This window comes from Nelusetta ayraudi, unplaced genomic scaffold, assembly GCF_046127955.1.
Source record: "Nelusetta ayraudi isolate G7.1 ecotype Tasmania unplaced genomic scaffold, CSIRO-AGI_Nayr_v1 ptg000002l, whole genome shotgun sequence".
NCBI classification, from domain to species: Eukaryota; Metazoa; Chordata; class Actinopteri; order Tetraodontiformes; family Monacanthidae; genus Nelusetta; species Nelusetta ayraudi.
Window position 1 is genome coordinate 3893148 of NW_027466052.1, and position 72089 is coordinate 3965236.

Consider the following 72089-nt stretch of genomic DNA (forward strand, 5'->3'; position numbering starts at 1 on the left):
ATGAATAACTTTTGACGCAACGCAACGCAAAGACTCCCTCACGTCGCCCACCAGTTATCCATTACAGCAGAAGGACGCCCTGCTCGTCTGAAGATTGCATTAATGCGCACTCATATCGGCAGAGCTGTGAGTGAACAAGCAGCAGTGTCTGCTAAGCTGCTTGGAGAGGACGATTTCACTCGGCATCGACGGTTGAATCGGCCGGAAAACACTTTGAAAAAAAGTATTTATACCTACCTTTAATGTGTGGTACACATAAACGCATTGTAGTGTCACGCGGCCGTAGACAGGATGGGACCCAGTAGCGAAACAGCAGCAGAACGCTACACTTGGTTGCAGAGGCTACTCACGGCAATCAGAACCAGGCAAACAGGCTGAGACGAAGTCCGGGTCAGGCGAGGGATCAGAATTCCGGGGATCAGGCGGAGAGACTGGATAGTTGAGTAGCAACCAATCAGTCCAAGGGCCAGGCAGGCGGACAGGTGCGAGGGCAAACTGGGTCGCAGTAGGCTTGCATAAGTGCGAAGACGATCTGGCAAAGAGTGACTGCTGAGTTGGAGCTGAAGTGAGCTGGAGCTGATTGCAGGAGATGAGCTACAGGTGTGTAGATTGCAGACTGGGAGCAGGTGTGTCAATCAGTCCGTGACAGTTGTGGGTCCTGGCACTATGCCTCCAATTGAACATGTGCCCTAGCTACTTGCTCAAGGGGATACCCCTTTGGCCAAATGGTTAGCGCGCATTACTATTACCCGGGAGTCTGGGGTTTGAAGCCCGATCCGGGCCCTCAGTATCTTGGAGGTTGTTGTAACAGTAGACGCTTAGCAATCCACAGACAGTCATTCTATTAACATGAAAGGCACGATGACCCAGTGTTCAGTTGCCACTACTAGCAAGAGCATGAAACCCCTGAACAGATCCACATTCCGGGCAGCAGAAGATATTAGGCCGGGCGATATTGCAGACCTTTCATTTAGCCGCAAGCTATTTTCCAAGATCTTTCCAGTTCCGGCGACGGTCTGCGTTTTCTGATTTTTCTCTCACATCCTGTGGTTTTAAACCACCTGCCATGTCGCCACATACTGGCTGAAATAGTGACCAGAGTGTGAATAGAGTGGCCCTTCAATTGTTGTTGTTGGATAGATATAGATAGTGTAGACCCCCTCCACAGTCAGAGCACACATCTATGTCACGCTTGAAAGATAGATGGGAGAAATTATCTGACTTTTTTTTTTTTTTTTTTTTGCTGGTGGTGGTGGAAGGCGTTTGCGTGTGTGCGGGTGTGTGTGTGTGTGTGTGTGGTGTGGTGTGGTGTGTGTGTGTGTGTGTGTGTGTGTGTGTGTGGTGTGGGTGGGTGGTTGGGGAAGGGGGTGGATGACTGGACGGGTACAGAAACGCCTGTAGGTGGCAACCATACCTCATCGACAATGGAGCCGCACGTGCTCGCGCGCGCCCGTGCGCTCTCTCCCTCTCCCCCTCTCTCTCTCGTGCGCGCGGGCGCGGGAATAGACATCGGATCCGGGGGGCTTTGCGCCGTTAATGCTATTGATCCCTGATAATTAACGACCGCTGGGCGATTTTAAATGGCGCGGACGGGCGGGAGCGCGAGCGGGCGGGGCGCATGCGGTCAAAGTTAAAAGTGCTCCCCGGGGCCAATAGCGGGGGGGCACGCTCACGCCCACGCACGCGCTCCACCTTACACACACACACACACAAAGCGCCAACACGCGGGCGGCGGGAGCGCGCGCACTCACACGCACGCGCTCGGCGAGCGCCTTCGTGCACGCGCACGCCGGATCTTACGCCTGTGGAGACCGTGATTTCAAACGTGCTCGCTATTCAAGTCATGGACTGCAGCGAGCGGCGGAACCATTAGGAGCCGGTGGCGAGAAAAGCCTCGTGCTTTTATTTTTTTTTTGCAACACGCAGCGGCGGACGACGACGACGAGGACGAGGAGGAGGAAGACGAGGAGGAGAAGGAGGAGGATGGAGACGATGCTGCTGCCGCCGCTTCCACGCCGCGCGCACCGGACGGTCTCTCCTTGACGCCGCGTATTTTTTTTATTTTTTATTTTTTCTTAAACCGAAAAGGTGCGCTTATATAATCGATACGCCGGATTGCCGCTTGACGGGAAGCGGCGCGCGGTTCTTCACAGCAGCCCGTGGCAACCCGCTCGTCCCGACGCGACGCGTGTGACGGTTGCAGTGGGACGGATACCCTTAATGCGATCCAATAGGCGCCCTCGTGCTCTTCCCTTTTCCTTTCTTTTTCCCCCCCTTCTGCTCGCTGACCTGATCAACAAGGCATTGATTGGCTAATTGTTAATTGTCGTGGATGTCCAGTGAGCTCGTGTATTTGTTTGAAAGAAGGAATAGAGGGGAGGGGGTGCGAGAGGGGGATGATCCACGCGAGAAAAGCACCGTGAATTCCAAAGAAGACGGAAGGTTCTTTCTTTTATTTATTTATTTATTCTTTTAAGTTTGCCTTTGGCTTTATGTGATTTACGCACCGCTGGGATCCGTTCGGACTGGCTGGCTTTGGTGGGAGACAGGAGGCCTTTTTACAGACTCGAACCAACCCCCCTCCTCCTCTTCCACCTCCACCACCGTCAAAAACTCTGCAGGATTTCCTCCTCCTCAGTCCACAGGAATATCTCCAGGGTTGTTTTTTTCTTCTTCACCGTTTTTCTTAAACCGCTGCTTCTCTTCGAGGTTCCCTCCATCATCACCACATCCAGGAGAATGGTGGCGGCGCGCCGCACGTCCGCGCGCAAACTCTTCTTTCTACATGTTTGGCATTTTTCGCATCTTGACTTGTGATCGTGAGAGAGAGAGGGAGCGAGAGAGAGAGAGAGGGAACGCGGACTGCAGCAGCTCCCCGGATCCGAAGCAAGAACCCCCCCCCACCACCACCACCACCACCAGGACCCCCCTCCCTCACCACTACCACCTTTATTCTCATGGAGATTTGAGCCTCGGTCGCGCCGCAAATGTTGCGAACGGCCCTCCCGCCGCTTCCACTGCCCACTCTGCTCGCCAGCCCGCTCCCATTTATTCGAGAAAATGCGTAAGTATTCAGCCGATTCCGGTCCCGATTGAAGCCTCATGTGTGTGTGTGTGTGTGTGTGTGTGTGTGTGTGTGTGTGTGTGTGTGTGTGTGTGTGTGTGTGTGTATGTGTGCGCGCGCGAGAGGTGCTGCTGTTCCCACGTACACCGATTAGTCATCGCCGTTTAGTCCGAGATTTACGCTCGGGCTCGGCCACTCAAACGGAAGGAATCACACTTTTTTTAAAAAACCCCCACCGCAGGTCCTGCTTCTTCTTTTTTTTTAGGCTGTGATCACTGTCGCAGTCTGTTGCTTGTGTGTGTGTGTGTGTGTGTGTGTCAGGGCGCCTTGACTGGACGTGTGTAGGATATATTTAGAGAGAGAGAGAGAGAGATGGAGATGAGGATGGATGGGGACAGAAGGGTAGTTGAGGAGGTGTGCTGCTGGTGCTGCTGGTGGAGGTGGAGGAGGTGGAGGTGGGAGGCAGCTGGTGCAACACATTCCACACTTCTTGTCGAGGCTCGCCGCCGGCGCAGACTGTGTGGTGCACGGCAGCCCGTAGCCGACAGGACACTGCTGCTGGAGAGAAGCGGGGGCCCCTACGTCATATGGTAATTCAAATTCAGTTCAGGTATTCTCAGGCTTATACACGTTTGCAGCAAAAGGAGCTGCCCGATTGGCCGGCTTGGGGCTCGGCGTGGCCCGCATGGAAAGCGCTGGGAGTTTGAACGTGGCCAAAAAAAAAAACAACAAAACACGAAACACACACATAGACGTCGCCTCAGGTCGAGCTCCCAGCATGCACTCCTTCCACACCTCATACACGTTTTACTAGCAGCCACCCCCCACCACCACCACCACACCCACCCTTCCTCCAGTCTCCAATGTCTAATGCTTGTACGTTGTCGAACCTGAATGGCTGCAAAATATAAAGAAAAGAAACATTGATTGCACCAAGAAAAAACAGTCTTCAGCCTCGTTTCCGCGACGTGACTATAGGAGCTGTCCATCAGTGGGAGGTGCTCAAATGCCCTGATGCTGAAAATACCCGCGTGTTGGCTGAAAGTGGGTAGAGCGAGCTGCGTTTTGGAACAGGCATCGCATCTGAAATGTGCTGCTGCTGCTGCTGCTGCTGCCGCCGGCCGCTGCAGCAGCCAAAGTCATTTCAATTAAACCTGAACACTTTTGCCCCTCCGACGCGTGGCTTTGGCAGTTGCTGTCTCCAAGAAATCTTCCGCAATTTGCCCCTGAGACGGACGGGCGGAAGGACGTGGCGTCCAGGACTGAATCCGTCGGTGCTCAGCGGCAGAGCGAAATTCAGAATTCAGCCGTTTTCTGCAGGAGAGCTGGTAATTGGAAACAGCGCGTGCAGATGTGAAAAACAATTGCAGAGATTTCTGCCAATGTGTTCTGTTAATTAGAAAGGTTCAGAGGGTGGTTGCCTCCTGTTGCTCCTTTAAAAATTAAACAAAACCGGCAAGATATATATATATATATCGTTTTTTTCGGGCCGGGACTTTATTGCTTTCATCCGATAATTAACGCACAAAAAAAAAAATCATGGCATTAAAAAAAAGATTGCATTTTGTTTTATACTCTAGACAGCACGGAACACTTGCACGTGTTTCTGGCAATAAGGATTATAGCGACGCACTCGAGTGACGTCAAACAAGCGGAAGCCGTAGTAGTAGTAGTAGTAGTCGGGCTAGCAGGTTACCTGTGTTAACAACAAACGTGATGGTGACAATGATAACGCCACCTTGCTAGGCTCGGTGGATGGGAAATTTACATTTTTAAAAAAAACAGTGGGATGGAAGCCTGGATAAGAGCGCTGTTCTGCGGATGGCGCTACAACGAGTTTGCATTGCACCGCAGTATTTGAAGCCTCCGGTACCATATAAATGCGAAACAAGTCGCAGCTACTATGAGCACCAGAGATACTAAAATACTAACCACAAAGGTAACAGGGATGTTCAGAAAAAGAAGTATGCAAGTAAAACACAGATACCTGAAAAATCGACATAGGTCCAGCAACACATTTGTGCTTTGTTACTTCCCACCTCTGTCGCCAACTCAAATATTGTTATGCGATTAAAATATGATTAATTATGATTAATTCATTGCAAAAGCCGCAATTAATGTGAGTATATACAGCTGTTTGTTTTTTTTTCAGGAAGATTCAGTTAAATCTCAAGTGCATTCTCTTCCAGGCCTGGAATATTTCAGTTCACTATGATTGACGTGGGACTGCATATAAATTAAGGCCACATGCTAGAAAGTATCTCAGCAGGGCATTGGGTCACCAGGTGCCACCTGGACTGTGCCAGTTAAGCCCGGAACTCCACGCTAACCAAATTTCAATGTATAAAAAGACACATAGACCCCCCCCTGCCCTCCCCCCCTTTGAAAATCAGGTTATCTTCTCTTCTGAAAATGAAATTGCACAAGATGAGGGACAGAAACACCCTGACAGCCGTGATCTACCTGCCAAATGACCAAGTGCTAAATTATGCCAGAGGCACTCAGTGGAACAGTCCTGACACGAGCCTTCACTGTTGGGTGGGGGGGCTCGGGAAGAGTTGATTTTTTTTCATGCCAGACACACGTGAAGTCCATCAACTGCAGCACAACACAGTGACTCATCTAACCATCCATTGAAGCATGGCGACAACCTGTTTTTGTGTTCCAAAAGCTCACAATGTCTTCTTCCTCCCCAACCTAATATTTCTGAATTTATTGTGACAAGGTGCCCAGGTTTATCTGCATGGAGTGACCTGCTTTTTTATTTTTTCCCTCTGGAGCCTTGTGTAAATAATGGGGCGGTCTATACACAGTTTGTTTCCTTTCATTATGTGAGTCATGCTTAAGGGACAGTCAACATGTCGGTTGCCAGACAGATACAGTGTCATCTCACGGACACACCACGTCACAATCTTTAATTATGTGCCACAGTCTCAACGTCTATTAATATCTGACCCACAAATGAATCTCTCCCCCAAATAACCGCTGTCACACAAAACCTTTGGTGCCACGTCTGCGTCTTCTGTGCGCTGTGACAACCAGAAGATACATGGATGCAAGTTAAATCGGTATCAGATTCATTGTTCGCTTCAAGGTCCACATCTCTTACAGCAGCATTGCAGTTTTATGGTCATAACTGAGCTGTGTTTTACAATGACTATTTAGATGTTATACATTTTCACGTCCTCGTGTCATATCGGTCGCAAGGTGGCAAAGATGGCCACCTCAAGGCAAACCAGCGCGATTGAGACGAGTAGCGATCGGATTCCAGTGGAGACCTGCAACCAATATATTAGCATGGTTTTCTTTCCGCTTAACGGCGATGTATTCATTGATTTATCGGTGACTTGCTACTGAAGCTCAAGGTAGCTGCAAAGTCATGGAAGTGATTGTGGCCGAGTTGGTCTCAGAAAGTTGGAAACAGTCCACAGAGCTGGGCAGTTTGTTTGTTGTTTTAAAATAATAGAATCACTTCCGCAGTGCTGGCTCTAAACATCAGGGCAACGGCACCCTCTCCTGGAGGGGTTGGTTAACTACGTATTGTTTGTCCATCGCGTTCAGTGTACGAGACACGGAAAACCTGGATAGTTGCTCATTTGTCCACAGATGACAATAAAGAGTCGATGCGGGCGCTGGGATCAGGAGTCGTATTTTGTTTCGTCGGCAGTTGTGTAACATGAAAAGTGACGCCTGTTGCTGTATTGTTCACCATATTTCCTCACACTGTTATCATCCTTGCTTGGCTTTCTGTCATCACTTACGCTCATCACCCGTCAGCCACCTGTGCATAATCAAAAACTTCAAGTGTCAAAAAATGATACTGCGAATCGAGTAAAAAAACTTGGATTGTTCTACAGTACAGACTTTGATGCAATACACGGTGTCTACATTTAATATTGAAATATCCTACATGAATATCAAATTGCCAGAGACATTCTTGCAAACGTAAGACAGATCAGGCCAATGGGCCAATGCGCACAGTATACCGCGTGGCTGCTCGTAGACCAACTGAAAGTTGACCTCGGCGTGTTGAGGGTGGCGGGCAGATTCTTTTCATACGCAAGTGAGCCAGCGAGTGACCCGTCGACGAGCCCAAATCCCTTGTATAACGGAGGTGTTTGAGAGGGTGGAAAGGTGGGGGGAGGGGGCAGGGCGTTAACTAAACGACGTCCCGTGGTGGATGACTGCTCGCTTGTGAAAGCTCCTGCGTGTCAAGCTGTCATCGGCCAGAAAACGCTGATTCATTTTCATACAGCCGTCCTCTCCGTTGCACTTAGGCCTCTGGCAATTGATGGGGGCAGTCAGGGTCTTTTTATTTATTTATTTATTTATCAATTTGATTTATTTATTTATTTTTATTTTTTCCAGAGGCATATGCCTCACAATACGCCCCAACACTATTTTGTCGTTCCATTAATTTATATCGCAGCCTTGGCCTTCGGCATCCTTCTCCATCCTACCAACAGTGTGATATGAGGATTGGTGAGTGGAGTGGCGATAAATTCTGGCTGAGCTTCTGTCTGGAGAAAGTAGGGAGGTTATATATATATATTTAAAAAAAAAAACAACAACAACAACAAGTAGCAAGCTCCCCCTGGCCTGCATGTAAAAATAAATAGTGTTGGCGAGTAATCTACTACTAAGTAAATCACTACTGTAATTGAACTACTTTTTTAGTACTGGAGTAATGTCACGGTATTACTGCTGCAAAACTGGTAATTATATCATAGCTACTTTATCAAGTAACAATTCCGTTACTTTTCTGAAATATTTAGCAAGCTAAGAATGTCTTATTGTCCACAAAATGTCTGAACAACCAAAAACAATAATGTCGCCAATTGATGATGCAAACGTGCGAGAAAAAAAACAGCGATTGCGTTTGTAGCTAACATTATTTATACATTTACATTTATGTTGTAACATTATTAAGAATGTTGTTGTTCGTTGTACGTTATGTGCAGGAAACAAGACATTCTCAACTGTCACTTTTTCTTTTTTAATAAAATTCTTTAGTAATTAGTAATTGATTACTTATGAAACAAAGTAGCTGAAGAAGTAATTGGATTACCTTTTAAACAAGCAATCAGTAATCTGTAGTTGGATTACTTTTAAGGAGTAATCCCAACATACTCAATAAATAAACAAACAAATAAATGAATAAAATCTTGTTATGGTAAGTTTTTTTTTTTTTTTGCTCCTCCCCACCTTCCTGTAGACAAACCGTTTGCCACTCTGTAGGATGTCGGATGCCGGAGATTAGAGCGAGCGCCGGGCGGCTCTATTTTGACAGATAGCGCTCCGTATCCTTCCACTAGTACCTCCGCGAAACACGTGTTTGTGTCGAGTCGAGAGACGGGGGCCGTCTGAACGAGCCGAAGCCGCTCGCCTGTGAACGAGTCCGATGAACGGCAGGCGGTGACTTAGCATTCACTGTGGCGGCGGCGGCGGCGGCTTAAATTTCGCCTTTGTGCGACAGAAAGGAGATTATTGGGCCAATCCCACTCTGTGTCATTCACAAGTCCGCGCCGCTAACATCAACAAACTTTAACAAACGTGGTGACGTTTGGCGAGGGGCCGGGTTCTTGTTGGCGCCCTCTGACTCACCGCGGCTCGGCGCCACTCGGTGGCCAATTGAAATAAAAATAAAAAGCAAAGAAAGGCACAAAGAAATCAGAATTCACGGCAGAAACGTTTCTAATGGCGAGTCCGCTGACTTGCAGCCACTGGTGCTGCATTTCACCATCTGTTCTGTGTGTGTGTGTGTGTGTGTGTGTGTGTGGTGGCCTCAGGCAGGAACCAGCCGTCAGCTCCGGCCACAGCCTCCCACAGCAGCGCAGCCTTTCTGCCGCTTCAGCACCCCGCCGCTCTCCGCAAATGCCGTCTTGCCCTTTATGGATTTTTTTTTCTCTTCTTTTCTTTTTGCTTTTTTTTTGGTCTTTCACAAAAGCCAACACACACACACACACACACACACAGACACACACACACAGACACACACGTTCGACTGGGCTCGACGATAACACCCGCAATCAACATCATTTCTCCGCAATTACAAGGCGCAACGGTCCAACGGGGTGAGTTGCCGCCCACTGTTTCTAAGAATGCATAATCACAGTCAACAATGTCCTTAAGGCAATTATGGTTTTTATACAACGGCTTCACTTGCCTCAGCACCTGCAAAGTCTTTCCTTCAGAGTGCACGGGCGGAAAAAAAACGCTACTGAGACGGAGCCTCGTGGGAATCATTCCAGTCAACGCATGTCGCCGTCTTTGTTTGTTTGTTTGTTTTTTTATAGCTGATTTTTTTTTTTTATTGTTACTGCAGTCAAACAATTTACTCTTGAAATTTCTGCTTTGCACAAGCGCTCCCTCTGGGGCAACTTGCCCCCTTTAACAAGAAGCCAGCTGAGTCGAAATATGTTTGACCGCCCAGCGTGTTGATACGCTGATATGATTTTAATGCACATTTTCTCCATGTTGGCAGACGTCTGAAGTTGTTTTTCAAATAATGGAAGGTGATTAAAAGCAGTCCATCAAGAGGATATATAATGCAATTTATGATAATATACTTTGATTGTTTTCGAAGGCCAGTTTTAACGTACAAAGGCGTCCCAGCTGGCAAGAGTGATGAACTCTCCTAATGAACAGCGGTTTCATCCTCGGGCTAATTAACTCGAAATTTAATTAAATGCAACTAAAAGTGCCCCAGTGGAAGCAATATATGCTCAGAATTGTTCCAATTTTCCACTAAAGTGGAGGCAACATGGGGGTACCTATAGCGTCAGCTTCCCTTTTAGTCTGGTTTTAAAGGGAGTCCAGCGCTAACTACTGAGCTCCTGACAGTCCGTCTGGCACAGGCGTCGGGTTTCCAGGACATGAATAGCCTGTTGTTGCTGCAGAGGCTTAATGTTTGCCACCGTGTGACTAACACCTCCCGAGATTCACTTTTTAATTTCAGAGCCTGCCGCTCTAAAATCAGAGTGGGCTGACCACACGTCTCACCTGTGGCTCCACCGGACCTGGACGGCCCCAGTTTAATTAACCTCTGGCTGTTATGGTAAATAAACAGTTTAGCCTTTAGGAGCCTGCGCAGCTGCTTACGATTCTCTCAGCCCGCCACAAAGACGTCATTTGGTTTTGCCAAAAGAACTGAGGAACTGACGTCAGACTTCCATCCAGCAGATCACTGAGCGACACAAATCAAACCGTTAGCATTCAGAACAATATACAGATTGCGAAAGAAATAATCTATGTTTCTAGTGGTGCTAATAACTGGAAACATGCTTTTAACTGTCTCTCGTAAATTGCAGATCTGTCATCTCCAAACCCTTTAATCCTGAAATTACAGCCTCTTGGTAGCTCTGAAGAAAGGCAGATTGATTGCAGAAGCCAATATTTCATCCTCCGATTCATCATCAGGGGACCTTTAAAGGCAGTAATGAGTCTCATTCCTGGGTTGCCGCAAAACTGATGCTGTGACTGAGGCTTCCTCCTCCTAAGAAAAAAAAAAAAAAAAAAAACAACAACAAAAAGAAAACTGCATTTGCCGAGTTGCGTTGACAATTGATTGACTGTCAAATAGCTTTTACCGTTTGCTGCGGCTCCATTTGTCTCGCGGACACAAGTGGCCCTGAATGCCATCGGTTTGCTGGCCAGATTCGGCCAGATTCGGTTTGCGTACGTGGACAGCGCAAACCGCATGACATCTGATCTTTTCAAAATAGACCCGGTCCACTCCGCTGCATTCACCTTTTTCACTCCCAGTGAGCAGCCGCACAAAACAAGTCAACGGTCAAGGAAATGAAATCCAACCGGGCACGAACGCTTTGCGGCGTACATGCTGCGATAAAAAAGAATTTATATAAAAATGAGAATCCATTTAAAAGTACAGTGTCTGCAATTGTGCCATCTAGAGGTTAGATGTTAGATAGCCACGATCGTTCCCTGACACTCCCTCTCCCAGGCTTGCCAGTGAACTACAATGGCCAGCGCACACAAACCTTGATATCTCATTCGCCTTCTTCTTCGTTGGTTTATTTGAGGACGCAAGTGTTCACCGTAAATACAAAGCACACTGTCAGGCGGCTGGATTGTCACCATAGAATACATAGCGTAAGACCCTGGCTCTATGTATATTCTTGCATATAAATAAGAACCGTTCTATGGGTAGGAAAACCAAATGACTTTCATTGCACTGTGAATATACACTTTTATTAGTAAATTTACAGGCAATAGATTTAGCTTTTACCGATATAACAATCACAAATTAGGCCAAATTTTTACACACTAGACCTTTAATGCATATGCAACATTTGTAGTATGTGAGAAATCAGTATCTGAGCTCCAGTCAGGTTGGAGTCGTTGCAATTGAGCAAGCACATTCACGCACTTGGGTTTCCATTTCCCCGTGTTGCACAGTTGGGAACGACCACCGGTGAGAATGGCAAATTTTGTATTAATTTTTATTATTTTTTATTTTAAGATTGGGGGTTTTGACTGTTTTTCATCAACCTTGTCCACGCACGGCAACAAGGTGGCTCAGACCCGGCCAGTGAGTGTGAAGAACACAAAGTTCCACCTCAACTGGAGCTGCGTGAAGCGCTGAGCCGGCCAACCGACAGACGTGCGCCTCCCTCGAGCTGTGCCGCTAGTCTTGGCGCGACATCGCTTGCACGTAATTACCCCCATTTTTTTTTTACCCCTCGTGAAACAAAACTCTCCGCTGCTCTTCCCACAATCACAGCTCTGCGATTTGACACCACCGCGGAACTTCCTGGGGGATTGTCCACAGCCTTGCTTTCCTTTTTTTTTCTTCCCCCCCCCGCTATCTTTTTTTCGGGACGGTTTATCCCATATTGCTATTTAGAGAAAGACGGCCGAGGCGAGAGAATCAAATCTTAACCCTGAGAGAGGCCACAGGCGGCCCGTGTTTGCACATCGCCGGCCCTCAAAATGAATCTGGCTAAAGTGAGGGCAGTGCGAGTTGCCGTCCCATCCCCCTCCCACCATTTGAAGCTCCGACTTCAGACCCACTGTAGGTGAAAAGCGAGCCCTTGAAAAGGCTTTGCCGCAAAACCCGGCCAAATCTCATTGTCTGCTTATCAACCTCGAATTTACTCCGCCTCACTCGGATATTCCCTTAGAGAATTACGGATAATAGCTAAAGTGATGACTGTCGTGATGAGTCTCTATCTCGCCCGTGCCCCCCTCCCCCTTCAATTTCCCCCGCCACCACCCTCCCCCTCAACTTTTCCTCCCCTATTTATTCAATCCCCCCACATATGGATGTACAGCTCGTCTCCCGGCAGCTCACTCGGCTGGCGCGTCCTCAACGAGCGTTTCGCACATTTGCGACCTTGCCGCTCGCCGGGAAGCGTCTCAGACGTGACGCGAGGAAGGGAACGCCTTCGGATTGGGTGCGAGAGTGAGAACCATCTCTGCTGTATTCGTGCTTGGGCAACGCCGCTTGCTGGGACGCATCTTCAGACTGGTTTAATTGGCCGCTGGAACCAGCCACTGGTGCCAATAGCCAAACGCGACGAAACTGAGAGGGGAAACGTGTAAAGGCGAGGGCAGCCGAGAGTCGCCTCTGCAACGTGTAACCCCCTTCACACGCACCCTCCGTCTTCAGCCACATTGTTTATCAGAGCTTTAACAAGTCTGTGGGAACATCTTCTTCTTCTCTGCTCGCCCGGCGCTGACGTTTGACTGCTGAGCATCTTTGTTTTCCGCCGCGGAGTGTCATTGTTTGAGTTGGTGGAAACTCTAAGACCAGACTATAGCGGAGTCGCCAGAAAACAGAAACATGTTTAGCCCTGTGTTTACAGCCTGACTTTTAACTTCCTCCTAAAACTGAAAAGCTGTGTTGGACCTTCCACACCAAGACAAGGCGGTCTCAGAAAGCGGCGGCGGTGCGCCAACACGAGTGGAGTTGCGACTGCCCTTTGTGACATCACAACGGGTTGATTACAGTAAATATATACATACATATATAGTTTAGTTTAGTTTATTGTTTATTCGGATGGGACAAATGTACATTCATGGACATGTTAACAATACAGAGTACTCTAAACATGTAAATATTCTGGAGTTAGCTTGCCGCTAAATTCCATCCGGAGTTCCACCTATATACTGTACGTGTATGTATGTGTATATGTTGTTGTGTTGCTATTTCCTGTTTGCGACAATTAAGGCTTCATGTTATTCATTTATTTTCAGTCATTTGTTATTTTTAATATTTAGGCCTGTGCATTCACGACTATTGTATTTTTTTTTTCCCCCACTGGCATGTAAATGACGGTAAATAAATAAATGTATTTCCCGGGTAATGTATCAACAAAGCTAAATTTCGCAAGCTAATCTGACTGGCACCCGCCATGTTTGACTTCATTATCCAGGCAGGAGACACAGACGCAAAGTGAGGGGGAGTAGCAGGTCTTTGTCTTGTTCACACCTCGGTAATGACTGTGACAAAGGGGCCAGTTAATAGAGTCGGAGGAGGCACTGCTGCCTCTTGAATAACCTTCCCCAACACCTGAGCAGCGGTGATTCTAACAAGCAAAGTATCAGCATCAGTTGGGATAATGACCCATCCCTGCGCCACCACATTCCCGCCAGTTGGTACCTGGTGGCGTTCCATTTATTTTCAGGAGAGGAAAAAAAACACTATATTTACAATTGTAAAATAAATTGAACTCGAGCGGGGGAATAAATGAAGCCTGTCACTGTTGGTGCGAACTGATGTACAGTGGAAAACAGTATGTTATGAATTGCGTTCATGTAGTTGTACACATACTCTGAACATTTCCAACAGGTTACGTAAACTATGTAAATGTGTACATGGAATTCCTACTAGTATTACTCTACTGATTTTCTTTTGTGCATCGTCACTACGGGCACCGACACCCTTCTAGGCATAGTGACTAAACCTCTCGTCAGGTGGAGGCCCCGCCCTCCGCGTACCCGTCCAAACGTGCGGCGGGATCCAACAAAGGTGCCATTTTCTGGGTAGATTAATCGTTTTTCCACTGGAGTCTAGAAACAAGCAACCAGATATAAAATGGGGCCCTTTGTCCAAACACGCACTCTAAAAGTCTTTTAAACAACAGAACAGAGGGGGGAACAAAAAAAAAAAAAATCAATAAACCATTTCAGCCACAATTCAGCTGTTTAAAGGGGAGGATCTCAGCGTTTCCTCCTCAGCAGCAGCAGCGCTGCACAGTGGAACATTTGACTCGGCTGCACAGTTGATTTGAGCCAGACAAGCGTCATCTTTATTCTCCGCTTCATCCACCGGGACCCTCCGGTCATGTTTTTCTTTTTCATTTTTTTTGGGCGGCGATGATATGTAGACTCTGCATCATCATTATCATCATCGTCGTCGTCGTCGTCATCATCATCATGCGTCATTTAACATGTAGCAAGGCAGCCTTGGCTAAAGGGCATATGGCAGCGCTGGATGCGAGCCAGGAGGCTTCGGGCCGGAGACGCTTTTGGTGCGGCAGCCGCTCGGCTCTGCGTCACGTCGCGCGGCTGCTCCCCCGGCGCCCGTTTGTCCGACGAAACCAACGCAGTCGCGAGGGGGGCAAAAGTCGGCGTTTGGGTGGAGAATCGACGTCAACGGGACGACCAGCGCGTTATTCACGGGCAGTTTGCAGCGACGCTAGCGCTCTGCCGGGGCTGCGATCGCCGGCGATTGGTTAAATGTAGTGGAGGGAAGCGCTGCGGCAGAGCGGAGGGAGCCGGGCCGCGGACTGTGTGTGTCGACTGTTGATTATAGGGAGAGCCTGTGGTTCCATCTATTTCATATTCATGAGCCAAATGGTTCACGTTGTATTATTCATGAACAAATTAGGCGTTGAAAACACCAGTGTGAGCTCGGCTGCATGCGCGAAATGCACGGGGACTGATAAACCCAAGTTTCACTGGAAACACCGGCAATTTTTGCATTATTTCTCTTCGGAAGGGGAGGGGGTGCGTGTTTACCATTCGACACTGAACGTGCTACTGTGATTCCTGTTTAAAGATTCAGTGTGTCAGATTTGGCAGCATCTAATGGTCACAAAGCAAAAATTGGTAATGCTAATCCCCTTTTTTTTTTGATAGCACTGACTGCTGGAATCTCAGGGTGAAGATAAGCGAGATCGTCGTGGATGATGGCAGGTGCACATTTCCGGCACCCTTAAAATCAACAAATACAAACACGACAATTGTATGTTGTGGATTTATCTTTTTAGAATTCATTTTTTTTCACACCGATAGACCCCTTTAAATGCTTACATCTTTCCTCTCGGAGTATTTTTTTTGGCCGCGTGTCCTTTCAGCCGTCTCGCCCTCAGACGGCGGCGGCGGCAGTAAAAATAAAACACGGTCGCTGCAAGATCCCGCCGACTGTACGAGGGGCCGCAGAGGCGAGCGGCTCGGTCGAGAGCGCTTCCTTGTGATCAGCTGGCTTGCTAGCAGTCGGGAGGTGGCAACACAAGTGTGTCCAATCAAGCCGAGTCCTGTTTTAAAAGGCCCCGCAGTCCTCGGGCAGGAGGCTGCGTTTATGACCCAAAATCGAGGTGACGAGCCTGGCTCCCCTCCAGAAGCCTCCGGCTCCGTGTATTCTGTTTGAGCATATCCAGAATAAAGTGCAGCGCTGCGAGGAGGCCCAGAGAGACACCTCGACATGTCGAACCAACTGTGTGTGTGTGTGTGTGTGTGTGTGAGAGAGAGAGAGAGGAAAGAGAAAGGGAGAACAAGACAGAGTGTGTGTGTGTGTGTGTGTGTGTGTAGGTGTGTGTGTGTAAACACTCTACAGGATGAAAGAAAGCCTTGTTAACCTCGAGACCTTTGACGAAGTGTAGACACGGCCAGAGAAACAGCTATAAAAATCAAATTACGCCAGAAGTACTGATAAGAGAGGACACACGGGGTAAATACTATATAAGCCCATTATTACAGGGTGATATTTGATGGGGGTCACACTAAAAAAAAAGAAAAAAAACCTATACGGCGCCGTCACTCCCAGGACGAGATTAATATGTCTGCCAGTTGAAAATCAAATTTAGTCGCACCTCATTTGCATTAGCCAAACGGGAGCCTTCCGCGATCACAATGGGATTCGTCAATTACGGTAATGTCGGCAACTCGCGGCAGATTTTGCCCATTAGGTGATCAGAGGGCGTTCTGGTGCGGCGGCTCTTATCTGCACGGCGGCTGAGCCCCAGGCCGAAGGTCTTCATCACAATTATGTCGGCTTTGGGGTCGCGCGATCTATTTAAAGTACAGTCAGATTAGCAAACGGCAGGTAGGGACACTGACACGTGCACAGAGAGGAAATGTAACACGTAGTTAATGAAGCTCTGAGTGATATTCCGCTTTGGAGACTTGAGGAAGCGCTAGCGGCGTATTGGCTAGGCTGGGTGATAAGGGGACCACACGGCGCCCTCTACGTGTGCCGTGTTGCAAATGCGAATCTTCTCTTCCTCCCACTGCGACGACAAAGCTCGGCCTGTGAAGCAGAACGTGGTCGTTGGTCGTTGTTTGTCATTGTTTCGTAGTTGTTGCGTGCTGGTCGGCATGGCAACGCAACACAAAGACACAAAATAGACCTGTCAAAGAACTGGAAAAGTCTGTTTTGCCATAACAGGACTGTTTTTGGTGGACCATTAGCGGGGATGAAGATGTATTTTTTTAAATGGAATCAGTTCATTTGATATAATATCAATCTTTTTATTTGACTTTTTGTCTTCCTCAAAAAAAAACAAAAAAAACAAAACATGGAAGCAGCAGCAGCTGGGTGATATGTCTCTGTTCTGTTTTGTTGGGGTTTTTTTTTTGCCCTTTTGAAGTAGCAAAGTGGTTTGTTTTCCTCCAGTGGATCCGTGCCAGCGGGGCCCAACTTTGCCTCTCTTGTGGGGATCAATAGGCATTAGCCGGCGACAAATGTTTTGTAAAGCATGTGGTTCAGCGAATGATCGGCATCTATCAGCTTGTCTGGGAAAAATAATGGATACTTTTTACACTTGATGGAGAAGAGAGAGCGCCGCATCTCCAATCCAGATGGAACACTTTGCCGCCGCCTAAAATGCTGCTGCTCTTTGCTTATTGTTTTTTTTTTCCAGATCAGCAGCTGCACAAAAAGAAAAGAAAAAAGAATCTGCGAAATTTTGATACTGGGGTAAGCTAGATAAGCAGTGCTAAAAAAAAAACAAAAAAACAACAAAAAAAAACGGCACGGGGTTGTTAAACCCTTAAACTTACAGATTTGTGGTCCATTAGCATTTGATGTGGATGTTTGTTCCAATTCAATTATAACTGTGAAGGGATTTGATTGCTTGGATCCCAAAAATCAAACTCCTCGAGGCAAATTTGTTTTCAAAACTGACTTGAAATTCATTAATTGGGACGCAGAATTTTCACAAAACCCCTCCTGGAGACATAGAAACAAGCTGGGACATCCCCAGCGATGGACACCAGCAGGGTCGCCACTTTAGATCAAGTCCTTATTTTCATTTTTTTTCATGACTTGCGACACATCAAAACTACGGGGTTGTAAGTAATACACTACGCGGGTTGTAAGTGTATCACCTTGAGTTAATTCCACTGAGGACTTAGAATGCCCATGTGAGTTGATCAGAGAGTCCCTTCTGAGATTTAACTCTAACCGTCTTAATAATTATCTAGAATAGGCAAAGTAATTCATAAAAATAGAGTGGTAATTACACTGGTGGTTCACTTTAGGGGTGGCGGCCCCCCCAGCGGACGTAGACAAAATCACGTCAAGATGGCTCCAAGCAAACGCACATATGAAAACTTACCCCGAACCGTTGATCCAACGGTGTGTGACGAGGCTGCTCACTGGTCAACGGTGCGCCATGAAAAATGGCAATAGAGGGAAGGAAGGGAGGAATTAGCGTGAGGCTAGCGGTGAAAACAGTCTCGAGCAGGTCGGCGGAAGAACTGCTGAAGGCGTGTTTCCTTCCAATCTGCGCTGCGAGCGCGGGAGCAGGCTCGGCAGCCGTCAGGCTGAGCGGAGGGTCAGGGATCCCCGGCTCCTCGGGGTTCCAACCCTGACCCCTGCAGTTAGTGGGGCTGAATTGTCCCCCGCGTGGGGGCATAGCGCAGCCTCCAGCTAAAGTGTTTCAACTCAGCACCTCAAGAAGCTCAAGTCAGGCAAGCAGGCAGCAGCTCCACACTCGATGGGCCTCGTAATAATGTGGCGCATGTATGCCGTGTCGCAGAGGAGTCAATAAGGGGAGCAAACCTAACCAAGGTGACTTAGCAGCAAAGGGAGTAAAGCAAGGGGTGCATTTAGCCCTCTGTTTGCAGCCCCCTGCCAATAAAAGGGTCAGTTTTACCTCCTGCATTTGCTGGCCATTCCACAAGTTGAGAAGGGGACTAAAAAAGGTGGAGCTAACACAAGGAAGTGGGAGAACTGGCATTGCCCTTTATTACATCACGAAGGGTTCATTCACAGAAGGTGTTTTTCGCACACCCGCATTCTAAACACCTGGCAGCAGAAGTAAAAGGCGGTCAATTCTCATTTTTGGGGCTTCGCGGACAAGCGTGAAAACACAAGTTAGTGCGGTAGAAAGTGCCTTGTTTTATTTCAACATTTCTCCTTCATGTTCCACCTGTGGCCCTTAGAGATATTTGATACTCAAGTTGTCGCTAAAACAACAACAACAACAACAACAACAAAAGCAATAGTTAAGCATCCAAAGCATGCTGCTTTTGCCCCCGGCAAACTTCCTTCTCCTCTTCGACGAGCAATATAAAGCAGTACCGATGCGTAATTGTCCGGCTCATTCTAGCATCTGAGGGCGAGAGGTGCTCAGCCCGCCCAAAGGGCGGCCAGCGGCGAGGGCGGCGGCGGCGCCCGACACTCTTGCCTGGAATTACACGAGAAAACTCCGCGCGGCAAAGGCCATTCGTCGTTTAGGGGGGAGGCAGGTTCGTCAGCGACCGCTTTAATCACCGACGCTCCACCCGGCTCCTCCCCCCTCCTCCTCCTCCCCCAGCAGTGCGTCCAAGGGGTTAATTGTCGCACGCTTCAGTCGCACCAACATTCAATCCCAGCGGGATGGTTGGGCCACTCCGACGGCAACATTTTCCAACTCAGCGCGCTGCTGTCAGGAAGCTGCAAGGGGTTGCTTTGGTTATTTATTTATTATTTTTTTTTTTCCCCCTGTCGCCAAGTCGCTGCTGCTGCAAGTGACATTTCAGACAGCGGAGAGGGAGAGAGAGAGAGAGAGAGAGAGAGAGAGAGATTGAAAAAAACAGCAACCATATAACACTTTTGCGGGAGAAGTAAATGTGAGGAAAAAGGTTATATGAAAGGTCCTGTGAACCGTAAACTGCAGCTTTTTGGCTTTGACATTAACAGAAGTGTTGCGGCGCCGGAGTTTTTGACGCCGGCCGTTTAGAGCAGCGGTCCCCAACCCCCGGGCCGTGGACCAGTACCGCTCCGTGGGTAATTTGGTACCGGGCCGCACGGACAGAATAATTAACTTGCGCTAAATTATTATTTTTTTATTCACGTTAAAAACTGAGCCGTGGTGCAAAAACGGTTGGGGACGGCCGGTTTAGGGAACCTACTTTTTTCGCCGGCAGGGAGGGGCGGGGCCTTTGGGTTGTGGGGGTGGTGGAGGAGTGGATGAGCGAAACAGTGACTTCAGACCTCAACAAGAGTCCCGTCCGCCGTTCTGCTTTCATCCTCTTGCAGCTTTCCGGTGGGCCTGATGTCTTCATTGAAGATCATTCATTGGATGAGACGCGGCAAAATGAACAATGGTCGGTCGTGTCTGACATCCTTTGCTTGTCGTTGCCCATCCTGGTTAATAATTTAGGCAGAGACGCCACAGAGACATGCGAAACTCTGCGCTTAAAAAAAGAAATAATATCGACTTAGTCCAAACTGTTTTATCGGTTCATACATTTCAGATTGAATTATTGGAATTCTGTCTCTGCTAACTTTACCATTAGCGTTTGTGCGCAGCACAGTGCAACTCTACTTTTTTTTTTTTTTTTAACATGCACTTAAGACAGACAGTTTTTGGTGTTATTTTTTTGTTTGTTTTAGTATGATATTGCCGGCGTTTCAAGTCGAGCTGCGCCAACCGAAATCCAAACAGAACGATTTGTCTGTACAGTTTAAGCTAGCAGTCCTCAGCAGGGCGCTGACCTGTCTGCCGACACCCTGTCGGGAGTGGGAGGGGCCTTGCGGTTTCAAAGGCAGGTAGTCAAGAGGAGATCAGCACAAACCGCACAGAGGGCGCTGGAACGTGCAGCGCTCGCAGTGCTACGTGAACGCATCTTCCGTAGCATCTGTTGGAGCTGTTTCAGTGGCAGCGTCAAACATTTTTTTGTCTCCGTTGGGAGGAGAGAGCGGCATTTGCAATATTTTAATGACAATCCGCCCTCAGTCGCACTCGTTCCGCGCAAGAGACACAGAGAAGTTCTTCATCCTCCTGTAAGGTGACTGATTTGCGCGACAATCTGGGCTTTAGCCGTGGGCGTGCTGTTATTTAAAGCTTGTTAGTCGTTTCCTGCCAGTGCGGCGCCGCTTCATAGGAGAGTTTTTTTTTTTTTTTTTTCAACTCAACGACGGTCCTTCACGCCGGCTTCGCCCGCTGCTGCGAGGCTGCTGCATGCGTTGAATTAGAAGATGGGAAGGACTGTCAGTGAAATAACCTTTCAGCGGAGGCTAATCGGGGAGCTCTGATCGTAAGACGTGTTAGAGGCTTTTTTCTTTCTTTCGTTTCTTTTTCACCCGCCCTTACCTTTCTTATCACAGCCGCAGGTCCGCCTTCATCTCTGTAGGCGGAGGAAACTGCTACGGCGATGCAGCGGAGCGGGAGCAGGAAGTAGGGGGCACCCCACAGCGAGGTGCTGCCGCACTGTGCTGGAAAGTCAAAAAGCAGTTGCTGTCGGCTCCCGGGGCGGATGCGGCTCTTGCGTGGTTGTTGTTTTTTTGGCGGGTTGCTGACGATAAATTGGCAAAAGGAGGCGGAGACACAGCAGCGTCCTCGTTCTCAAGTGTTGAAGTGTCACACAGCGACTTCCTCCGCAAGATTGGGAAAGGTTCGCACGACCTTGAGCCTCAATCGTCGTTGCTCTTTCATGCAAAAAAAAAAGCTGTGATCTACCAAATGCAATTGGCGGCTTGAATTGTACAATCTCTTTTCTTTTTTTTTTCTTTCTTTCCCTCCAAAGTGCCGGACGGCGGAAGCCGGAAAATCGAAGTCGGACTCAAACGCTCGACGCCAGATGTTCGTTAGGGATCTTAAACATTTCAATCAGCAACGTTATTGTCAATTACCTCCACCTTGGAAGCCGTAAATACTCGTGAGAACTCCAGTGGGGGGTGGGGGGTGGGGGGGTGCGCGAGTCTAAAAAAAAAAAGTGAAACCGAGTCTCAGGCGTTTCAGCCGCGCAAACTCACTGATGAAATGATCATCAACCAAGATGGCATCAAATGGAATTAGAGAATTAGCGAAGAGAGCCGCCACATATCAGCAGGTGCTTTTCTGCTTTCTTTTTTTTTTTTTTTTTTCTCCGCCTCCCTCAGCTCGCAGCGAACAGAGCGTCGCTGTCAGGCGCGTGTGGCGCAGACAGCGCGGCGGAGCGCGCTCACACACACACACGCGCGCACGCCGACGCACGCGGCAACGTCTTCATCACCACACATATGGGCCGTGTTCCTCCTGGATATCAAGGCGCCGGCGGCCCCGACGCAGTAATTAGGTTCCATATTTTTCATCACGGCACCTGATGGTACCGGAGGCAGGCGGCGAACCCGCGTCTTTTCGGTGCGAACTCCGGCATTTCGGGTTTTTGAGCGCGGAGCGCGTGGACGCTCGGGAGACGCTTCGCCGCCGGCCATTAATGTCGGCGGCCATGAATGTCGGCGGTTTGATTGATGGATTTACAATCTGAATGTTGGAATGTGGATCGGCGTGTTTTGTCTCGCACACGTCAGGAAACGTCCACAATGGAAACCTGCTGTCACAGTGTGTACAGCTGCTTATGAGTTAATCTTTATATTATAAAATAATTATAAAATCTTTTTTTTTTTTTTTTTTTTTTTCTAAAACATCACCGACCTTGAACAACTAGAAACACGCACGTGTTTTCGACTCCATTTCTTGCCACCAGGTGGCGATGAATGTTACGGATTGGGCCTTTAAAAGCCAGTTGAATGTGCGCCCAGGAATGTTCATCGTCTCAAGCAGCAATTCCATTTTCCAGGTAAGATTCCAGACTGCACGTTCTCAGACGGAGGACGGCGTCACTGGGAAATTGTTTATTGGGCTACTACGCTTATTAGTGACTGTACTGCGGGCTGGCTTCGTGCTAAATGGCGATTACGCTATAGATTAGCGCATGCAGCCGCTAATGGCTCCAGTGATTGCAACGAAGAGAAGAAGAAAAAAAATCTCAGTGGAATATTTTCTGGTTTGGAATCTCGACTGATCCCCAAACGTGATTAGTCTTCTAAATAAATGAGGAGCCTGAATAATCGCAGCTTCTCTCTCACAGTCCCTCTGAAACACACACACGCGCGCACACACACACACACACACACACACACACAAGGAAAGATTTGAACCAATAGTTAACAGGTACTAATAAAAGAAGAGGCTGGAGGTTATAGCTATTGATCTAAACCACCTGCCTCGGAGATAATTAGGCTGCTGCTTGGAAGGCTCATCTCACACACACACACACACACACACACACACACACACACACACACACACACGCGCGCACACAGCCACCTACAGGGCCTGAGCAAGCAACAGTGTTGTTCAAATTCAGCTCAAACAGGCTGCATTTTGTCCCCCACTGGCTCAACAGGGGGACGATCAGCGGCCTGTTCCACTCGGCTAACTGGCTAATTACCGCTGTGTAAAGATTTAATAAAAGTGTTTTTTTGTTTCTTTAATGGCGCCCTGCCGCCGTAACGCCTGAATAGAATTGAATGAAACTGTTAAAACAATTACAACCTTTTTATTTATACACAAACATGTATATATATATATATATATACATATATATATATATACATGTTTTTTTATTTAAGTACGAATTTTAAACCTTCCTTGGAGTAGCTGCCGCCGACTTGCGCCGCTAACGTGGGCCCATTCCCGCGCGTTTACAAGCCACAATAAAAAGGGCCAACAGTTTTGTTTGTTATTTATAGGTCAAGCTGCACATTTGCATATTTATATTCTGGATACCACCCCCACCACCACCCACCCCCCCTCCTCCCGGCGTCATGCCGGGGAGATCACAGCGCCTCGACAGCATCCTGGCAGCAAAAGTTGCCACACTTAAAAACACAAAAGACACGATTTGGAATAGCCCGGTGCGGGGGAGAGAGCGAGCGAGCGAGCCGAGCGAGAGAGAGAGAGAGAGAGAGAGAGAGAGAGACAGCCCAGTTAAATGTGGCGCAGGCAGAGCGGCAGTCTATCAGCGCTCGCTCCGTCTTGGAAGCCGGCTCTGATTTTAATTACTATACATGGTGAATTAGCTAATGAATAATGAATGGATTCCTCACACTAAGTGCTCTGACTGCTAATGCACTTGCAACCCCCCCCTCCATCCCTCCATCCCACTGCCAGCGTTGCTGTCTGATGATTGTGCCCCTCCCCCGCCCCACCACCCCACCACCGCACCACACACACACACACACACACACACACACACACACACACACACACACAGAGATAACCTGAAAAAAAAAAAAAACTCGGCACACACCATTTCATCCCACCTCTCTGTACACTCGCCAGGATTTGATTAGATTTTCCTCTGTAAGGAATTATTTAGTGGCGAGAGTCGAGGATGAGGCACGGACAGAGAGAGCGCGAGAGAGAGAGGGAGGCTCCGGGACAGCGGGGAGACAGATAGCGGCTCTCTCTCGGGGGAGGGGGAGGGTGCTTCGAGGAAAGAGGGTGGGAGCAAGGCGCAGCCATGCAGCCGAGCCAGACGGAGGAGGCGCCGCGTCTTGGGGCGCGACTCGAGGTTCCAAAGAGGCAGCGAGGGCCTCAACATGCAACTTGTGCAAATACGGGAGGAACTCTGTAATGTTGAATTATTCAGGCAGAGGGCTCATGTACATTGCACAAGTGTATTTGTGTTTGTGTGTGTGTGTGTGTGCTGTTTGATCATCCATCAAACATGATGGCTACATTTTGCTGATACAGTTCAAACTGCTTCGAATATCCCGAACCACATGCATCACGGCAGAACCCCGCCCGTACAACCGGGCCGGGCCCGGGACCGGGAAGCGATGTTGGGATTGTCGGCGCCGGCTAAGTCCGCCATCGACACAACTCGGCAAGACAAGTTTGCGCATCGTCTTCGTCTCCCGGCTCTCCCCGAATTCCGTGCCGTTCGCAGCCACAGCCGGGCGCCAAACTCCCAGCCAAGTCTCTCCAAACACCCACTGTTAGCCACCTGCCCAGCAGCAGGCAGCAAACGATGAGCAGCCAGCTGATGAACATTGTGCAACGTTTACCAGCTAAAGAGTCGCGCAAAGGCACAAAATAGATGCAGAGGGAGATTTTAAAGGCATCAGGTGCCCAGATAGGAAAAACGCTATTTGGAGTTTTTCTATTTTTTTTCTCTCTCGCTCCATCTTTCACTCTTAATTGTGTGTTTCTCTTCTGCTTGGTGCTCATCAGCTGGCCACCAGGCGTTTGATGTTCGGTTGCAGTGGTCCACGCGCCAGTTCCGATCCGTTGTCCCCGAGTGTCGGAGAAAAAAAAAGAAAAACAAAGCAAACAACAAACCAAAAAAACAAAACAAAAAAAAAAAAAAAAAACATTGGAAAATAATCCAGACTGTAAATACGTGCAGTCGGGCGGCTGCCAACGAGAAAGAAAAAAAAAAAGACCAAAGTGCTTCGCTTTGCTGTCAGCGAGACACTCGCGCTCGCTGTCGTGGGACGTAATGAGCTCGGGTTGCGACGGGGAACCGGCGAGCAGGCTGGAAAGCAGCGTCGCATTCCAAGTTGCAGATTTGTTATTTAGAGTGGCGATGAGAACGTCTGAGTCAGCGGCACCGGGAGCGCTTGCTCCTGAGTCAACGTTAGCATGCTAAACGTCGCACGCTCTGTCTCACTCTGGCACATTCCTGTTGCTTAATGTGGGTTTGCTTAATGTGCATTTTCCAGAGATGTCTGAGAAAAATAAAGTCAGGTTGTAGGTCCTCCACAACTAGTGAAACAAAAGTATCGATCTCATCGCGAAAGTATCGATCCAATGCTAATGCTCACCACTGTATTGATGCTTCCGATATTTAGCATCAATATTTATCGATATCAATATTTCTATTTAGACACGCCCAGCCCTTCCAACTCTGAAGCCGGGTCCCGTTTTCCAAGTCCTTTGACAACAAGCCTGCCGAATGAGCAGGGAAAGGTACGTCGAGCAACACAAAGGCTAAACCTTCAATTCATCGGCCGTCAATAATTCATTAGAACCTTTATTCCAGAGCCCAATATTATATCATAATGGGTTTATTGGGCTTTGCGAGGAAAGCTGACGTGAAGTCAACTGATAGTGAGCAGGGAAGCTTATTAAATTCTGCTTGTAATAAGCACAGCTCATTGTGTGCAATATTAGGTTGGTGTTGGACTGCAAGATTAGCCAGATTCTGGCTCAGGATTAATGTTCGACCCGCCATCCGCTGGTTAAGTAATTAGGTACTCTGGCCAAACACTTAAGGTCTCTTAATTACACTAAATCATCGAGGAAAGTAAGGCAGCGTCTCCTTCATGATAATGAAGTAATGATGCAGGATAATAAAGAACTCCGTATGTGAAACACGCTGAATGTGTTTCTTCGTCCCTCCAGTTTGTCATTGTTTTGGGGGTAGGAGCCAAAATCAGTAATTTTGTTCTTGAAAGCATCATTTCAAATCATGTGTCCTCCCTTGACCAAAGAGAACAGCATGACCTCAATAGAATACACACAAACAGCGTCGGACGAGTGGCGATCGGCACTGCAGCAGCGGGACAGCGCCGCCTCAGGCCAAACCGGGAACTAATATAAACTGCGTCAAACGCGTAAAGATAACCTGAGGTCATGTTACCTCAGGATCGGAGTCGAGTTTAACAGGTTTAAATACACATGTAATGAGTCACGATACACACGGCAACATAAACGGCACGACACCCAAAGGCAAAATCAATGCCGGGTGTAATTAGTGTCCTAATTGCGATGTAATGCGGAAAACGCACATTAGCATGCGACAAGCTGAGCGGCGGGGGCCAGGAGTTGTGAATTATCACCATATAATTCATTACAGAGATAAATAAAAGCGCACGGGTTTGCACACATCAATGAGGAAACTGCTAACACGTCAAAAAACGGCTAATTTGTTCGAAGCGCAGGTCCGGACTCATCGCAAGCAAGCGCGCAGACCTGGTGTGAAATCCGGTCGCAACGCTGCATTCGCATCCAAATTTACACACAACAATCTGTGTGCGGAAGTGACAGAACGGCCACCATTCTGCTCTGCTCTGCGCTTGTTGGATAAATGAGGAGGTGCAGTGCGGCAAACTCATTCCGACGCAGGTGGTGTTGTCCCAAGCTGCACACTGCAATTTGCACTTACCTGGAGTGATCTTTTTTTTTCTTTATCTTCTAATTCTTCTTCTTTTATTTATTAAATTTCGACAGCAAATTTGGACCGCTGAAGGCAAACAGTGAGTTTTCATTAAGCCTTTCTATAAGCATTTTGAAGAAAATGGAGTCAGAAAATTTATGGATATACGTAATAAAAAAGTAAAAAAAAATAAAACACCTGCTGCATAGCGAAGTTAGCTAGCACGCTACGATCGTGTGCTTTTGCTGCGTCACGGACGGCTTTTATTGTGTAACGTGTCCCATCATTTCACGCACAATGTGCGTCAATAGTAGCGCCTGTGGTTTGGTTGTGCTCACTCGTCCACGTTACATGTTTTGCCCACTCAAGACGTTGTAAGTAACCTCAACCTCGGTTCAGTTTTTACGGCCCGTTTCACATCTCTACTTCTAATCCCTGCTTCCACTCGACCACCGTCGCATGATAAACTCTCTGCTTTAAATTTTCTCTGCCTTCCTGGGATTTTAATGAGTAAAGGAAGACGCATCCTCCGTCAGTCGCATTTTGGCTCGTGACGTCCACCGGGCGCGGTATGCCAAAGAAAGTCAAGGGGGTGAATTTCCTGGCGCGGCACCAGTCATTAATAGCTTATTAGCATGCCGGCTGAGCTTTTTCACCCGGAACAGACAGTGGAAGGAAAAACAAGATGGACTACCTACTGTGTGCTGTCAACGCCGGCTCCACATAATCAATCAGCCTTCAGCGGGTTGAAAACTCTGCGCAGTGCCCCCACCTGGCACAGTCACAGCTGGTGTTGTCGGGCGTCTGGCGCCGCGCGCGGGGAAACGTCGCAACGCTCGTCTCGCGAGACAGAAGATTAACAGCGATCGGGTGGAGACGACGGACGGAAACGGTGCCGCGTTTTTGTTTCGTTTTTTTGTCCCCCCCCCAATGACCCGATTGTTTGTGATGGTCTGTGCCAGCACAGGCCACTGAACATACTTCCTTTGATGAAGCCGACGGACCTTTCGCCCCTTGAATAATTGCAATTCTTTGCAAGACTTTGATTCTTGAGGAACTTTCAGAACCTCCCCCCCCCCCATACCCCCCGGGCAACCCTCCCCCCCCCTTCCGCCAAGCGCCTGAGCATCAAAACAGATTAGCAGCGGGAACAGGAAACGAGGGAGCGCTGGGAATAAAGAACTTGCCACAGAGAGAGAGAGAGAGAGAGAGAGAGAGAAAAAAAAAAGTCCGCTCTACAACTTTCATTTATCCAGTCCAAATATATTTGACGTCGGTTTATTTTTAAACAGGCCTTAATCCTTTGCTCAGCCGTCACCGTGAGGTAGATAATTATAGTATTCCGGTCGAGCGGAATTGAATTTTCCTTGCCGCGAGTCGTCGCGCCGGGACGCACGCCGGCGCGGCGCTCCGTGGAAGGAATTTATGGCGCCCGACAACTTGCGGCGGCGAGGTGGTGGCGCTTCACCGACCGACGTGTGAAAGAAGCGATTCTTCTGCGGTAGCAAGGTATTCATTAGCCCGAGTGGTGCGGCAAACTTTTCCATTACAAGTGCACATTGGGAGAGAGGGAGGTGGGTGTGTGTGTGTGTGGGGGGGGGGTGTTCTAAAGAACAGAACAGAAGACGTCATTGTCATTGTTCTCCTCGTAAAGAGGACGAGGTGAGCCGCCCGCCTTCGAAGCACGGCGGTCTAATGGCGCTCCCCTAATATTCCCCTCAAATAAAAGTCTCTCCTCCGCGTCCTCCAGCGTCACATCGCCGCTTTCTTCTCCGCCAAGACGTTCCAAGTAGGGGAGATTTAAGATCCTCTCCATTGTTACCGGGCACCGGGGACCTTGTAATGGGCTCGGCGTGCCCGTCCTGCCCTTCAGCAGTTGGCCAATTCCCCCATCGAGCAGGCCGCGAGGCTCCAGGGGGTTGGGGTGGTTGGGGTTGGGTGGTGGCCGGGGTGCTCGGTGTGAAGATGACCCCACACTCTGACCTCCCCGGAGGGAGCCGAGTGAAAAAGAGTTTCACTGCGGGGATCAATAGTCGTATCACGTCGTTATCACTTTATTAGAGTCGGTTAAGCGGTTTGAGAGGGGAGGATTTAGCCTGCGTTCAATCCCTCGCCCGAGACGTGCCGCCTTTCCATGGTAGTTTTTTATTCTTTTTTTTTTTTTTTAACGACGCGCTTGTGTGTTTACAGCGGGATTAAACGTGACCTTGAGGACTTGGTTGCGTTGGTTGGTTTACTGAGCAGCCGAGACAGTCGCCTCGCCTGCAGAGGTCATTAGCCGGGGTCATCTTCCTTCGTCAGACGGTTCTTTTGGTGTTTCCTTGAGTAGCAACTGAGTGTAGACAACGTGCACAGTGTGTACAAAACTCATATTGTGTGCGTTTTTTTGGACGTGTAAAAAAAAAACAACAACGCTCTTCTTAAAACCTGACTTTGTTTTTCCGTCTCAAAAGTGTTTTTGTTTTTTTTTCACCTCGCCAAAACAAAAGGGTTAAACTTCAAAGAAGTCATTTTCTTCTTCGAGTCACATCATATATGTGCTGTTGGCCAAATATATACACACACACACACACACACACACACACATATAGATACACACACATACACACACACATATAATGTAGATATATATATATACACATACATATGTATGTATATATGTGTGTGTGTGTGTGTGTGTGTGTGCGTGTATATGTGTGTGAGATAGATATATGATAGATAGATATATACACACACAGAAGACAGACATACAGTATATGTGTGTGTGTGTGTGTGCGTGTGTGTGTGTGTGCGCGTGTGTGTGTCTTCAGCTTCCAGGGAGAGGATGTACAGTCAGACGCAGTGACGCGCTGGTGGGCAGCAATCTTAAACAGACCAAACAAAAGAGTGCAGCGCGTATTGTGCCATCTGTTGTCAGTATCCTGTCACCCAGCGTGAACACAAAAGCCCCGGAGAGTGCTGCCTCCAACTTCTATTCAGTCAATTTGCAAACTAGAATGGCCGGAATTCATTGGCAGAGGGCTGTGACTGAACAAGGGGACACTCCAGTGAGCTAATCCCTTCCAGCGCGCTGCAGCGTTTTTGCAGGGAGGTGGCGCCGCGCCAAACGCCGGCCGCTGACGCCCACGTTGCCATTGTGTCATTTTTTTTAATGCAACACTTTTGCCTTTTGTCTCGAGACCAACGCGGATGACGGCGTTGCGGCCCTGCTGCCACGGCGACCGGCTCCCGGGGGGAGCAGGAAACGCTTCCTGCAAATGCTGAGGAAATAAAACACGTTTCCAGACGAAGTCAAATTTTGTATGTCATGCTGTGAAGAGCAGAAAAGTGGCTGGATTTACACTTCCTGTTTGTTGCCGTGGACCCGCTGTTTTTCTACGTATCACACTGACCCATATCGGGTCTATATCGATATCTGATGTCTGCAGTTCCACCTGATTAAACGCTGACCCGCAGGTCGCTGGGCAGTGGCGGTAAACATCAACATTTGGTTTTTGACGTGTTATGCGACAACCCTGCAACACCGCACCGAGAATAATAGAACTGTCGGAGTCCCAGTTCTGTGGTCTTTGTGTGGGGAAGTTCTCCCACTTCCTCCCCGCAAGTCCATGAACAAGACATGGCCATCAAGCCGATTGGCTCCTCTGAACTGCCGCGGGTGAAAGTGAGTGTGACTGGTTGGCCGCAGACAGCCGGGATTCACTCTAGGGATGGATCGTTAATATGGATTGTTGCTTTTAGGTCAGGTGGTTTAGAGATACAGCCAGGTGATTGGAACATTCTCGGTCTGTATGTATGTATGTCGTTGCACGCGCTACCTGAGGAGAAGCCTGAGAAGAAGCAGATTCGAAGGTCGAGGCAAACAAGCGGCGATCCGCGACTCGCCAAGGCCAGGGGGGGGAGTCCGGTCTGTACGCCTGGACCACAGGCGCGCCGGTAGAGATCCAAATCATCATACCGCTTATCTCCACACGCAAAGAACCGACTCCGATCGGACGACCTCCACCTTCAAGCGCCTCTCATTCCCGCTTCCATGTTTTTGTGACAATTCCAATCGGAGCCACGCAAGAGGAAATGAAATCTGGAAGTGGGTCACTTGAACCCTGCAGTGTAAATCCAGCTTCTGGAGCTTCTGGAGCTTCTGAAGAAGAATGAGGCACATAGAAAATACAAAATAAATCACATGCAGTGTTAATAAACATTTGGAAAGGGCTGCAATGACACAACGTTCGTTTTACTCAAATCAATTTGATTTCTCAAACCAAATGGGCAGCAGGGATTAAGTCCCAACCGCTTGTCATCTGAATGCCGCTCGGAAGGTGGCGGTTCAGTCGCCGGTTCTGCAGCTCCGGCAGCCAGACGGCTCCCCCGCCGAGGCAGTCATCTGTTTAACTACCCTGAGAAGGCAGCTTATGGGGGTGTGTGCGGCTCATTATTCCGCCACCACCGCTGCCTATGTGTACTCTCCCGCTTAGAACCCAGCCGCCACCTGCTCTTTTTCGCACCGCGAGCACGGAGAGCGTCGTCCACGCAGAGCTCGGTTTCCCGGTAAACAGAACGTTTCGCAGCCAGAGCGGCGGCTCGTGTTTGTGCGCCCAATTACTAACGTCGCCCCGGCTGCCTGACTAATGCCAGAATAATTCACTGGACCCTATTCCTCTTCTTCATCTGTTTATATATATTTTTCCCGAGACCAGTGTGCCCTGGACTCTGCCACGTCGCCCTTCAACCCACCACCAGGCCGATGCTGCGGATCTCTTTAGAAACACAGTCATGGGAGCAGATTGGTGGGCTAGACAAGTGACAGGAATACTAAGAGCGCCCTCGCATTCAGTCAGTCAGCCACCCAGGGCATCCTGTCTTAATCCGTTTGCCGAGACCAGACAGGGCCTTGGCAGAGTGCATTCGAACACGGAGGTCCCCGCACTGCAGATTATTTAGCCCGTGCAATTATCATAATGGAGGCAGCATAAGGTAATACGTGGATGGGAATTGAATTATCACTTGAAAGGTGTCTCTTTGCCCTCCCGCGCTCCGTCTTTCCAGTAACGCCACTAGGTAGCAACCTTGAGATGAAGGCGCATGAATAACGTATCACGGCTAAGCAGACTACTGATATGCAGCGACACACCACAATATTTCTCATAATATGTGTTGGCAAAATCTGATTTTCTAATTGAATTCGCTCTATTATCTCTATTTCTTTCCCCCCTTTCATGCCACTTTAACACAACATGATTGAGAGTGTTCTCAACAACATGTTGTCCATCTGTATTCCAGCACCTTTACTTCCAGCTTTCTATCCAGAATTATGCGGGCAGAGTTTGCAGCTCAGCCATTCACCTGGCTTGCCTCTGCATCCTGGTCCTAGTAACGTGGTTCATTTATTGTTGTTGTGTCTCTGTTTAGCAACACATTTCATTCTTTGTCCGATTTTGCAATTTCCATGACTGTCGAAATCAACAGGCATAACTTATGGTGAATTTTCCCACCCCCCAAAAAAAATAAAATAAAGAGAAAGACAGAAAGTCCTGCGGCAGTTTGTGAAACGTGTGGCTCTTCAGTTGTTTGCTGGTGTCGAGCAGTGAGCAAGCGGAAACGGTGACAAACCCAATAGGAAAAAAAATATGCAGGAGTCATTTTTGTTTGATAAACGCCGATTACACTTTGGTCCACGCATCTCGGACTGATTCCCACAATCCCACTGATAAAATACAGAAAATAGATTAAATAAATATAGTAAAAAATTATCACAGGCTACAAAATACTGTGAATAAAACATCCTAATTGATTGAACCCATTAATGGAAATCCTTTCATACCTATATTATAATTAATAACCCGCTGAGCTGCACATCCACTACAAATGCGGTCAATTAAAATCCCGACAGAAGTTTCAGCGTCGGAGTCTGACGCCCTCAAGCTGTTTCCAAGTCTCGTCAGAAAGTGGCGGCAATTTCAGAGCGCGTCAATAAACAAATGTCAGAAGAACAGAGACGTCACAATCCGGCAGCCAAGTCTGCCATCAGCCTGCTTAGTGCACAAATTACAGTTGTAATTAGAAAAACAGTGAGCGATTTAATATAATGCCTTCTGTACCAGTCTCATTGGTAATGCCGCGGCACATTTTCTGACAGCGCATTAAAAAATGGGCCCAAAAGGGATTTTTTTTTTTTTTTTTGTTTTTTGTTTTTTTGTCCCAACCGAAGCCGATTGTCGGCATAGCCATAATTCCAGATGGCAGCTTGATTGCTCTCAATTCTTTTAATTTAATCTCGTTGTGTCGAAAATGAGCCCGGTCATCTATATTTCTGGTGACTTTTTTTTTTTTTTTTTCCTCGATAATGTGGCAGAGCCATCTGGGAGCGCTGCTGCCCCCGGGGTGTGGTGTAGGTTAAGCTGAGGTCAGGAGGTTGGCTGAGCCACCTCCCCTTCCCATATTTCATGATTGACGGAGCAGATGACGGCCTGTTCTCTCTGGTCTGGTCCGGGACAGAAGTGCCTGCTCGGATTTCTGTGCAGCGTTTCATCTTTCCCCATGCAGCACGACAATGCAATCAGTTTCCCGGGCCCTATTGAGAAGCACTTGCTTGCCAACTGCAGCCCAGAACATGGCCTCGGTTTGGGGGTTTTTGGCGAGTTTGAGTCGACACCACCACCTCGCGCCAGAACGACGTGAGATCAAGTGGGACGTCCGGGAACGAGGGCCGACTTCGGCGCGGCCCCTTCCAGGGGGGAGAATTTGCTGAGTAGCGGAAAATGTTTGCAGAGCGATGCAGTTAGTCCGCTCTCTGCAGGGCAGGTAATTAAGCTGACTCGTGTGATTGCAATTTATGGTTTGACAGCGACGACTAATGTGACAGGGTCGCCATGGGCGTCAGGCTGCGCATGATAAATACAAAGCCATTTGTTTGCAATGTGTTTCCTCAACGCTAAAAGCTGCTAAATCCCCACACGTTGGGGCTTCAAGTGGCACATCTGCATAAATGTAAATTGTTCAAAGCAAAGAAAAATAGCTGGATGTTCTTTAGGTAACAACGAAAGCTTTTTTTTTTTTTTTGCTTTTATTGACTATTTTTACTGTACTTCACATTTAATATCCGCAGAAGAAGACCAGCTGCTTGCAAAGCTGATTATTCATGGCAGTCTCGGCCAGTCCCAGAACACTCGCTGCTTAGAGTCGTATGGCTACCATGCAGGGTTTGGCGTGTGTCTGCGTCGATGCATCAGCCGGCTGGTTTTCAGGTCTTTTTGCCCCCTGGTGTCCGCAAATCAATTAACACAGCTTTGGAGCCAGAGGAGCCGACGGCGTTTGTGCAATAGCGTGCAGAAAAGTCTGACATTGATCTTCTCGGCTGCAGAAAATAAAATAAAAAAAACTGAACCCCTTCAAACTAAAACACATTATTCTGGAACCAACGTTGAGGTGTGGAGGAGAATCGAGAATCTAGTTCCAGAACCGGTTCCAACCGGCTCGATCCGTCGCCGTCGTTTGCCTTTTGAGCTTAAAGGCTTTGTTATCGATGTCTTGCAAAACATCGACGTGTGGCTCTCGGAGAGGCAGCCGGTGATAATGAGAGCAAAGAAGTGGAGCGGGGCAATCTTGGCCGGGTCTAACACGAGATGGTTGCATATCACACACAAATCGACACCAACAGTGAAACGCGCATAGTTTCCAACACGGAAATGGTGCTCACGCACGTAAGCCAGAACATCATCAGCGAAAGCAATCACGATAGGTTCTTGTTCCGAGGTACAAGCAACCACCAAGCACTTGCGGCTATTTTTATGAAAGAGCAGCTGTCACAACGACCCGATACCCTCCAGCCTCCACTGGGTAGCTTCCCAGCGCGCATTCCATGTCCGTCTCTGGACGAGGGCGAGACGAGACGCCCGTGTCTGTTTTCTGCACTTGTCGGCGGCCCGTTAAGTGTACAGCATGTATGTTAATTGGAGTGCAGACGGAGCAGATTTTAAGGATTCATCACGCCTCCTGGGGGCGAACCGACTCGCTGGAGCACAATTTGGCACGGGGTCTCTCTCTGGCGGAAAAAGGAGCCGTGGCCTGCATCGTTCTCAGCGGCCACAGCGGGTTCTGCAGCGGCCACGGCGGGTTCTGCAGCGGCTGTCGGAGCAAAGAGAGGCAGCCATGCCGACATACCTCATCGAAGCACGCTGAATTTATTTCTGCCGCCAGGAGGGGCGCCCAGATCAACAAATATAAAAGCCAAACACATTGTTCTGGCTGGAGCAGTGCAGGGGGAGTTGTAGTCTGTTATTGTTAAAAAAAAAAAAGCCGGATTGGCAAAACTTAGACCATTTAATGTGGAAGAATTAGCAGAAAGGTGCTCAGGGCTCGTCCACATCAATCCGACTGACTGACTGAATCCCGGCATACGTTTTCTTCAACATCTCTCGAAAATTCCCGCCGACTGAGATTTAAAATACACAACAGCAGCAACAAGGGAACAAGACACTCACATCATTTCAGCGAAAACTAAAGTCGTCAGTTTTAGCTTTAAACTCCTGGATTCTGACGGCGCATCTTTAAAGCTTCTCTATGTTTGTGCTGCAAGCGGCGGCTCAGCCAAGCTTCACCAGGCAACCCGCAATGGGCAGATGGCACATACAGACATTTTACAGCCCCACCGATCAATGACCAACACTAGCCAATAAAATATCCACCGCGAACGGCTGCAAAATCCGTGACTGCTTTGCATGCAATTTTAGATTTCTTTGCCGCTTCCAGTGCCGCTACAAACACCCGACAACGCAAAATGGCCGACGCTAGAATCGACATTTTCCGACTCTCCATTTCCGAGTGAAGCGGTGAAAGTAAAAGGCGAGTCACGATAAAATGGCGGGCGTGGGTAGCAGGAGGAAACAACTTTGCCGTGCAAGTGCGTGCTGAACCCCCCCCCACCCCCGAGTGCGTATGACATGTGCATGACACATTAGGAAGCTCTTTCCAGTAGCCAAGAGGCGCAGCAGTCTCCGCAACCTGAACAAACTAAGTTCGAGGCAAAGACGCGGCTTAAAACCAGCTGCGGGACGCATGCCAAAGACAACACACGCAAGGAAATAAACAGAAGAAGAAAAAAAATGTCTGTTAGATAACAGCGTCTGAGAGGATGAAGAATGCCCGAAGGAAAAGGCTCTTTATTCCTGCCAGAGTGACACTCGTCCGGCCAACGAAAGGGCCATCATTTCTGCCACAGCCGAGGGAAATAGACTTTAGCTGATAAGTCAGGCAGCAGTCAACAGCCCAGATTTATTTCTTCAACACCAGCACTGGAGCGCACTGGAGCCTGGATGAGATGGGGGAGGGGAGCTGGTCGCTCTCTCTCTCTCTCTCTCTGTTTTTTATCCCCAGGTGGAGCATAGGTGGAGAGTGGAGCACTCTCAGTCTGCTTGTCAGGCATCAGCGGTGGCCTCCAGTTACAACGGGGGCCACTACAACATTTTAAAATTGCAGCAACTGATAGCCCCTGAGACATAGGCATACATGAAACAAGGCCCCAACACACCAGCACAGGGAGACACACACACACATGCACAAACACACACTGTGGACTGTGGGTTCCAAAGGCTCGCCTTCGGTTTGGCAGACACACAGACAGATGGCCACAATCAGGGAAATCTAATTACCCACTTCACAAATCAAGTAATTATTCTTAAGATGTTTACATACATGTGGCCCAGGGACGCGTTAATGACTAAACAGCACAACAACAACACTCAAAGGTGGGTGGGCAGGCTTTGGGATCAGGCAACTGGTTTGGGAAACGTCGCAGTTATCGAGGCGCCGAGGTCAAAGGATTTCTTTGCTGTTTTGTTTTTGTAGCTATTCAGTCACTGTGTGAAGTTAATTACTGTTAAAAGGTCCCGCACTGTGAAAATATTGACTTCACAATAAGACGTGTCTTCACGACGCCGGTGAACAAAATCCACCTACTATTGAATTCGCTTGGCGAAGCTTTTTAAAAGTGTGCACTTCAAAAAGACAGCAAGTAATCAGTGCCCCTTGTGATGTCACAACAGGCACTGGTACCTCCCACAGGTTCGTGACGACACAGACACAACAACCGCGCTTTCATCTTGTCCTCTGCTGAACGCAACAGGGTGTTTTAGCAGGAGGCTAAAACATGCCGTTTTCAGACAAGCTGGAAAGTCAAGGATTATTAATGCAGACCTAAAAGTTTCAGAGAAATCAGAGAAATCTAGCCTTGCATAGAGCGCTACACAACTGGTCACACCGTATATTCTCACACAACCAGTCAAGGCCTAAAGGTTTGCAGCATAATCTCAAACAGTGACACACCTGCAACCCACTGCCTGTATCTCTGGCTATCACTCGTGTCTCCAGGGGCACAGGCAGCCTGCCGGGCTTCCGAATCAGCGCAAACCAGGCGAATAAAAACACACGCATGCAAATGTGACAAATCTGTAATCACAGAGAGCTTAACGAGTTGAGATGGCACTCAGTTCATCAAGCGGCGCACTTGCCTCCATTATGATAAGAGTCTCGCCAGATTCCACTTTTTATTGCATACGCCGAAGCAACGGCTGCGAGCAGAAGACACCTGCTCTTTATAAATAGATTGGTACATTATAAGATAAATTAACCGTTTCTCTGCACGTTTGAGATCAAATTAAGGCTGTAAAATCTCTTAATTACATCGAGTATTCTAAAAATACCGTTCTTGTGAGATGCGAGACGATCAGCTTGCTAGCTCAACGCGCCTCTTCGTCAGAAGTTTACTCTCGCAGTTTGTCTGTTTTTTGTTTTTTTCCTTCTTTGAAATAACCCCCCCCCCCCCCCCCCCGGTGCACACAAACAGTTAAAACATCTGGCAAAAATCAAAGAGGAAAACAATAAATATGTCAACAACCCAAACGGGAGGATGGGTGACAAAAATCAATGCCAGTTCATTAAAAATGCAACATGTCTTGTTACATTTCATCGCCTGTGATGTACTCCCTCTGTGAAGAGTTGTGTTTACACAATTCTTTTAATATTTGTAGCACATCAGCAAGACACTGTTTTTTTTTTTTATTGTAAAACCTATTTACTCTATTGACATTTTTTCACTGAATTGCATCACCAGGTGCTTCTATATTAAGCTCCTTTACAAAATTGTACAAATGCATTTTGCCAATTAAAAATGCCTAATGTAGAACATTCACATGTGAATCAAAAATCTCCAAAAGTCTTTACTGTGTTCAAAAACAGACTTTTACTGCAAAACAATCTGCAAAAAAGATTGCAAGGGCAAGTGATGAACAACAAGGAGTCACATGACACGGGGTGGTGTGCATGGGGTAAAAAGAAGATAGAGCCCAGAGACACAGGAGTCTCAGACTTGTGAAGTACAGCAGATATTTGAGGAGTATTGGAACACTGAGGGTTTTAAAGGCCCTGCGAACAGACCAAACCGCTGTTGGCTGTACAAGACCATCTCCTCTTCACTGGGTCTTGGTAGAACCGTGTTGGTGTGACAGCCTTCACACTGGCCAGGACCAATCACACACCTGCCCAGGGTTTAATAACCGCTGCTAGCGTGAAAACCACATAAATCATGGTCACTGAGATCTATAAGCAAAGAAAGGAGCAATGTTGAACGGTTTTCCAGCCTTGATTCTCTTGCGTGAGGTACAAGTGCAGCAGCCTCACAATTCAAGCCAGACTAAACGAGCGCCAGGCGGCGGGAAGCCTCATTCCGTCTCATTTGCAAGCAGCCACTCGTCTCCTCCGCAGTCTTCATCCGCCGCGGCTGGCACTGCTGCCTGGCTGGTGCAAAATTGAGCCTCAGCAAGACTCATTTCTACTGATTAAGTCAGCCACTCATCCTCACCAGAGAACATTTCCCCCTCAGTTAGCAGTTTTTACAGTTTCGGCAAACACCTGTCATAACTCAGTGCATTTGCATCTTCTTGAGCCGAGGGAAGCAAGTTCCTCATATGGTAACAACAGTGGGAAGAGCCAAGCAGAGGTTTAGGTAAAGCTAAAGTTGAGATCCCAGCATGAGGGCTAATGTTTTTTGCACTGAGCGCACTAGGCGAAGACATTAGCTGTACTGGAGTTTCTGTCTGCTACTCTAAATTTTAAAAAAAATAGACAATGGCCCCCGATGCCTCTTCGAATCTCTCAGTTGCTAACCATGCAATGGCTCTCACTCTTTATTTGGAGACAGACAAGTAAATTAGTGAAACAAGTTCCAAATATGACCTCCCCAGACACACAACAGAACATATACTCAATCATTGAATTATTGGTATTGTTGCCCAGTCTGAACAAGCCAACCTGGCAGTTGGCCTCCAGAGAACCTTTGGAAGCCATTCATCCCACCAGGGACTGGGCAGAAGGATAGACACATTGCATGGATGGAAACAATCACGACAAAGGCTTGTGTGTCCTACTGTGACTGAATCGCATTCCAAAAACTTGCAATTAACCACAGCAAGAGACGCTTTGAGAACAGAAGAAGAAGAATGGAGGCAAAGGCTTGCAGAACTAGTATGACCACGTAACTCTAGCATTGTTAAGACGGTACAGCTCAACAACAGGCGTCGATGGCAAGTCATCTGAATGTATGCTATAACAATATATGCACTGGCTCTTTTACAGTGTTGTTTTACAGTTGTTTCAACATGTACAGTTCATTTTCTATTGTTTTCAAGAGACCACACAAGTCCACGCTCTATTTAAGTAAGCTTTGGCGAATCAAGCATTATGTGTTCCAAAAAAAAAAGATTAAAACCATAAATAAATAAATGGATGATGTGTTTTTTTTATGTGTTTTCATATATGGTACAAATGGACTCTGGTGCAGTCATCACAAGATGAAATATAGAAGTAGAAACAACAAAATTGATCAGATCTACAGTGTTACAAATGAGCCTGAGGCAAAGTTTGTTTTCATTGGACCATGTTCATCTGTGGTTGCAGTTGCAACAGACCATGTAAGGAAAGCCAGAAAGATGCCTTCCCTTGACTTTAACATTCAGTATTCAAAAATGATTTCCTAAATTCCTCATTTGCTGCTTTGTTTACATTTGGCATCGTTTCAAGTAACCATTATTTGATTTGTTTTTTTTGTCTTTTTTTGTTTTGTCTTTTTGCATTTCCATCACCATTCCAATACAATTCTCCAGAATGTTCAGGGAAAAACAGGGGGATAGAAACCCAGCCAGTGACTGTGTCCAGGGAAGAGTAAAAACGCGAGTGTGCCATTTATTTTGGGATCAGCACAACATGCTTTGTGTATTTCAAAACTCGATATTTCAAGGGGATGTTGGCTTACAAGAAAGCCCAAATCCTTATCAGTTTGCCTTTTCCATTTTCATTCTGCAGAGTGAATGCATGAGATTGTGTGAAGACCGGGCATCTGGTAGAGTTATGGGTTAGGAGGAGCCTATTCGACAGATGGGCAGATCTGTCAATCATTGTGGAGCTGCTGGAGTTGTTTTGCTCGTCTTTTGTCATTCTGTGCACACTGCTAAAAGTAGATTAGGATTTCATATAATGATCACTGTCATTCACAAACTGTTACAATAGGCACTGAATTTAAAAAGACAATATTTGCATTTCACCCCACAACCCCAAGTTTGGAAGGAAGCGGGTATAGAAAAAGAGCGGATGGATGGAATAATGGATACTCGCATTTCATATGAGTCAACTTTTTTGGGGATTTTTTTTTTTCTAAGAAAATTCTAACTAGATGGAGAACCAAGTAAAAATGTAAATTTGCATATTGAATTTGTGTGGTTACTAATTAGATTATTTTCTTTTTTTTTCTTGCAGAGATCACCAACATCAGATGAACTATGAATGCTGAACACAATGATCTCCTCCCTCCAGCGCCAGACAATGAGAGGTCGTAGGCTGAAGGGGGCGCTGTCCAACCCCCTCTTTGTGCTGCTTTTGGCCCTTCAGATCCTGGTGGTGGCAGGGCTGGTCCGAGCTCAGACCTGTCCTTCCGTCTGCTCCTGCAGTAACCAGTTCAGCAAAGTCATATGTACCCGCAGAGGTCTACGCGACGTCCCAGATGGCATTTCCACCAACACCCGCTATCTGAACCTTCAAGACAACCTAATCCAGGTTATAAAGGTGGACAGTTTCAAACACTTGCGCCATCTGGAGATTCTGCAGTTGAGCAAGAACCACATCCGCAGCATAGAAATTGGCGCCTTTAATGGCCTGGCCAGCCTCAACACCTTGGAGCTCTTTGATAATCGGCTCACGACAATCCCCAATGGAGCATTTGAGTATCTTTCAAAGCTGAAGGAATTGTGGTTACGGAATAACCCCATCGAAAGTATACCATCTTATGCCTTCAACCGGGTCCCCTCACTTCGAAGGCTGGATCTTGGGGAACTCAAGCGACTCTCCTACATATCTGACAGAGCGTTCAAGGACTTGAGCAACCTGCGCTACCTGAACCTTGGAATGTGTAATCTCAAAGAGATCCCAAACATTTTACCCTTGGTCAGGCTTGAAGAGCTAGAAATGTCAGGAAATCAGATCTCTGTCATCAAGCCCAGCTCATTCACAGGATTGGTGAACCTGCAGAAGCTGTGGATGATGCACGCTCAGATCCAAACTATTGAGAGGAATTCCTTTGATGACCTTCAGTCAATGGTGGAGCTCAACCTTGCTCACAACAACCTAACCTTTCTACCACACGACCTCTTTACACCACTGCATCATCTGGAGCGAGTTCACCTCCATCATAACCCCTGGAACTGCAACTGCGACATACTGTGGCTGAGCTGGTGGCTGAAGGATGCCGTCCCAGCAAACACCAGCTGCTGTGCACGTTGCCACGGTCCTGCAGCCTTTAAGGGTCGCTATATCGGTGAACTTGACCACAGCTACTTCCAGTGTGATGTTCCTGTCATTGTGGAGCCACCCAGTGACTTGAACGTGACAGAGGGCATGGGTGCAGAGCTTAAGTGTCGCACAAGCTCGTTGACATCCATCAGCTGGCTCACACCAAACGGCTCACTCGTGACACATGGGGCGTACAAGGTACGCTTGTCCGTGCTCAATGACGGAACGCTCAACTTTACGAGCGTCACAATGCAGGACACCGGCACTTACACCTGCATGGTTAGCAACACGGCAGGCAACATTTCCGCCTCTGCTGTGCTCAATGTGACTTCTGTGGATAACAGTGGTGTGACCTATTTCACCACGGTCACTGTGGAGACCATTGAAACACCAGGGGACGATAGCCAAACGGCTCTTCCACCATTTGGCTGGGTGTCCTCCTCCACCACGAAAAGTACTCCCATTTCAACGAGGACCACAGAGCGGACTTACACCATTCCCGTTGTTGATGTGGACGAAGAGGGACCCCTTAATGGCCTGGATGAGGTGATGAAAACAACGAAGATCATCATCGGCTGCTTTGTGGCCATCACGCTTATGGCCGCTGTTCTGCTGGTCATTTTCTACAAGATGCGAAAGCAACATAATCAGCAAGACCCTGATGGACCTGCTTCCTCCATGGAGGTCATCACTGTAGAAGAGGAGCTTGCTGGTGTCGCTGCCATGGAGAGGCATCTATCACTGCCCCCTCTGGAGCATTACAACCACTACAACACCTACAAGAGCACTTATCACCACCCGCCCATGCTCAGTACCATACACAGCTCAGCTACACAGGAACCTTTACTGATTCAAGCCTGCTCAAAAGACAATGTACAAGAGACCCAAATTTAAACAAGAGTTTCACTCAGTAATCAATATCAGCAGTTTCATACTTGGATACAATGGACCAAAACATGAAGATGAAAGAATTTACCCAGACACTGACTTTGAACTTGACAAAGTTAATGTCGACAATGGTGATAAATCAGCAAAGGGACGCCATATGATACTTAAACAAGTGTCTTTACAAAAACAAAGATTATTTATTAAAAGTATGTCTAGTGGCTAAATGAAGAAAAACAATTTGTGATAGCTTTTTAGCTCATTTTATTTCTCTTTCTCTCTCTCTCTCTCTCTCTCTCTCTCTCTCTCTATGTAATACTGCAAAAGGGCAAGAATGGTTCACTAAAAGTGACAAGAGTACAGCAAGGTACAGAGTCGGGTTGTTGTGATTTCCTGCCATCCAACTCTTGTTGTCTCTCAAGGCAGAATGAGATCCTTTAATGGCAGTGCCTGGCTGATATCACAGTGAAGCCAGCGCGCCTGAAAAGCAAGGCAGAGCAAGAGCAAATACGCCTCCCCCCCTCCCCCAAAGGCCTAAAACAACAGCTATATATCCTTGGCGGCAATTAAGATAAAGTTTCCCTTCACACCAACTACCCTTTATTCACCCTTCTTTCCTTTCCCCGTGTTCTTGTGGACCTTTCCACTCCCATCTCTCCTGCGTCAATCCTTCCTCAGTTTTCTTCCCAATCTGTTTTTATCTCTGTTCCCTTTTTCTTCTCTGTCTGCCCATCAGAGACACTTCGCCACATCTCTAAGCCCCTCGCACTGCCTCATCAGTCTTGTCCTAACCACTGGCATGTGCAGCATGATAGTGGAATGTTGCTCGGGAGAAAAACTGAAGGGGAGCATAAGGCTGCTGTGCGTAGCCTCCCTGTTAAACCAGTAATGATCTATGTCCACTCGATGTCGCATTACCTTGCCATCACCCCAGGGTCACAAGAGCTTGGGCACTGTTGGTCCATCTGTTACACTGATAAAGAGGCAAATGAGGTTGCTTTGTAATGCAGTGTGACCCTGTCAGATGAATTTGGATGGGGTAGTCAGTGGAGCCGCTAGAAACCAGAAGAAAAAAAAAAAAGAGCAGAGATAGGCTATAGCTCATTAATCTGTATCAGCAGTTCATTTGCAGACTAACAGAGGAAAGCTGATAACAAAACAGCATGAGACTCCACTCTCCGTGTTCCCAACATATAGCCGGGGATAGAGGCCTTTGATATTGAAGCGACCCCTGCTCAGTCTCATTTTTGTCAGAGGGAAGAAAACCCGCCCGCACGCAAACACTTTGATGTTGCATCATTTCTAGACCATCAGAACGTTGTCTCTCCTGAAGTCTGTTTACACCCTGATTTTTTTTTTTTTTTTTTGTATTTTGTCTTTCAAAGAACAAGCCTTCATGAGGGGGGAGTTAGGGATGAAAAGTAAAGGACAGTGGGTGGCGAAGGGGAAGGTAGAATTACAACGGTCATGTGGGTTCTTCAAACAAAGATATTGCAGATATGAAGGGAGTGGAGTGAAAAAAAAGATAAGGAATAGAGAGGCAAAACTAGCCATCAAACTGTTGTCATGGTAACAGTGACCTAGTGCAGAAAGTATGAAGAGGTAGATACGCCTGTTGCAATATCTCTGGGGTTTTTCTTTTTCGTTTTTTTTTTTTTTTATATTCGCTGCCGATTTCACACACACCACTAGTTACGGACTTAAGTAGCTCAGTGAAATGGATTTGACTCAAACATGTCGTCAGCTTTGAAAGCACGGTTTTGGGTTTTTTGAATTACATCAAAAAATGATGTAAAAAAATATTCAAAATTCAACAGAGCGTGTTCTGCTTGCTCTATTGACATACACCTGACACCCACAATGAGGTACAAAGTGGTTCTCTAAAAAGACTTTTCTTTGTTGTTGTTTTTTTTCACATCAGCTGACAATGTGAAGAAATGTACTGACATACCCCAATTAAAATGCCAGTGTATGGTTAAGCAAAGAAAGACATAATATAATAAATAATATATACATAGAAAGAGTTATAAGACAATGGTAGCATTGTGAATGAAAGCACTTCGAGGTGAACCATTCTTTCTCTTGACACTCTTTTCTTTTAAAATGCTCAATTCCTTTTCAATGCTTCTGGTGGCTTAATGATTCAATGTTGATGCTAGCTGCAGCGGGGAAGGATTTAAAAAAAAAAAAAAACAAGGTGAGATTTAATATGTACATTTGGACATGAGGGTTGTGAATTGTTCAAGAAGTAAGGACGATCCCTGCATTGGTATTTACAAGAGCAGGATGACTTTAAGTGGAATGGGATATCTGAATGCCAGAATGAAATTAAGACAGAATGTGGACTTGAAATACCAGCAGAGCGAGCCTGAGTTTTGTGAGAAACCTGAAGCCAAGGTGATCAAACTCGTGTGTTATTCTGCCAATTGTCTATGTGTGGGAGGGGGTGGGAGGGGTTATTGTACGTGGGGATATTCTCTCTCATTTTTGGAGAGGGTGATCATCAAATAATTAAATTTCTACAAAAAAATATTTTCAAAAATGCGATGCAAAAAAAATATTCAGACCATAATTTTACATGTGCTTCAATTGTTAAAAAAAAACTAAAAAGCAAAACAAAAAGATGCAAAAAAAACAAAAAAAAAAGACTGTGCTTGTAAGGATTCCAAAAAATTTCTCCAAGGATGACGGTCAATTATTGATACCTGAGATTGTAGTTCATACTGTACACAAATTCAAATAAAACTGATTTTTTTTCCATTACATTTTACAGAAGGAATAATTCCATAAAAAAAACATTGTCCCAATTTTTCCATATGTCCTATTGGCAAATGAGCAAGAAATATTCATAAAATGATGAATAAGCAGCCATGAGAGGACTGAACAAGAAATGCCCACAAGGGAAGCGGATCTCTCAAAGAGGAATGGGATGTGATCCTTCTAGATCACACATGAGAAATTCAATCTCATCATCTACTGTAGTTTGAGTCACCATGTCTATCCATCTACAGAATCACTCGATTTACTCAAGCGTAATTGAGAAATTCACATCTGAGAACACAGTCCACAATCCTGCAGTCCATGTTGAGGCAACATGATATATTGATATGATATGACGATGAGAACCACATAAGACCTCGGGGACAACAGGCAGAAAACACAAGTTAATTAGTCAACACAACCGTCAGAGCCAAAGTTACACTCCCCCACACTCTGCCAGCATGCATCGTCTAGATGGCATCATGGGAATGGTTCCACGTTGGGTAATCTTTCAAACACCCCGAGTCAGAGATACCTGGAGGCGTATGACTGAAAGTCAACCCCTGTCAAAGCTATATTCAGATAGCGTTTGACTGGTCATGAATTAACCAAAAGCAACCGCATGTTGTATCACACAGCAGTGTGAAGGTTAATGAATGATAATGTAAGCCCCTTTCATACATCCACCCCTGAAGATTTCTCGGAAGTGTCCCAGCAGGGCTGAACGTGTGAACACAAATGGGTGGAGGCCCATAGAACAGTGTCTTTGATTTCTCTAAGACAATATGATCAGATTGACTTGAACGACGTGAAAAAACAAGGGTTGTTTCTGACTAAACAGAAGCAAGTTCTCTGTATACTCTGTTCCCTGTGTATTGGTTGAGGACAGATTAAGGTCCTAAGCTAAGGAGGGCATAGTCTTGTTCAGTTTATAAAGTACGCTGGGAATAAGGTACCTTTCCTTGACTGTTATCACCAAGAAAGCGATCCCAGGTAAGTGAGTGTTTGAAACATCACTTCTGTGTACAAAATGTTGCTTGAAAATCTTCCATGACCTTATAACTGCAGATCAAACTCAAGTGCAACCCACCACGTCAGTCTTGCAGCAAGACTTGTTGCACTATGCCACGCTATTGGTAGATGAATGAACCTGGAGTGTGTACTCTGATGGAATCTCTCTTGAGGACATTCCTTGTAGGCAATCTAAAAATAAACAGCCATACCGCAGGCTTTCTAATTGAAACAGTCCGAATTACTGTGTACATGGATATTCAAAATTATATTCACAAAGACGGACTCTTCAGTATAAAGAGCCATACTTGCCCAGTGTAGTTACTGGCATCATCAGTCTGCACTGTCTGAATGATAACAATGAAAAAATATTTTTTTTGTTTGTTTGTTTGTTTTGGAGGGAGAAAAACATTCACGCAGCCTTGATGTCGGCTCTATTCATGTTCATGATTTGAAGCTATTGTTGCTAATAGAAAGTGTGGACGAGAAGTGTGTCTTTTTTTTTATTATTTCAACTTCCTTTTTGCTTTATGTCTCTCTCTCTCTCTAATGTTGCCATCACAAGAGATGTGGAGCACAGGCTTTTCCTGTTTTTCTCAGGAGGTTTGGACCAAACGTGGTGGAGTGTCATTATCTTTTCTCATCATCATTCTTTGAGCCTCATCATCTTTTTCGAAGTGTTGTGATTTACTAAGCAGTCGCCTCAACATGCTGGAACTGTTTAGAGGTGGGTTTGGAAGTGTGTGTGTGTGTGAAGTGATTCATTGATACTTCCCAGACAAATACATTCCCGTTTCAGCAGAAAACAGATTTCCAGTCAAACATTTTGATGATATACTGCAACAATTTGTGTTTAACTATAGGATATGTTTGAATTGGCAAAATTCTGGGATTCCATCTGCAAAAGAGCAATCACAGAAACCATGGAGCCTACAAACGGCAGCGAAAAAAACATTCCAAATTCAATAGCTGGAGACAGCTTCGCAATGTTTTATGGTTATTTTGAGTATTCCTGTTCAGATAACAAGAATTAGACTACTTCATGAAAAGTACTGAGCAATTGAGTAACAACACCTAAGGCTTAAATATTTAAAAAAAACAACAACATTGGTGCAGTGAAAATTAGCACACTGGAGCTGCAGAGTAAATGGCTCTACGTTTCCCTCAACGCCTCCATTTGCTGATTCCAAAAAAACCTTAAAAAAAAAAAATAATAAAAATGATGTGACGATAACTGGCAGAGGCAACAACAGAGGCAGGGGAATGGGTGCGGATTAAAATAAGATACAAGCGTGAGACTCATGTGGGCTGAAAATCAAAATATGTGTTGCAGCTCCATACCCACACACACACACACACACACACACACACACACACACACACACACACGCACACGCACAAACACATAAACATCCAGACTCCACTGTGGAGAAGACGGGGAGCGGCACGCTGGTTGCAGCCAGCGGTGACCTTTGGGTCGAAAAAAGACATCTGCTTCTCTTAATCCCCATCAGTCCCTGCGGTGGTACAACACCACGAATGACACGCAGCCAAATCTGACAAAGCTTTTTCATGAAATCACTGTATTATTATTATTTTTTTTCCACCAGTATTAAAGTAAATTTATTGCAGTGCCAACCCATTTCCAAGTGAGAAAACGCCTGCAATAAAACAATGCCTAATATCACACGGCCGGGGGCACACTGTGGCAATTATTTTTTTTTCGGGGCTTGTATTGAATTTGGAATGGTTTTGTTTGCGAGGGAGGAGAGAGGGGGTGTCACCTGGCTGACTGGGTACTACAAGTTGGACCAAACCTGACACTACGGCACATCGGCTATTGAGCCCTTCTTGGACTAGCTACCTTTTCTGGGAGCTCGATCCGCACCGACGCTCAACCAGACGGAAATACTTTGTTTTTTTGCACGCCCAGACAATCATTAAAACAGCAACTAACAGGCCATCAAATTTCAATAAAGCCATTTTAAAGAGCAAATTAAAAAGAGGCAGAAAACTACTATGGGGCCTGTAAGCTAAATGCTGCTGTTTTGTTCTGCAGTTTTCTCCTGATGCTGCTGCTATCTGAACACCTTCAGGTGTTGTGGTAATTACATTAAAAAAAAAAGTTTTTTCAAACCTTAAATGTCATCAGGCTTTGGTCTTAAAGAGTAATTCTCTGACATTTTTCTGTGTGTTTAATCCACTGGAATCCTGTGTAAAAGAAAAAAAAACAACCTAAAAAAAACATGCTCGTTGGCCTTTAAACACTTGCCGCTGCCTCAGGGATGTCAAACTTGCAAGTGTTGCAGACGAAGGAGATCGGTTTTAAGTGGCAGCCTGACCATGAAAATGACGGGCAACCTTCACATCTGAGAACCAAAGGGTAGTAGCGGCATTAGCACACCATGCAACTAGGTCAGCATACATGTAAGAGTGCAGCAGAGGCAAGCGCTACAAGCTGATCTAACAGCTGTGAATGCAGGAAGGGGTTGTTTTTGATAGACTGTCTTTAGTGAAAACAAAATTGGACAGAACAAATAAATCGAAATGGTGCCTGATGTCCTTGAAATGGAAATCTGGCTTCAACCTCAACGAAAATGGACATTCTCTTTGCTTTAGCATATTTATGCACTGGCAGGGAGGCAGGGAGAGACTTCTAAGAGAGGCCAAAAGTAGAATTGCTGAATATGCTTGAGAGGTCTGTCACCGTGCCAGACACCCGACCAGCTAACTCTGGCTGACAGGGTGACCCCAGTGAACACGTTACATAGATCCAACACATTATCTGAAGACGCTCATAGTGTTGCTGCACATTAAGTCTGTGTGTGTCATGCCGTTGTTGATGCCTGGACCAGGACACACTCTGGCCCCGCTCTGACCTCACAATATAAAATATTCAGTGAAACCTGAGCTCAGCTTTCATTTATTTTTTGCCCTATTCTTCTTTGAGGCTTTGGCAACCATTATGCTCCAGAACCATTGGGAAGTTTAGCAGAAGGAGAAACAAAATGGACCCAAAGGAAGGAAGCCAGTGGTAGCCATCATTGGCTTCCATCAGAAAAAAAGGAATAAAAACAGTACATAAGAAAGAGTACAGGAGGAGTACTCACCATGCTGATCTTGTGCACATTCACTGGTCATGTGTCAAACTGGACCCGTGTGAGTCCGAACAGTCAGCAATGTGGCGACTTTGGTTGGGTTAATCAATAAACATAAGCCACTGAGGCTGCTAGCCGGAATTATAGTTGAAGCGTCGTTAAAACAGCTCCAGTTGAATGACTCGAAATACCCACTGTTGCTCCAATCACAGTTTATTTTTACCATAAGAGTCGCCTGTCCATTGGCGGTGCTTTTACCAGTAATATGCGAGCAAATCATGCCATCATACAACACAATGACGACGACTGTCAAAAACAATGTGCTTCTTCGGCTAGCAAAACAACACAGAGGAAAAATTTCTTCTTCTCAATTAGCCCTTTGACGCACAACAAGTAGTTGCGCCACCTACTGTGGCAACCGGAAAGCATAAACATAAACACAGAAATGGGTCTAACAGTCAGAGATGCATGTTTTTCAGTTTTTTTGTCTTCCACTGCTCATGAAGCTGGAGCACGTGGCTACCTCCTGCATCCTTTGGTTGGAATTCTTTCCAACTGTGAAAGTGCTAAACAGGATTGGAAAATGTCAGGAGAGCCTCCGCTGAGTGAAAATGGTGAGCGGCACATATGTGAAATTTCAATCCGTTTAGGGGCACCAAAAAAGAAATTAAATGACAGAAGGGGGGAGTCAGGCTGAGGGATAAAAAAAAAAAAAAAAAAATGCAATTTAATGTGTGTGGTTCGGGGATAAAATGTTGGCGTGTGTGACATGCTATTGGTTGTTGTTTTTCAGCCGCAGGTTCCTTGAATTGCTTTAGACAGCGTGGTGTTGGTCGAACGGTCGGTGGGGGGAAAATAACTGCTGCTGCTGCTGCTGCTGCTGCTGCTGCTGCTGCTGCTGCTGCCTCGGCTCGTTTCAGCTCGAGTGCCTCACGCTAAACAGGTGAAGTTCTCCCCTCGCCGGGAATACTGTGTAGATTTTATCGTTGCATCGACGAGCTGGAGCGTCCCGCCCTGCCGCTTCGCTTCGGAGTGTCTCATGCCACAGTGGCTCTCCCGCAACGTTTATGTCGTTGTGGTGGCGGAGCAGAAAAATGAATTATCGACTAGCTCTGGGCATTAGGTGCCTTATAATTGCCGCACTATTGGTTCAGTAAACTGTATCCCGATAGATCACATGCTGGGTCAGCAGCAGCATTACGACTGACTCACACTAGTCCCATGTGACACACGAGCTGTTGGTGGTAGCAACCAACCGCTATAAACAGGAGTTAGTCCACCTTCCAACATCCACATGCTTTTAGCAGAATTGTTCACGTCAGTGTGGCCTAAATATTAATGGGTCTCGTTGGCTTCAGATTAGGAAGGATTAAAAGACCCAGAGTGCAGTATTTAACAGCATCTGGTGGTTAGAAAACATACTGCAAACAAGTCAATACCTGTGAATATGTACTAGAAAAGTGTTTGGTGCGCGTCCATGAACGAGAGTCCCGGTCAGCGGCTGGCGTCCTCCTGATATCAGCTGTGATGTCAGTGCAAAACCTTGAGCAGATCCACGTTTGATGGTGGATTCGAGGCGGTGCAGAACTCCATATAGTAAAGTGAAAAAAAAAAAAAAAAAAAAAAAAAGCTTTGGTGTGAACATAAAAAAAAAAAACCGACAGTTGTTTCATTTTAGTGCCACCACCAAGTTGTTTTCCATTCCATTTTATGCCCATGGACGCCCGTACACGTGTCACTCTGGGCCTTTTAAAAGAAACAAACAGTTTAAGCCATCACAAACTACTTCAATCTCCAAAGAGGTTGTTTGTCACAGTGCTTCCCCGCAGACGTTTGGCCCTGACGGCTGTAACGGCGGTGCGTGGACCCGCGCCAGGAATTAAAGAGTCCAGGACGGCTCCGCCTTGAAAGCTCGGAACGCGGTCTGTCTTTTAAGGGAATTAAACATTTGAGGAGCGGCAGAATCTGTTAGAATCCGACTAATCAGTACAAAACCTGACGGAGGGAGAGCGCTCTGACGCGGCGCTGCGACGGTGGCAGCCAATCTTCAGCTGTGTCACAGCAGACGGAATGAAGAGCAGAGGATTACGGGAGATAAACGCAGAAAGACGGACATGTAAAACCACAATCGCACGGCTTCCATTCACACCAGCACTACGAGGGAATAACTGAAGTCGACATAGATATTTGACATTCCATATTTTCAGACCCAAGGTTATTGTACTTTATTCTAACCACGTTTTAGATTGTGTATTGCCCTTAAGCCCTGGCAATCATATCATATTTGCCAGTTATGCAGAGCAAATTACTGCATCAGAGTTTTTAAACTGTATCCGACAATCTGATGTAAAATTGCCCATATCACAGCATTATTTTTTTTTTTTTTCAAATACTACTCAATGTTGTTGTTTTTTATGCAAATATCAATTCTTTAACGCAGCTGTGAGCAGTTGCTTAGCAACAGCTGCTGTTAGCAGAGGAAGACAGACGAGTGGTGGGAGGACAGACACTGGACACTTATTACCCCTTAAAAGTAGCTGCGGAACACACAGAATAGCTAACGTGTCTTTTCAAAGGAGGCACAGGCACAAAAAAGGAAATTTCTAACGGCACGATTCTTACAACAACAAAAAAAAAGAAAACCCTCTTTGACATACGTCCTGGCACACACGTTCTGCCTTGACATGGTGCACGGTAGCGGCAGGAGCCAACTTGTCACATTTTTATTTTGCTAGCAGGACAATTTGTAATCTGACGCAAAACGGGTGTAAACAGCTCAGGTCTGCTCGACTTGCCCGTGTGAGTGTGCCGCCGTGTTATTAGCGCGTCTCATGCGTTTTGCGACTGAGCCGCTGAGACGGCATTTAGGAACATCAGCCAGCCCTTTGTGACGTCACTGATAAACCTCCCAGGCAGTGGCTCCGCTTTATGACAGCGGCCTTGTTTTTGCCTCCCTACATTTGACAACAGAAAAAAATAAAGTATTCCGTCAGACATTCAACTTCTGGTGACTGAGGTGTAATGTCTGATGATCTACCTCCCAGTCACTTGCAGGTTACCAGAGCGCAATTTGCGCTTCTGACTCCTCGTGTGGCACATTTCTCGGGGGGGGGGGGTTTGTCATTAGCGCAAAAACCTTTGTGGATGCGACCGTTCTTCGTGGACCTGGCCCTATATGTTCAATACACTATGACTGTAGGAGAGATGTTAAGATATTAGGTGAGTTACTTTTTTTGTTCACGCTTTGACGTAAAGAGCTCTTTTCTTCGGCCCGTGGTGACGAACTTCGGTAAACTCAGGCTTAACATACATTCTGGTACTGAATCTGGTTGTGTTTATCGGGATGGGATGAATCACCCTCAACAGAGTGAGTCGTTCTCACGCCCGCACATCCTTGGCGAACCGGCTAAAGCATGGCGGTTTTAAATAAAATGGTGCACGCCACTCAGGATATACCTCTGCGGTAAGACCCACACAGAGCAGCACCTAAACAATCCTCTTAAGGCCAGGGAATGCATGTGTGTGTGTGTGTGTGTGTGTGTGTAGGGAGGTGGGGGTGACCAGGAGTGAGTTCAGGACTCAGCACTCACCTCCACAACTTTGAGTAAGCACTTTCCCGTTGTTCACGGCTGGAGTGGCGCCAGGCTAACCGAAAGACCTCCAGCACCTCTTGAAAGGATTACACGCCTTGGCTTTCTGACATTTGTATACATACAAACTGTATCCCCCCCTCCCCGCCCGCCCCTTCTTTCTCAGTGCGTGCGTTTCCTGCCAAGCTGCCATTCTGAAACGAATGTGCTCCGGTGAGATCACCTTGAGGAAAAAACGACACGGCCGTGGAACCGCGCCGCCCTTCTTTTCGTGGTTCGCACCGAACCATACTGACCCTTTGAAAGGGGGTGCGTACGAGTTTTAAAAGAGGCGCTGCGAGCGCCCCTGCAGGTTATGAAAGTGTTTACGTCCTCGTCGTCTATTCGTTGGAACTCGCCCTCGATAAGTTACCAAGGCCACAAGTCGGGAGAGAGCACTTTGTTTATTTGTGAATAAGCAACGCATAAAGTTAAAGCGGAAAACCAATGAGCTTTCATGTAAAAAAGTAAAAATATCATACTGATACTAATCTTCATTTAGGCCTTGTTTAGACTGCCAGCCAAAATCTGATTTTTAGCCCGTCCAGACTGAAACCGGATGGCTCTTTTGTAGTCTGAGCAGTCACGAATCACATGAAATCCAATTTTTTACAAAACAGATTGAAACCACCTTTGGGAGGGAGTTTCAAATGCCATTTGGGCAGATGCGTCTCAGTCTGAGCAGCTCCAAACACACTGATCGGTTCTGACCGTCCGTGACGTCACTCTATGTGACGCAAGACCCAATGCGCCAGACCAGGGGGCGCCACTGGAGGTGCGGGGCTGTAACGTAATGGAACAGACAGCAACAAGTAGAACCCAGCAGTGCGCGTACAGAGGAGGAAACTCATTGGCTCATCAGTCTGTGGGGAGATACAGTAGCTCCACTCAAGCCAAGCTCCAGGCCATGTATCGCAACAAGTGCCGCTGTCGCAATTCTATGACGCCACTCACTACACGCGCTGGACGACGCCTCCGCTCCGACGTCGTTGCCACAGCAACCTGTCAGATGGGTCAATAATGTGGCCCAGTCTGAACAGAGCCACATCCCATTTGGACACTTGCTAAAAACATCAGTTCGGACTGTCGGCCCTAAAAATTTGACAAGAAATCTGATTGGAATCAGATTTGCCTGCAGTCCAAACGCAGCCTTATGTGTTGAACGCTGCCGTCGGTGAATCAGTGGCGGCGTCGACTCACAGCAGGAGGGCTTAACGTCCCACCTTCACCGCACAGTAATTGGCTTAAAAATGCTTCTTAATGTGACGGACCCACACCGGGGACATGAAAAGGACTGGGAGCAGCGGAAATGTGTGGGTTGAAATTAAAAATTTAAAAAAAGAAAGGTGCATACTCTTGTCGTTACAATGGGCCTCTTTTGACACGAGGCCGCCGGCGCGTTAGTTCTGCCTTCAGCCACGAGACGTTCGGGATTTCGGAGCCCGTCGGTGATCTGGATCATTTCCGAGGGAACAGCAGATTCACTTTGTGGAATAAAAAAAAATGTTGTCACGCTGTTGCCCGGGCGTGGATTCTCGTGGGTTCGGCAGATTCATTGACCTCCCGCAGTCGCAGACACACGGACGTCTGTTAACTTGAGCGTGAAATCCCGAGAACGGAAAGGCACGGCAGCGCCCGTCGAGTCAGCGGGATGTTTGAGGTTTGCAGGAATGAAACCTGCGAATGAAACACGATGATAAACCCACACAGGCAGACGCAAGGATTCCTCTGGAGTTGCAAGGTGGTTTCAAATTAAGAAAATGACGACGCGGAACCCGGCTGCAGCTCCAAGAACGACGGGGGTCTCCTGCTGATATTCCAGCGACTGAACGTAGAAGGCGCTCAGAGGAAATAAATAAACATTAATAGTGCGATAAGGCAAACAGAAAGGATCAGTGTGCCTCTGTTCTGGTGTGTGAGTCTGGCGTTTTATTTAGCATGTTAAGCCACTTGAAAGAGAAACACAACGAGACAAAAACAGCTGAGATTTGTTCCGTGTGGCCCATGTTGCTGTCACTGGAAATGGGATTACAGGCATCAGGCTATCATCGGGGTTTTTTAAGGATCATCTGATTTCAGATTATAAGGATTAGAGGTTTAAAACAGACTCGCACAAATTGGGGGAGGAGGGGGTATCGTCGTAATTAGCAGTCACATTCTTTTTTTGTGTGAGTGCTATAAGAGCCAATTTGTGGCCGTCATCTGTGGAGAAGTAAGTTCAGCCGACATTCAAATGTAATCTATTTACAGCACATCACTGCGCTGATGGAGTTTTCAGTTCCTTTTTTTTTTTTATATAATCCGGCAAAATGCTGGAGTTTTACAGTGGGGAGGACTCCCAACCACTCGCAGTACTTCTTTCAGGAAAGAAAAAAGAAACGAGAAAAAACACTTTGCATCCATACATTTCGCAACCACTAGAAGCAGCATTTTGTCAAAAATATTTTAGTCAAATACCTTCTGTCGCCACCAGCGAAAGGAGCCACATTGCCGTGAGCACTCGCGAGTACGGAGAGTTACAGGAGGGTGTGAAATGTCTTCTGTTGCAGTTCTTTAATGCGGTGAAACCCCGGAACAGTCAGAAAACTAGGTGGAGAAAATGGGCAAAATTTCAATTCAATTCACATTTCAAACGTAAAAAAAGACGTAAGAGCGCACGATGCGCAACTTGAATTAAAGAGGATTAACTGCTAAATGTTCATCGAGCGTGCCTCAGAAGCTGCATTTCCATTACAGTTTTTCGCAAAATAAAAGCAATATTTCTAAAATTTCAACAAAGTACATTTGCGACTTCATTGAATGGTGCGAAGTGCGTAAGCCGTAATTCTCGTAAAATCTCGTCCTGCGAGAATTCTCCTAATTCTCGGAAAATTTGAAAAATGTTGCTTTTGTTTGTTTACTTTTGTGTGCTGTCAAGAATGGTTGTTATGTTTTTTTCTCTTTGACTTCTTATGAAAAACATTCCGTCTCCCCATCCGTCCAAACATAACACGCTATTTTCACTTGAAGTGAACTGGTCACGTGACCTCTTGCATCACATCTGTTTGTGCAAATGCGAAAAAAGCGTTTCCATGACACTTTTGTGATATACCTCTATATCGATGCGTCTAAAAAAACCATCTCATGAGAGCATCAAATTCATCTTCTATACCCGCTTATTCCTATTCAGGGTCACGGGGGTCTGCTGGAGCCTCTCCCAGCTGTCTTAGGGCGAAGGGTCAAGTCACCAGTTCATCGCAGGGCCACATAGAGACAAACAACCATTCACACTCACATGCACACCTATGGACAATTTAGAGTCTTCAATTGACCTCACATGCATGTTTTTTGGAGTGTGGGAGGAAGCCGGAGAACCCGGAGAGAACCCACGCAGACACAGGGAGAACATGCAAACTCCACACAGAGAAAGGTCCCAGGCCCGGGCCCCGGAAACGAACCCACGACCTTCTTGCTGTGAGGCGGCAGCACTTTATTGCGAAATTTAGGTTTTGCGCAAGTCAGGGGGTAATAGAAACGCAGCTAGTGAAATTATCAAGCAAAAGTTCGGTGTGAAAACGGATTTTTCTGCGTTGGAGAAAAGTGTCGCCGTTTCAGAAATCTGAACTGCTGAAATAAACGCTTATTCCCTCATATAATAACTCCCCACTACTTAGAGAAGGCACATGTTGCTGCGTTCACTGAACCGCTGTTCTTGTCTGTATGCCTCTTCCTGAGCTCACTGAACCTTCTTCCCAATGCGCCCTCTTTTCCCCTAAGTGCTGGTGGGAATGGCGCGACTGGGTGGCACGTGTTGTGAACTATTTATCTCCCGCTAGTTGTTCGGCTGCCAGCGTGGCGCTCACAACAGGGGGAGCGGAGTGGAGCAAAAACAAATATGACCTGCTGATTTTACGGCTAATGAGCTCAGCAATGAGATAATAAAGTGTTGACAATCGCAATTATGTTTATAGTTATTGAAATTTAATTGGTGGCGGCGGAAACGCATCCCGATCCCTCGAAGGTTGGGGGGGATGGGGGGGGGGGGTGTGATAAGAAAAAGAAAAAGAATCAGAGGCAGAGAGTCCAGAGTTGTCGTACACGTCTTTTCCCGACTTTTAACCAGACTGCTATTTTTTTCCCCCAGCCCAGCTTAATGACACATCATTTGCACCTGCAAGTGCTACGACTGCCAATCTGAACCCGAAGTGAGAAGATGATTAACGCCTGAAAACTGGAGCGACTATAATGGCTTGTGAGATCAACTGGGTACAAAATAAATGAGGCTACGTAGAGCAAAGTGACATCACAAGTGAGAATGGCAAGATTCCTGCAGTCGTTTTTTGCCAATTAAAGAAAGTTTTGGGATTCTTTTTTATTCATTTTGTTTTAGTTTCCTTCTGTTTCCTAATGCAATATTCCTCAACTTTCAAAATACATTATGGAAACGGACTAATTGTCCAGTTTGGCAAATTGGCTAGTTTGACTAACATATACTATATACATATACTAACTAAAAAAAAAAAAAATTTTTTTAAAACGCAATTGTGGCACATTTTTTTTCTTTTAAGGTGTTTTTTTCTTTCTTTTTTCTTTTTCAATTCAGCCTCTGTATGCTAAAAAGCTAAAAAAATAAATAAATAAATAAAAATAAAACTAAAAATTAATGGCTGACATTAAACCTGAATTGGAAGCATCCCTTTTGAGGCAGCTTAAAAAATCGTGGAGGAAGCAGTTTATGTTCCTATGTTGACACCGAGAAAAACATTACGTTCCTGTAAATTGTTTGCGAAACGTCCAGTGTGTGAAGGCGCTTCCTGTCCCACGGCATCGGCGACAGTCGAATCACCAGTTTGAGTCTCAACGGTCCACTCAGGTGTCGGCTGCTTGCTATGCTGCACACAACACGTGGAGCCGCAGACAAAAAAGCCCGCTTTAATATTTATCAGCTGAAACTCTCCTGAGCTAACTGCGCCCCGCGCATGACAGGCAGGAGAGCTGCGCCCGTCTGAACCCTTGCCAGCGGCTCCCGCAAACAATTTAACAGGTGAGCGTTCCGGAGTGCCGCGACGGCGCCAAAACCGTGGAAAAGGAGCACCTGATGTAGTTCCCCGTGGTCCCGCTATCCCATTAGGACGGGAAGTGAAGGAGAAAGAGGAGAAATCCGATTTGTATTTCATTAAAAATGCAGAATTCAACGGTGAGTCGTCGGCATATTTACCAGGCACCTTGAGGGGAGGTTGCGAAAATAATGCATTAGCGATTCGAGGTGAACGTTGTCCTCCTCGACGGCTTACATCAGTCTGAAGGTGAAAACAAAATTGAGGGTGCGCCGCGCGCGCACGCACACGCACACACACACACACTGCGCTGAACTGCAACTCGCTGCAATGCTCAAATCTTCAAGGTAAAGCCAGGAGAGGCGTTATCTCCATGAACAACGCAGCCAGACTATCTGCAAAGTTGTTTTTTTTCTTTCACTTTGCGAAGGGAAAAAAAAAAAAAAATCCCGCATAGTTAAAAGAAGGCGTTTTGATTCGAAGTGGGCAGGAGTCAACCTTCCGTCTCGGACGGAGTCTCAAAATGGTGTTTTGAAGATTTTGGTCCGCCGTTTTTTTTTTTTGTATTCGGCCGTTTGTTTTATTTTCCCCTCAATCTGTTTCGACATGGTCCACAAGGTTGCGCACAACCCCGAGGGAGCCGAGGGCAGATAAGGAGAGAGAGTCAGCGTTGTGTTTCGCCGGCTGACCTTGATTCCACCCGTCTGTTGCGTCATCGGGAGCGGAGCTGTGACCACGCGCTGCTAAAGCTACCTGGAGCAACTCCGGACGCTGTGCAAGCCAACCGGGATTCCATTTGGAAAACATCTGGCCTTGTATGTTTTTAGGTTATTCTTTTTTTTTTTTTTTTGGTTTTCTTCTTCGTAGACACAGGACATTTTGTGAACCCACCCGGCAAACACAAACAGGCCCGTGTAGAACCGAAAGTGGCCCACGCTGTTGACTATTTATAGCAGCGGGATCACACAGCAGCGGCGACCATTAGCGGACAAATTGTCTGACAAATTTTGAATTTTGTTGTATTTTTTTTTTCCCTTTAAGTTCCAGTGTGTAAAACTTGGCTTGATTCATGATTTCTCTATTGGTAACATTTTAACATACTGCCCACAAGTACTTTAATAAAAGTGTATACTTGCAGTATAATAGAGGTCATTTGGTTTCCCTACCCTTAGAACGGCTCTCAGATATGTATAAGCATTTACACATAGCAACATTCTTAGTGAGCTGCCATCTTGCACTGCCAATTTTTAGGAAGCCCAGTATTGTAGGAAGCCACCTGACAATTCCCTCCATACAAAACATGCTATCAGGCGGGTTACGCTATCCTTAGAGACCTGGATTCCTTTAAACACTGCAGTTTAAGAGAGAACCTTTCATAAAAAATGATAAATTTGTGTCAGAAGTGATCAATCTAGAAAAAAAAAGTTCATATATAGAAAAAAAAATCACCTTTATTCAACAAGAAGAAAATCTAACGCAATTTAAATGATCAGTTGGGTGAATGAAAAAAACAATATGTTAGTTCAGTTACTGTGTCACCCTTTGACCCGCAAGATTTCACAATAAAGGGCTCAAACGCCCCAAGGAGTCAAATCAGTGTAGACCCCAGTGCGGTTTAAAGAAAATCTTCAGACTTCACATTATTTCCCTCGTCACAAGCTGAACAAGGGTCTCCAGCTTACAACCTGCCCTTTAAAGAGAGGGCTCAAATTTCTGGAGGAAGCGGTTGATATTTTAAACTCGACAAGGCAAACCAATAAGCTAACCTTCAGTCGTCTTTAGAAAACCAAAGCCCTTGACGGTTAACACGCACAACAGTTCCTTACTTTCTTCGCCACGGCAGACAAGCCCCACATTGACAATATTCACGGCTCTCCGGCGAGCAAACTTCTCAACAGCGGTATTTTATTTATCCCCCCAACTCCAAAGAGAGTAGCGAGCATGTCCACAGGCTAGCGGTTCAGAGGAGTTTGGCACAAAACAAGGCTGACCTGGTGGCACTGTGAAGCAGAATTATTTCATCCACCCACACTGCAGAAACAGAATCCTCGGTATCCGTTTTAATGTTTTTTGTTGTTTTTTTTTTTACTTTACACTCACACAAATGTTATTATGGGCCTTTCCCCCCAGCGTCATCGTGAAGCTCTCTTCCTCTTTTGGCTCTTCTGGCCTTCTGAACTTTGGCTCAGCATTTTTATTCACAACGACACACACACACACACACACAAATGTCCGCCTCTCTATCTTTGTGAGGACTTGCACTCATATTTTATTCAGTTGTGCAGCCAAACCCAAACTTTAATCATGCCTTGCTGCTAATAAAAGCCTTCAATTTTAATTTTGATGTGAGAAAAAAAAAATGAGAACTGGAAAAATCAAGGAAAAAGCAAAACATAGAAGGAACATCCTGACTGCTTGATGGTTAAAAAGCTGTTTGAGCGTCACAACAAGCTATTAACCGCCCACCTCCCGTCCCTGCTGCATCTGGCAAAAGCGAGATAATATTAGAATGAGTGGCCCTGACCTTTAATAACATTTAATGTAAGGCTGTGCGATTACTCAATTTTAAATCAAAATCGGATTTATTAGTCAAAACGATGTTTAAAACAAGGAAAATTTTTAACATCAGTATTCCTCCTGTGGTTCCAGGCTGTGCGCCTCTTTACAAAATGTGAAAGTTTTGCGCTTTTTTCACTCATCGTTGTTCAAGACGATAGGTAAAACCTTTTATTTTGAAAGCGATGTTTGGTGAAAGACAGTTCAGGTTGTCACTTTATCCACAGAGGGACTCACCGGTGTTTGGTTCTTAAATGTTCATTTTATTCCCAAATAAAGGAACTTCATCTTTGTTTTTGAAGGACGTTTTCATTTTCAAGTGAATTTTGGTGGAAGTTCATCAATCCCAAGGGTTTCATCTTTGCTTGGTCAAGAAGACTGTAAGTGTGGTCATCTTACTAAATCCAAGGAGGGTTTAAAGTATCTTTTAGTTGCACTTCATTCCCAATAGGGAAATTTGATTGCTATATTTCTTTAAAAAAAAATAACAATATAACCAAATAACGAAAGATTTGAAATAATTTATTCCATTGTCTTTTGTGGTTTACCAAAACCTCGAAATAGAAAATTGAGTTTTCGCAGGAAAAAAAATGGGATTTTCTTTTTGTCCCAAATCACCCAGCCCGACTTTAGTGCCGAACAAAACGCGATGGATGATATCTCGGGGAAAACATTTCAATGTTGTATTATAATATAATATTATCATGAAATTCCTGCGGGGACGGAGCGCAGTAAAACAATTAGAGCCGTCTCACTTCTGAACAAGGATTTTAAATGCTGCAAACGCTGCATCTCTGTCGCGCCGCGACTCTCGGCTGAATGTTTTTTCTGATCGTCAAACTCTGCATTTTGGTGCCTTTCATGCACAACGGGGACACGCACTGATACCATATTGGTAGAGCTTTATCCTGAAAAGGAGCCGAGGGGAGAAATAGGCTGAAGGGACAATAGTGCTGGGAGGGTGACGAGGGGTAAATTGTACCATGCTGCAAAATAAAATGAAGCTTCTTCCTTCTTTTTTTTCCTTTTTTTTTTTTTGGAGCTGCGTCAGTGTCAGTGCTATGCGAAAGAAGAATTTGCATCCGAGTGCAGAAGTCCCGGCGGTCCCAAACAGCCTGCCTGAGCTTTTCCTGGTGGGCTCCACTAACTAAGATAAGGATATAATGTTGAAAATGGCTGACTTCCAAGAGATGAGTGGAGTAAGCTCCGAGCCAGGAAAGATGTGATTTAACGGCTGAGTGTGAAACTCGGGGAGTCACTCAGTCACCAGGATGCCGCTCACTGTTGCACTCCCAGGACGGCGAAGGGAAGCTGGAAAATGATGCTTTTTGTCATGCGAAGGGGGTGCAGGCGCATTTTTTTTTTCTTTTTTTCTTTTTTTTTTGGACAAATTGCATGGCATTAAAATTCGGGGACTTTGGCTCAGCAGATGCACGCTGCGTTGTGAAAGTGTTCACGTGGCATTTTGCATTTGATCTCTCTCCTCTTTTTCCCTCCTCGGAGCAACTTTTGGTAATTCCGTTGTCCGACCTTGCTCTTCACCCTTGAGAAGAATTTCTCGAAACGTCTGCAAATCATATGAAATCCAAAATAAAAGCCTGTTTGTCTGTTTGTTTTTTTCTATTTTGACCTGGATGACCCCATCTGTTGGTGTGGAGGATGGTGACCAAGACCCACTAGGACTAAAAAATAATGGTTGTGGCTGTTATAGGGTGACCATATTTTGATAAACAAATAAATAGGTCACTTGACCAGGCGACGAGACACGCAAACCAAACTCAAAATTTACTAAAATATTTTAACATATTGAAAGTAATCCTCCTCTGTACGGATAGAACATCGTTTTTTTCATGATTTTATCGCTTTATCACAAAATAAAAGCACCAGGTCGCTGAGGACGCGGTGTGAAAACAGGACACGTCCTGGGAAAACAGGACGTTTGCTCACCAAAGGCGATTTTCTTGTTAGCCTTGGGAGTGCGACGGCTCACTGTGTTATTGCTAGACACACAACAAAATCAAAGGCGGCCAGCTAGCGTTAGCCTCAAAGTTCAGCGCGCTAATCCCTCGTCAGATATTTATGACTAGAGATTCACCGCACCACAACGTCTCCTTTCATTACAGGTTCAATAAAAAAAAAAGAAATGGAATTAAAAAAACAAAAAAAACAACCCCTAGAAAGCACAGGCATGTTTACTGTATCTGGGCATTTCACAGTGAAAGCCATGCATTTATGTAGTCTCTCAATACTGTCTGGGACGTACATGAAATTGGCAGTTTTATTCATTTATTTTTCTCAGAACGCCGAGTTTTGGAACAAATGGCCTTTCAGCCCGTTGGGAAATTTCCTCCGACGTCTTGGAGGTTTGGGAATATCGGGCAATCTGAGGCAGAGGGCAACACCTTTTAAGTTGCCTCGTGTCCCCGCGGATGACACACACACACTGCCGCCACCGCCGAGCACTGTTTCCTGGTCAGTGATTGAAAACGTCACAGCCAGCTTCATTATTGCTCAGTCTCTGGGTTTCACCTGCACTTGAGTTTGTATTGTGTGTGTGTGTGTGTGCGTGTGCGTGTGAGGCAACTTTGCGAACAGAAAAATAATTTATTTTTTGTTATTCTCTCGGATTTTCTCTTGCTAACGCTTGGTGAAGTACTTACTGGCAGAGAGCAGCAGACAGAGAATGAAATGCTCAATAGTTACAAGAGTTTACACTGCATTCTTACTTGCTTTGCTGCAACGGGTCATGTACATAGTTCAGTTTGCTTTGAATTTAGTTTAATACATTATAACTTTCTGGTTTGACGTGAACCCCATCAGGCACCCCGGACTCCAAACACGCTTTTTAAAGCTACAGCACAGTGATCAAGACACAGTTTAACAAACTCGTACATATTAGAATGCATTTATTTCTTTTATTTCTGGAAAGATTTTTGAATCCGGAAGGGGGCCCAGCGGGATCATGTTTGTAAATTGACCGGGCAAATGACGGGAAGTCCTTTACACCGCGAGCTCCCCGCACGACACGAGTGTTGCGTGAATCACGTGCGCGCTGGGCGACCAATGAGACGAGACGGATCGATAGGTCCGCGTGCCCAGATCTGCATACCAGGGAACTCCCATTAGAGGATTTTATCAGCAACAGAGAGGCTTTATATTTCATAATTCATATTTCCAATATGCTCCTCATGAATTAATGGACTCGATGGTCAGAAGATGAATAAAATCCTTTGGAGGGAGTTTCCAGGCGTCGCGCCGCACTTCATGTCTCTGAATTTCTGAGCCTGGCCCTCCTTTGCATTCTGCGATTGTGTTGAAAGCTCAACGGTGCAATGATACATTTATAACAGCCCTGCACCAAACACAGTGTGTGTAACTCTAAATGCAAGGTGGCGACTTGTGCGTCATACGCATCAATTGAAGGTCACGGCCGCTCCGATTGTGACTGGATTCGCAAAGTGGGAAGAAAGACTTTCCTTGATGAGCTGAGCCAGAACTCGCGTCGCTAATGCGACATAGAAAACAAAGGAGTTTGGTTTGATAGAAATGCGCCGTGCAGACAGACTGATGGGGGGAAGCAATTGCCCACAAGTTGCTTTAGATTAAGAGGCAGGGCCACTTGTGCTGATTAACAGTCATTATCATCACCATCCGCAGACCTTCAACTCCACCTTTCTCGGGCAAATGCACATTGGAAATGAGATTTTTTTTTTTTTTTTGTTCCTTTCCTTCCTTCCTTTCTGCTGCAGTTCAGCTCCTTAATATTTTAAAATGAGACTACGGTTGTCTCCCGAATGGTCTTCTGTCTGATAGCCAAGCTCGCGCGATGACTCACGCCTGCTTCCGATTGCCGCGCCGTTCGCGCCGCTTTACAATCCCCCCCGCCGCCGTCGCTCGCCTCCGCCTTGAGGGTCGAGATGGCATCATCAGCCAAATCAAAATCAATACGCGCTTCACGGTTCAGGCTTGCTCTTTGTTTTGCAGCGGGGGGCGGGGGGTGGTTCTCCAGTCTGTTGCCTCTCGCCCAGGAGCGCAGGAGAGTTTACCCATCAAGCTTCACAAATATCTGCAGCAATTGATACCAACATGAAAGACTAAAGGGCCTCTGCGGGCGCGGCGAGGTGGAGAAAAGAGGCGCGAGAGGGGAGGCGCTTGTCTTGTCAGCGCCGGTAAAAGTCCGGAGCTCTCCTAGTGCGCGGTGTCAATCATGCGAGGCACTGCAGTCAGGGTCAACTGATCTGCTATGCAGTGCGTGCACTTTTCAGGCGGGATGCGCAGGACGTGCCAAGGGGAGTGAAAGAACAGAGTCCGCTATTTGCAAGACTACCGCTGACCTTCGGATCTCGCCCGGCGTCCCCGTGGGCCCGCAGCGGACCGCCGGAATACACAAGTCAGACGCAGGTGAAGCTTTCAGTTGAAAAATCACAGCAACAGCGGCGATGGTGTAATAAACACGGATACCTGTCAAGAGAAACGAGCCTCCCCTGTGACCGTGCGGCTTGTTAGAACCATACGCTTGCCGCGACATCTTCCTTCACAGCAGCTGGGAGACCAGATGACAATACGCAAAAATTGGGTGCAAAGAACATTTCATCACGCCGGCCGCGCGGTCGGAACACAACTTGTAACCCTCCGTTTGAAGTGGAAAAAAAACATTTTCGAGGTCTTTCTGCGAGCCTCGACGCCTCACCCCGATCCCGTAATCTGTACGAGGAGCGGCGCAACCTCCACCTGAACACAAACACTCAAACCGGAGCGGAAGGGCTCAGGGCGAGGGCTGCAAAGGGGATTGAGGCCGAGCCGTGACGACGGCCCGTCGGCTCCTGCTGTCTGCCGTGGCTATTGAAAATTGTCAATAAAGATTCATTTGAAAGCTCGGACAAGGCTCACAAGGCTCAGAAGGTGGCGGCGTGCCGGTCGGATCGTTTGAGAGGCGGCGCGGACGTCGAGGAAAGATGCGGACATTGTGTTGTTGGTTTTTTTTTTGCTTGTTTTTTGAGCGGTCACAAGAAACTTGAGCTAAGCCAGTCTGACCATCGACGGCCACACTGGGACGTAAAACGCCGACATCTTCAGCAGGAATTTGCAAATATTAGACTGAAATTCTGTTTTCCAGAAATTCTGTTTTGGCAAAAGGCCTTTTTCTTTGGTACATGGGAGAAAATTCGAGGGTGGGCACATTCATGGAAACAACCGCTTGTCACTTCACAATCTCTCCCTTTCATTTTAGGCTAAGAAAACGGGAGCATGGCATTGCTCCGACCTACCATTATTCCGACTAATTGCCCATTGGTCCAACCTCAACTAGCCGTAACCCGAACCCTAATCGTAATGGAGGTCGGACCCATGGGCAATTTGTCGGACTAATGGGCAATTTGCAAGCAAACAAAGTGCACCAGAATATTAAGGGCAAGCAGTTTCTCAGCTGCTTCTATGGATCAGGTCATAGTCTGTATTGAAAAATCAGCATAAAAAAACTAGAAAAAAAAACAACACACACACACACACACACACACACAATATTCCAAAAGAATTTAGGCAGAAGAACACAACTAGATTACATGGGGACCATGTCTGATTACATAATATTGCAGCATAACATCTTAAAAAGCTGCCGTTGTTTTTTGGGGTCAGTGAGAAAAATCACAAAATAAACCTCACTGGAAGTCCAAAAGGATTCATTATGTCTTAAATTTCTTCTTAATTATAGGACGCAAGTGTGTGTATGTGTGTGTGAGTGTCTGTGTAGATGTGTGTGTCCAGACCTCACTTGAAGATTCTGCCTTGGATGTGCACAGAAAACATGACCGTCGGGCTAACGCATGGTCAATTTGCTCAGCTCAGCTTACTCCGGTTGAACCGGGCAGGATTCTCCCCCCAAAAAAAAAAAAAAACCCCTCTCTATCGACACGAGATGAGGCTGCTGCTTCCTCCTCCTCTACTGTACGCACCAGTTTGCGGATTTACAGTCACATTTAAGTAGGTCAAAAAGAAAGACGGAGGAAAAAAAAAAGTTTTGGGGAGCAAAGTTAGCAAAGGCTTTAAGCGACACACAGGCAGAGGAGGAAGGCAAACAGCTTACGCCCCTATCTCTCTCTCTCTCTCTCACTCTCTCTCTCTTTCTCTCCCACACTGGATTAAAGGGAGATAGGCCGTGGAAATTGAATGATTTATTTGAGACAGGTCGCTCCTGCGGGAGTAAGCACAGCTCCTCGAGGGGAACCCGACTTTCTCCACATCGGTCTCCACTTGTCTCTGCCCTCGTCAATCACCCCTCCCCTCCCCTTCCCCCCTCCCCGCCCATGCCACTTACTTTACGTATGGCTTTCAAACGGTGGCAAATAGTGAAGACGCAACCTAGTCTCGCTGGGGGGAACGGCCCATAAGTCCAACCTCCAATTAGTCCGACAAATTGCCCATTGGTCCGACCTCCCATTACGGTTAGGATGAAGGTGTTGTGCCCGGTTAGGGTTAGGGGGGAACGGGTTATGGCAAGGTCCATCCACACGTCGCAAATTGTCAATAAAGATTCATTTGAAAGCTCGGACAAGGCTCACAAGGCTCAGCAGGTGGCGGCGTAGCGGTCGGATCGTCTGAGAGGCGGCGCGTACGTCGAGGGAAGATGCGGACGTCATGTTTCCGATTGACCTCAATGGCAGGAAGTAGCGAAGACGCAACCTACTCTCACTGTGGGGAGCGGCCCATTGGTCCGACTTCCCATTAGTCCCACAAATTGTCCATTGGTCCGACCTCCCGTTCGGGTTCGGGTTAGGGTTATGGGTGGTCGGCCCAATGGGCATTTTGGCGGACAAATGGGAGGTCCGACCAATGCCATGCTCCCTCGCTGTTTTGGGTCACGACAAACGCGCCGTCGGCGCAGCCCGTTGGTCATTCCCAGGCCCGACTCATCCCGACTCAGCCGCCGTCGTGACTCATTGTGCACAGCCAATCGTTCGCCTCGCTCGTACTTTCCAATTAAAACACGAAGCCGACAGCAGAGCTTCAGAAATGGCGCCAGGAGGGGAAACGTTTCGACCCGCGCGCATTTTTCTTGGTCGCAGATGTTTTGTTTTGTTGTTGTTTTTTCTGGACAAAACAACAAGAGAGAATAGGAAAGTGAAAAAGAAAAAGTAATCCTCTTGCCCAGCGACCAGTGTAAACTGGCTCAGCGTCCTCCGCCAGTATCATTTGGCGTAAACACATTTAGTAAACGGGAATGTGACATTTTAGTTTAGTTTTTCAGAGCGTGAAGCATTAAATCAAATTTCAGGCTATTGGCACTCGAAGCCATAAGGTTTTTGCTTTTTTTTTTTGTTTCCTTTTCCCCTGCAGTTTAAGACACATTCAATTATAGGATTAATTTTCATTCTCAAATGCCATTATGAAAATGTCCCGGTGCCGTTTCAAGCTGCCACATGGCTGCACGAGTCAGTCACACAACTTGATTTATGCATTCAACTCTATTGAGATGAAGGCTAAACTAGAAGACAGTGTAGCCAATCCATCACAAAAAGCATTTTGATCGACTGCGATCGATTGAACGCAATATTGGATTGGATTGGCTACTCCTGGTTACGCTTGGCTACTCCTGTATCTTTGATTGTGAGTGTATTTGTTGTTTTTCTGCCACCACTTGTGGGTTGCTGGAGCCAAACCAGGCTGTCAGATGCTCCACTCTGTGTTCCTCCTGGGATGTTCTGCTGGTGCAATGCCACTGTGATTCCATCTTGGGGGGGGGGGGGGGGGGGTTTCTGCCTCATTTTTGGAACAGATATTTTCCGACAGTTTCTACTCGTTAAAAAAATGCCGCACTCTGCAAATTGCCTTCTTTGGTCACAAATGACCTCCCTTTCAAGTAAATAATCTTGCTTAATGTGTTTGATCGCTCCACCGGAGGTGCTGCCTTTAGGCCTCCTTATTGATAATTGCTTAATTGTATTAGCAATTCTGGAGAAATCGCAGCCTCGGCAGATAACTGGTTTAGGTTTCATATCTCAGGGATTAGCTGGCATTTTGTAAACTCCCGGGGACATTGCCAGGGTTTCTGCAGCCACGCACTCACTCTTCCCTGGTCTGGTTCTTTCCTCATCAGACAAACAGCTGTGGCTGATCGCACACCCAGGTCAAAAATCAGCTCTGTTGTTTTAAAAAGCCCAGTGTGAAACAACTCGCTCAATTAGCTTTGTTTGTTGTTCAAACATGCTTTCTGATCTTTCGATGCCGCTAAATGTTTAACGCGACCCATTTGAATTAATGCCACACGTGTGGCAGGTGGGGACCTCGTAAAAGATTTAGGTTATTTCTGATCTTATTTATTCTTTTTTTTTTCCCCCTTCAACTTAAGGGCAGAAGGTAAACTGCGGTACTTACCGACTCCTATCTAGAATTTATTCAAACATGCTGTGGCTGCAGAGCATCAATGAATTTCAGTCATATTTCTGGACATCAGAGGGAATTTTAATCTCGTATTCTCTCTCGTCCACTCTCGGTTTAGCTCCATACGCCGCTCTGGGGAAAATGCAGGTCTATTAGGCTGCCAACAGCTATACGGCTCGCGGCTCGCCGAGCCAGGCTTGCAGGATGGTGCCGAGCCGCCGGAGCGCGGTTGGCTTGAAAGAGATTTTTGTATAAAAGAAGGTGCCCGATGCAGCTGGAGCGAACACAGAGCTGCGAGAGGGAACCAAGACTGTTGGGTTTCAGAAGGCGCAGTTGAACAGGGAGATGAGGACGGTTAAGCACTGAAGAGCTGGGAGTGAATTATCTGGCGGTAACTTTGTCAAAATGTCTAAAAAATACATACATATTAAGGCTGTTTGAAATTGGGACTTGTGTGTTTCGCGTCCTGGAGCCCAGTCCAACGTTGAGAGTTGACAGGCACTCGGCAGAACATTTTGGATGGCAAAATGACGCTTCTGCGGTCGAACTGGCATTTTACTATAAATGCACACGCCAGCGCGGTGATTATACGGGTGACAGCGAGCGGTTTTTCTTTAAACTGGAGGCAGGAAGCAGCGAACAGACGCCTGCCACGAGCGCCGCAGCTGCCAAACTGCAAGACTTAACACAGTAGGATTTGACTGCTGGCGCGCGCGGCTCTTTCTCCATGCAAAAACCTTCCCATGGTTGGAATGTTCAACCCAAAAGCTTTTTGCTCCGAGCAATTAGAGGAGCAAACACGGCCGACAGGCCGCTGGCTGCTTTTCCACGCCGGGGGATAACAAACTCATGAGTTGTCAAGGGCAGAAGTGGGAGCAGATAGTGAGCAGGGGAAACAAATTAACTGGCTGAAACAGACAGTTTTGAGAGTGATCAAGGTGAAAAACGTGCAAAAACAAAAGGAGAGTATATTTTAGTGGTAGCCAACCAAAGCAAGTATTGAGTGGAAAAGTTCTGCTCCCTCTTGTCCAGACATTAAAGGCTGTGGAGGCGGTTTTCAACACTAATGGGCTTCAAGTCTGAATGATCTCAAAACATGCTCTGTCTTCCAAAATAATATATAACTTTCCGATGGTTCTACTGCTCTATTATCTGTTTATTTTAGGATTCTATTTTCAAATGACGCACTCAAAATAACTTAACCGAGGGCTACTTTTAGCCATCCTCTCTTCTCAACGAGCCCACTTTTCAGAATCCCCCCCCCCCCCACACACACACACACACACCCACACCCGCACACACTTCCCAGGCTGCTCATCCTTTTTTCATCCCCAGTCAAAAATTCATCACAATAGTCGCTACATATTCCAGCAGCTCCATTCTATCCTCTCTTTTTTTTTCTTCTCCTTCTTCTTCTTCTCAAAGCGAAAAACCCTGTTGCTCCGTAATTGAAACCTGAATGCGTAATGGCCGCGTTCGGGGGGCGACTTCAGCTGAGGCGTTTAATATGCAAGGAAGGCGCGTTCACCCAGTGGCGCCTCTGCGAAAGCCTCAACCTGTTCCTCCGAGCCACTGGGGTCGCTTCACTCAAACGGCGGCGCTCAAAGCCTCCGTGGCATTTTTTATTGATTCGCTTTTCTTCCGCGATTTTTCCAGCCTTTCCACTTCACAGCCCTGTTATTTTTGCCCTCGCAGCGCATTTGATTCTCGGTCTGATGTAGCCAGGCCTGACCCGCCAGGTTCATTCCGGGTCGGGTGCACTTAAATTTTCCTGGGAGAACATTTCCTATTGGCTCCCTCTCTCTCTCTCTCTCTCTCTCACTCTCTCTCTCTCTCTCTCTCTCTCTCTCTCTCTCTCTCCCTCTCCCTCTCTCTCTCTCTTAAAACAAGATGATGTGCACATCTGTCTCATACCTCAATCCCGGCCAACGCGTTCCGTGACATTTCCCAGTAGGTGCTTCTCAGCTGCTTCGTTATGCCTGGCAGTACTGAGGAGCAGGCAGAGAGAGCGAAGGGGGGTTGGGGGAGGCTCTAACCTTGTACGAGCAGACAGACGGACAGGCAGACAGACAGACAAATGGGTCATATCTATATAATGTGAATTCGGCGGCAACTTGGCCGAGGCTCTTCTCGTTCCGCTGCGATTTCTCCACGCGCGCAAACAGATACGCCCCCGCGGAAGCGCTGAAAAAATCTGCAACGACAAGCGGGGAAAAAAAAAAAAAAAAAAAAAACCTCTCGCCGCCACGACTACCTGCCGACCTATTTCGGCGTGGCTGACTCACCGCCGCCAGAGCGGAAGCAGCGATGAAGACAAAAGGCAGCGGAACAATGCAAGCTTGTGTTTCCTGGAAACCAATTCGGACCGTTTGCGCTTGAGTTTCCGAGGCTGCACGTCTCAAAAATAAGCGAGAGAAACGACAGACGGAGTGATCCACCTTGTCCAGCAGTCCAACAGCGAAACGTACAGGCCAATGAGGACTTTGACCGCTATGAATTTATAATAAGTTTTGCCATATGGGGCAAGCCATGTGGCACCATTCAAAAGACACTCCTGTAATGCACAAAAGACAAATTTCCTTATTTTAGTTCCAAGTTAACGTACTATATATTGTGATTATATTGTGATTACTAAATGTAAAAAGTCCAACGTAGCTAAAGCAGACGTGGCAAAATTAGCTTCATTTTGTCGAGCAGACAAACGGAGGGTACAATAAAAGTAAGATTACAATAATAAAACACTGACCTCACACACACACTCTTTTGATTTCTCTTCAACTAACTGAAGCAAACAATCAATCAATTGCTCAACTAATAAATTGCTTTGTTGTGCTGTTGTTGCTTGAGCTGGCTCCGACATCTAAAACAAGTTGTCATCATTTATTCAGATTGAAGAAAACAATCGATAGATCAATCAATTCCAAAGCCATTGATAGTTGCAGCTCTAAAGATGATGGCTTGAACAAAAAGCGACAATCAACGGCCGCCTGTTGCCATGTCAGCTAGCCAGCTGAATTCCAACGCTTAGAGCGTTATCCTCTGACACACACACACACACACACACACACACTCAACGGAAAAATGCTAGAACCTTCTGCCTCAAAAAAAAAAAAAAAAAACCCTGATTTGATGCAATCTGCCAAGTGCCAATCGTCTTAACAGCGAAGTGTTTGCGGGGCGCGAACCGAGTTTTCCGTAAACATCAAACGTCGCCTCCGTCTGTGTCGCGGCTTCTCGA

At 46.6% G+C, this 72089-nt stretch overlaps 1 protein-coding gene across 1 annotated transcript; it reads left to right on the forward strand.

The window, feature by feature from the left end:
- Positions 1–1492: 1492 nt before the first annotated feature.
- Positions 1493–45148, forward strand: lrrc4cb (leucine rich repeat containing 4C, genome duplicate b). The gene is made up of 2 exons (XM_076018016.1): positions 1493–3064; positions 40472–45148. The coding sequence occupies exon 2, from the start codon at positions 40499–40501 to the stop codon at positions 42392–42394; it is 1896 nt and encodes a 631-aa protein (XP_075874131.1). The 5' UTR covers positions 1493–3064; positions 40472–40498; the 3' UTR covers positions 42395–45148.
- Positions 45149–72089: the final 26941 nt, after the last annotated feature.

Bases quoted from the DNA above. Each gene is read 5' to 3' on its own strand.
- lrrc4cb (XM_076018016.1), top strand. From the start codon at position 40,499: ATGCTGAACACAATGATCTCCTCCCTCCAGCGCCAGACAATGAGAGGT.